General features: G+C 34.3%; 3 protein-coding genes and 2 long non-coding RNA genes across 7 annotated transcripts; 2 read left to right on the forward strand and 3 right to left on the reverse strand.

Moving 5' to 3' along the window:
• The first annotated feature begins 13809 nt into the window (after positions 1-13809).
• LOC115961417 (serine/threonine-protein phosphatase 7 long form homolog) lies at positions 13810-22637 on the forward strand. Its single transcript, XM_031080403.1, has 10 exons — positions 13810-13920; positions 14025-14788; positions 17318-17408; positions 17522-17914; positions 18127-18891; positions 19194-19370; positions 20590-20763; positions 21555-21688; positions 22206-22316; positions 22435-22637. Exons 1-10 carry the CDS (start codon positions 13810-13812, stop codon positions 22490-22492), a joined length of 2778 nt encoding a protein of 925 aa, XP_030936263.1. The 3' UTR covers positions 22493-22637.
• Positions 22638-26254: 3617 nt separating this feature from the next.
• LOC115959963 (26S proteasome regulatory subunit 8 homolog) lies at positions 26255-27882 on the forward strand. Its single transcript, XM_031078649.1, has 3 exons — positions 26255-26577; positions 27048-27134; positions 27590-27882. Exons 1-3 carry the CDS (start codon positions 26332-26334, stop codon positions 27848-27850), a joined length of 594 nt encoding a protein of 197 aa, XP_030934509.1. The 5' UTR covers positions 26255-26331; the 3' UTR covers positions 27851-27882.
• Positions 27883-29358: 1476 nt separating this feature from the next.
• On the reverse strand, positions 29359-33550 carry LOC115961418. The gene is made up of 3 exons (XM_031080404.1): positions 33394-33550; positions 29685-32443; positions 29359-29586 (listed from the first exon to the last, which is right to left on the reverse strand). The coding sequence occupies exons 1-2, from the start codon at positions 33398-33400 to the stop codon at positions 29685-29687; spliced, it is 2766 nt and encodes a 921-aa protein (XP_030936264.1). The 5' UTR covers positions 33401-33550; the 3' UTR covers positions 29359-29586.
• A 10378-nt stretch (positions 33551-43928) lies between these two features.
• Positions 43929-50903, reverse strand: LOC115959964. Of its 3 annotated transcripts, XR_004085055.1 has the most exons (6): positions 50598-50903; positions 50387-50439; positions 47024-49540; positions 45790-45865; positions 44407-44557; positions 43929-44338 (listed from the first exon to the last, which is right to left on the reverse strand). It is a non-coding gene; the product is annotated as an uncharacterized LOC115959964 (long non-coding RNA). The 3 variants fall into 3 exon arrangements; XR_004085054.1 differs by having other exon boundaries at positions 43929-44557; XR_004085056.1 differs by having other exon boundaries at positions 43929-44557; positions 47024-47146; positions 50598-50900.
• Positions 50904-62992: 12089 nt separating this feature from the next.
• On the reverse strand, positions 62993-64763 carry LOC115959965. The gene is made up of 3 exons (XR_004085057.1): positions 64414-64763; positions 64201-64253; positions 62993-63410 (listed from the first exon to the last, which is right to left on the reverse strand). It is a non-coding gene; the product is annotated as an uncharacterized LOC115959965 (long non-coding RNA).
• Between the last annotated feature and the right edge of the window lie 7326 nt (positions 64764-72089).

The following is a 72089-nucleotide window of genomic DNA, read 5'->3' on the forward strand; positions in this document are numbered from 1 at the left end:
AACATTAGATTGTACATTCATATGTAGCATCTTACTATATGTGGCACCACAGTTGACACAAGGTAATTTTCAAGTTTCCAATATTGTCCACAGTGAAATTTTTGGTATTTAATTAGTGTCCAAATTCAAAAATACTAGTTGAAATCAATGGAAATATGATTGATTGAACTTTATATTACAAAGGCAAAAACCTACCTGACCTCTTAGATTATCAACCTAAAGCTTAGTACAGAAAGCTATAATGGTGGGTACTGGTCTCATTTTATATATACAAGAGGCATAAAGATCATGGATCTAATTTTTTTCCTCTTACTAGAAATTTAAGTTGTAGCTTCAGGGGAAAACATTCTCTTTTTTCACCCCATTCTGTTAAACGAAACTCAGTCCATAAACTTGCCTTCTTTTCACTATGGATGCAGGATTTGTTTAATTAAAGTTATTTTATACATTCTCTCAAGAAAAAAAAAAAAAAAAAAAAGGCACATATCAACTTATCATCCAAGTTGGTCTGAACACATGTAGTGTAGACTTGTGACTGAGAAAGACGGTAAGTGTTAGAAGCATACCTATCATTTAACCATGGAAGACACCAATACTCACTAAAGTTGGATAGCCTTGAATACGTCCATTTGATTTAGAATGTAGAATGGGCTTTCTGAAATTGGCAACGTACTTCTATAACAATTTTCTTAGAAATAGTAATGCAATCCATAGAAATAGATATTAAAACAATATTCCACAATTTTTGATAGTATAAATTATATTGAGAACATATTCCACAATAAATTAAGGTTGGAGCATGAGTTCTACAACATCTAGAACAAATCAAGAAATCAAGTCCCAAGGTTGTAAAATTATAAACGCGTCCCAAGTCCTTTCCAACACTTTGATGAATGAAAATAGACATCATACAACTGCAAGAAGAAAAAAAAAAGCTACTACGTTCCATGCAAGCAAGTCTGCTGTGGATTGATCAACACATGGAATAATAGTTAAAAAAAAATAACATAGTAATCAGAGCATATTACGGACCTATAGAGCTTACTAACATTGGGCTGCAGAACACTTTACAATTCAACAGAACAGGACACATGCACTAGAATCTATTCAAAACATATTCAGCTAGAAGCAAGATGTAAAGGTCTACTTTTTGCAAAATTTCACAGGACACATTCTTCATGCTTCCCTCACTCACAGCTATGACCTTTCAACTATGCAATGAAAACCTATTAAGTTTCAAAAATTTTGTGTTTGAAGAGATACATAGTGCTTAATGAATCTACGACTTGAGTACTGGAATATATATGAGATCCCGGACAAGGAAGAGATTTAAAATAAACCAAATATTAAGCACGGGTGGTTTTACATACCTGTATGCTTTGACAGAGATTTAAGTTAGGGTCACCGAAGACGCAGAAAGTTTCCTTCTTAAATTCCTTTGATATCTTACCTTATATACTTCCCATATATGTATATATATATATATATATATATATGGCCAATTGTTATGGTTTAGCAATATGCCACATTGATTTGGTAAGTTGAGTGGGCCAAGTTATAAGACAATATGGCCAACTGCAAAGCATCCATCAAAACATTTTTTTGACAAGTGCATAGCATTTATCAAAACATGGGTTCATTTGATGCTGTAGTCATCTTTTTTGTGCCCAAATACATTTCGATGGTGGGATTGATATTCCAAACCAACTAGACATTGATTAAAATAGCTCTACAAATCATGGCTGACCCCTGCCTCTATGTCCTGCAATGTTTTGTCGGCTACTGTAGCTATGCAATATGCACATGATTTTTAATGCCTGTGACCTTTTGCCACCAGCTCTCTATATGTATTATTATCCCAAAAATCATGGCTCAACCCTGCATGATATGGGAAATCAAACAGGGAGAGAACAGGATGAAAAAGGTCTCCGGCACTCAAAATAATCTGTTGCGACTTAATCAAAATATTCATAAAGAAGCTAACTAGCCAAAATAATAATAGCAATGCACTATTGCTTGGTCATGAACTTTACTTGGTCATAGCTCTATTGAATATGATCCTATGGCATGTTTTTTATATTTTGTTTGGGCAGATTGTTTTGAGATAATGAAGGCTCTGATACCATTTCTGTGAGTGTAATCAATTTTAGAGGTGTCATGTGGAAAAGAAATAAAAAAGTAGAATAAACAATTGCATATGGACCACAAAGATTTACATGTTTTGACTTTAGACCTACATCCATAGGTGACAGTGTTGAATAGAAAGTTTCACAGAGAAATAAGGAAAAGAAAATTGTGGTGCAAAACTCTGACAAAACCTAAACCTCAAACACACGCAATGTGCTATCTTTTGCCAAATTACAAAGACTGGCTCACAAAGAAAACATAGAGCTGGTTAGGAGACTTTCTGTGGAGACAACCCAAACCAAATAGGACTAGGTGATACTATTGGCTTTGTATTACAAGACAAGAAAGCTAACTGACTATCAATGGGTTATAATTCCATGTGGTACAGGTAAGGCTTATTCAAGCCAAGCATAAACTTGATTTACTATAAAATCAGTAGTCATCAACAATCCAACACAAAATCATAGGCAAAAAAGAAAGGCAATCTGATTGGATTTAGAAGTTATATGTACGCCTCTCTCACCAATAACACTCTAATTACTATATCCAACATATTTTATGGAAAATCATCATAGAAACTAGAAAACACAGATTTAAGACAATCTTCCAATTATATAGAATATCAACATTAATTTTCATATTTACTGAATTAGTGAATCTTTAAAGAGTCCATGCAAACAATAAAGAGATGTGAATATAATAAAAAATATAAGAAATAAAAATCTCAATTACTCAGTCAAATAAAGTTTACATGATCTTGGATTTAGACTGCTAAATAAATTAAGAAGGATGCCCAATCAAGAATATGGAATTATCCTACTTTGGAACTCATTCTCAAGAGCAAGCACTGATATTGTAATATGCGATGTTTTGTACAAGATTGATGTACGCTTAATTGACTTGTAACGAACACAAGACAACAAGAAGAGTACAGAAAGAGCATGATATGTTCAGGTTTCTACAGGAAAACATGAAGAAGTCAAGCGCAATTCAACAATGAAGCTGATACTGCAAAGTATTGCCAATATATATTACTCTAATGCTAGCCAATCCTATATATAAGAAGTGCAAAAAAAAAGGGGGGGGGGGGGTACTTGAGACATGCATGCAAGAGAAATTATATTAATCTCAAAATTGATAACTCACCAAAGCCATGCAAACACAGGGGGTGTTTGGTACATGTTTTCAAATAACAATTTTCAGTTTTTAAACAACATTACATATATTTCCACACACGTATTTTCACACATGTTTTCAAATAACAATTTTCAGTTTTTAAGTGTGTGTACTGAACACCCCCACAATCTCTTTGAAACTGATTTTACCATGTTTCGTCAGAACAACAATATGGTCTTGTCTTACTGATCTTTCTGCATCAATTAACCCCCAATCTACTGTCAGCATCATTATGCACAGCCGAAAGATTAAAGAAACAAAGAGGCCGGCATGAGTTTCAGTTGTTATAGTATGCAAAAATAGGAAGATTATATGTCAATTGTAATGAAGGGGGCTATAAACTTATAATTATAGTCCAAATCAGTCACAATAATGCAAAAGGCAACATCATTACAGAGAACTATCCATAGCCGTTGTACCAAGTCAAATATGTTCTTCATAAAAAAGAAAAAATACACTTAAATCTGATAAAATAAATCAAGGTCCCATATAATCAATATCTTTGTTCTGCTTTTAGTGCACGCAATAATATACAGTTCTTCAAGTTAAGCACAATTTTCACTAGGAAGATGATTGTAGATTACTAATTACACAGCATAGTTTAAATTAACGTGCACTTCATGCTTTATTGAAATGCATGAAACTATAAATGAACACTAGTTGTTCACAATAATACATAATACAAGTACCATAAGATTCCTTCTTTCTTGCCAAGAATAAGATTTCATTTGACGGTGCCAATCATTGCATTCTCGACATTCAAATAATGAGAGAGGGAGATTTTCATTAGCTAATCAAATAAATTAAAACCTCCTTTTGAGGTCAAAGTAAAAAAGAACTTTTTCTCCTGAATACACGTGTACAAAATTGTTCACCAGCTTAACAATGACGCTGTTCCCTAAACGTGCAAGTGTTTATCCACCAAGACAATCTCCTGGTGTCAAGAAATTGTTGGGACCAGCAGCAATTTTACCAAACTATATTAAAAGCATCATGGCATTAAAAATAGCGGCATTTCAAAACAAACGAAAAATTGGGAGAAAAAATTCTCTCACTATTGTGAAACTTTGGCACTAGTAGCCATTTTACCAAAACTATATCCAAACCATTATGAAATGTCATTATAGAAAATTCGAAAAAGTGAAGAAGAAAAATTGATTAATTTTGTGAAACTTGGTAAGATTACGCTCAAAATTGCCAACATGCAATGGGGCCCTGTTTGGTATGGCAACTCAAACACATGTTTTCAGTTTTTAAACAACATTATACGTATTTCCACACATGTTTTTAAGTGCATGTACCAAACACCCCATAAAGTTGCAGGTTAACCACCATAACCACATCCAATGACTAGGTTCAATCAGTCTACCACTAAATGTGTAAACCACACTACTAGTGTGACCATATGTGAAGTATTTGGACCAAGTGATCCTTGTATCACAAAAGTACTTCTAGAACCTCTCAAGCATCCTTCTCCCTGCTACACAAGCTACTTCAAAAACCTTCCCTTGGGGTCCTTTTAGAAATGACCGGTAATAGTTGTTATTTTATCTTCTTTCTAAGTTTTGCATGGTCTTTTGATTACATAGCATAAAAAAATGACCAGCACTACAAATAGCTTTTGTTTTTTGGGGGAAACAGCACTACAAATAGGTAGTATAAATAATCTCAACCCATTCTACTGGAATGAAAAATGTTATGATATGCAAATGAAGCATTTTCCAACGCTTTTAGGTTCTATTTTTGCCCCTGAAATATCATACAAGAATTTTGATAAATAAAGCCTTCTAGCTCCAAACCTACTTCTATTTTTCATTGAAATAAAGCATTGTCCAAAGCTCTAGAATCCCATATATTTACTATCAGAATGAAATGAGGATTGAATTTAAAATGCTTTGATATAGAAAGTTACAATCTGAGTGACTAGTATCAAAATTATTTGACTCAACCAAAATTTTCATGATTCAGTGACTTCAAATGTCCAATTAGCCTCACAACAACAGTAAACCGAAGTAATTCAAGTACGATAGTGTTTAAAAGAAACTTCCAATTAGTAGTTAAATTAAGATTAGAATTTAGTAAAAATGAATCTATTCAACTCTATTACTGAATGAATCTTGTAACAAACTTACCAAAATTTGTTGTAAGTAAAATCAATGCTGTTGTGATTAAGCAGGATCTATTTTTTCAACTCTCCACATGCAATAACAATTCCATAAAATGCAGGCTTTGACATTCATGATCTTACTTTCTAGATACAATGTGTTGTTCATTTCATAATAATAAGTAAAGAGATAGTAAAACTACACATTGTAATGAAAAATAATAACAAACATCTGGTAAATCACTGATCTGACTTGTATCAGACACCTAACATGTACAATCAATGGTTTGAGGCTAGTATAATCCATAATAATTAAGCGTACTGTACGCATTCTCCGATAGTGATATTGTTCACCATAGGAAAACAACAACAACAACAAAAAGATAGTGATATTGTTCACCCGCTTCATATGGCCCACTGGAAGAAATAGATGGTCAGCAGTTTTCTTTTATTTCTGCACTAGACAACTTCTTGGGATATCTTATGCATGTGAACGTGCAAGCATCACTACCAACCATTCTGATCAAAGAAGCCAAACTGTTTTCCTTTCGAGAAGCAGAGTTCAAGCTCTTTGACCCTATGTTCAAGCCAATGTTAACCAATGCTTTCATGTTGTTTCCTTAATTCCAGCTCTTAATCAACACAAAGCTGAAAAAGAAAAAATATGTAAGCACATCCTGAATATTTGGTACTTTCATATTTCATATATAGGTAAAGGAAAACTTATGTGATAATTGAGACTATTGAGTAGTTAATATAGATGGTTCTAGTAGATTATAATTAAGATTTTCTTTTTTAAATGTTGCTTTAACAGATGCAAGTCTTGTAAGACATTTTAAGAATTATCGAAAAATATGTTGTTTGCCATTAATTTTTTATAGGGTAAATTCCACAAACCACCCCTGAGGTTTGAGATAATACCAACTAAGTCCAACAGATTTAAAAACCTACCAATTTCATCCTAAAAAGACAATTTTGTCCCTGGACTTGAAAAAAAAAAAAACGCCTTGACTTTTTTTTTATTTTCCCTTCTTCCTTTGTCTTCCCCCTTTCTCTTCTGAGTTCTTCATCTTCAAACCCAAAACCCATCACCAAGCCACCATGGCCAGACCTACTGTCACTGGCCCCACCGCAAGCCACCACCATCATAGGCCACCGCAAGCCACCACCATCATAGGCCACCGCAAGCCACCTGACCAAGCCGTATGCCCATATCCTCTCCGTCTTCTCCATGGGTCATGGCTCCATCGCAGGTCGTGGGTGCATCAAGTCCGGTGTGGATCATGGCAAGTTCGGCGTAGGTCGTGGGTCATGGCTCTCTCAAGTCCGGTGTGGTCGTGGGTTGTGGGTCTCTCAAGTCCGGCGTGGGTCATGATGGGTTGATTTATGGTTCATGGGTTTTGATTTTAGGTGGGTTCCAATGGGTTTTGGGTTGGAATTTTCTGGTTTTGATTTATTGATGGATTTTGGGATGAGTCTTGCCTTTTGGATTCAGATTTTGTGGGTTTCAGTTGTGTGAATTTTGCTTTGATTTTTTTGTGGGTTTTTGTGCATCTGTAGGTTCATGGTGGTGGTGGTGGTAGGATGTTACCGTGGTGGTGGGGTGGGTTGTTGCCGTGGTGGTTAGGTGGGTGGTGTGTTTGGCGAGGTGGTGGTTGAATGGCAATGATGACTTTGGGATATGTTTTGAGATGGAGAACTCAGGGGAGACGGGGAGAGGAAAGAGACAGACGACAGAGGAGGAAGAAGTGAAAAAAAAAAAAAAAAAAAAAAAGTAACGGTGTTTTTTTTTTCTTTTTAAGTTTAGGGACAAAATTGTCTTTTTGGACGAAATTAGTAGGTTTTAAAATGTTTTGGACTTAGTTGGATATTATCACAAACCTCAGGGGTGGATTGTGGAATTTACCCTTTTTTATATTAAGAAAATAGCTTATTTGCCTATGAAAGTTTTTTATAGCCTCAATGTTCTTTAGGTACAACGGTATTTTAACTAATTTTCAACAAATAAACAATAAAAAAATTAACAAAAGGTACATCGAATCACATGAAATTCCTAAAGTTGTAGTCTTTAATAACTGAAATTAAACAACATTACATAAAAGGAAAAAAAAAAAATACAAAACTTTATCGGCATTGAAAACGTGTCAAAAGATTTTATTTGGCATAAAATACACGACCGATCTAAAAAATAAAAAATAGTAGATTCGGATTTTTTGGTTGCTTGTTCATATTATATGCTAATATTAATTATGTGCAGATCTAAGGAAACAACTGCCCGAAAAGCCAAAGCATAATTCAAAATAGTGAAAAAATTAAAATAATCTAGGGTTTATCATTGATGTACCATAAGATCGATTTATTAAATTGAATTATAGATATACAGAGATGGAAAAAAAAAAAAAACTTTTTTATTAAAATTAATATATCATAAGCTTTAGAATTAGAAAAAAGGGTAAGATCTATACCATTGGTTATACAACCCCACCTCATCTGGCTGCATCCATGAATCTTCTAGGAACTGAAACCAAAATTCAAAAGCACATAACATCAGAAAATTAAAGCAACATTCATGTAAATATGACATCCCATCACACACACACACACACACACACACACACACACATATATATATATATGAAACCATTTGTGCGTAGAAAGATAGGCGAAAATGGGTAATTACCCATAAAACCCCAACTATTTAGTTAGTAGGGTCAGTTTGGAAACATATTGGCAAACTAGCAACTCGAGCCTCAGAGGCTCGATTTAGGGGCCCAAAATCGAGCCTCTGAGGCTCGGTTTACATGCTTTGTCATGGCGTTGATGTGGCAGGAGTCTACGTGGAACTCGAGTTTTTAAGTCTCGAGTTCCACGTAGGTATTATTTGAAACTCGAGTCTTTGAAACTCGGTTTACGTAAAAAGTTAAACCGAGTCTCAAAGACTCGAGTTTCAAATAATACATTTTCAAAAATAACGCCTCTCACCTCACACAAATCACTCTCCACTGTCACTCACCCTCACCCTCACCCTCTCTCTCACACAGAGCAAACACTTAAGGTGACGCTCTCACTCACTGTCTCACCCTCTCACACACTGATCCGTCACTGACTTTCTCCACTCACGCTCTCACTCACCGGCTTCTCCATCTCATTGTTCTCACTCTCAGTCAATCTCACTCTCAGTCTCAGTCAGCCTTCGCCAAAAGCTTCGATCAAGCGACAGCAACCTTTTTCTTTTTACGCGGTCTCTCAAAACTAAAGAAAAAGGTGAGTTGCTTTGTACCCACCGTTTACTGTTTGGTTGCCGAGAAACATGCATGAAAAATTAAAGAAAGTCATCAGTCACGAATTTGTTTTCTATTTTGGGTTCTGTATTGAATTTGTAATAAAACTGTTAAACCTGCTAAAAAAGAGCGAAAGTTTATTGTGTTTTGAGATTGAATTGGTTTGTGGGTTTGATTTTTTTTTTTTTTGTTTTGTTTTGTGCTTTGTTCTGTTCGTGGGTTGATGTGTTGATATGAGGGAAATTTCATACTCATTTGCTAATACTATGCATTGTTTTGCAGTGATGATGTTAGGGTTAGTTAACTGGGTCTTTGTTAAATTAAATTGTTGATGTTAAGGTTTGTTAAAGTTGATGATAGGGTTTGTTAAAGTTGATGATTTAGTGTTTAATTTGATCCATGTTACTGAAAGTTTGATGACTTTCTTCTTGGTAAATTTGATAATGTCTTAAACCCCTTTTTATTTTTCTAATTTTGTGAATTCTGCATCTGTGCTCCTTTAAATTTTATTTACATTTAAATATTTCAATTGGGTTGTCATTTTAAATTTTTTTTGCATTTAGTAATTTTAAATTTTCCATATGAAGCGTATGCTTAGTGTAATTGTAATTGGATAATGATCAAAATATACTTATAATAGATTGATTGAAAGATTTAGGAGATATTGGAATGGGCTTGGTTGCTTCTCTTAGGATTATTTCTGTTCCTTCTTTTTTAAAACAGAGGAGCCCTGTGGCTAATAGCTTCTGTTGAGGTTGTATTAGTTATGGGTTGAGAGCAGGAATTTAACTCTATGAGATATAATCTTTTGTTGTTCCTGTTTTTGGTGATCGTAGCCCCCATACCTATATTTTCTTGATTCAAAATTCTAAGCTAGAGTGTATTATTCACCTGCTAAAGGCCAGCTATGATCTTTGACGAAATTTCTGGGATATAAAAACAATGAAACCATATATTTTACACTGATAAAAAGATGTCTGCAACCTAGCCAGTGAATTTTGTTGGAGTCGTGTGCAAGTTTCGAAGTTAGGATGCAATCTTTCTTTTCTTCTTTCTTTCTTTCTTTTTAAGTAAGTTTTGGCCCTAAGGTGAGGGAGAAGGAGAGATTCAAACTAGTGGCCTCCAGTTTTCATGAGGCGTGGTCCCCAACATAGATCATAGCTGGCCTTTAGAAACTGTATAATAATTAATACATTCTAGCTTAAACAGTGTCCAATCTTTAACTTCTATAAACATTAGCTTTAAACAGAATGTTGAGATGTTTAGAAACAATTGCAAAACTTAAATAGAGAACAAGTGCCATATAATTAGCAAGCTAAACCATATGAGCAGCTATACATGCATGCATACACATGCTCGAGAACAACTAAAGAGACAAATTAACACAACTGACATAGAAGATGCCCAACAACATTAAATCAACAAAATATTACCTGTTCGATAGACCATTTTCCTTCAAATAGTTGAAAGTCTCCTTCAATCATCTTAAACTCAATATCACGCTTTTGACCAAAAGGAAGGCTTTCAAGTTCTCTTTCATAACAATCAACAATTCCTTTCGCATTAAATTTCAGCCCAAATGCCAAGTTTTGCTGTCCAATCTGTTTTAAAGGTTGTAATTGCACAGTAAGTAGGATCAAAGGCAAAAGGTCAGAACTAAACTTAGTGGAAAACTTGTTTCAAGATGAGGTCTGCAGTCTATGTCACATAACAATATCAATGTGTGGTAAGGTTGTTTGGATGAGGTCTGCAGTCTAGATTAATCCCATTGTAGACCTTAGGTTTCACCACCTAAGGTTGTTTGGATTCACCACCAAACGTAATGCAAACTTTGCATGAATAATCACCATTGTTTGGGTTTTTATTGTCAATTTATGGTTACTTTTGTGTTCAGGGCCAAAACAATAATTTCTACACCTCTTGTAAATTTAGGGTATTTTGATAATTTAGTTGTGTCTGGAATTTTCTAGGAGGTCCTAACGATCTTAGGTTTATTTTCTTTGACTCAATTATTATTTTGTTTATTGATATCAAAAAGGGGAACAACCTCATTAGCAATAAAGATTATTGTGTTTTGAGTATTGAGACACATTGGCTTTTGTGTAGTCTTTTCCCCCTTTCTCTTATCTGTTTTCTTCTTCTTCTTTTTCGTTGTGCAGCATCTAAACACCATAAATTTCTCTCTTTTCCATCTACCTTACAGCCCTAAATCAAACCCTTACTCTTAACTATCGCAAACCCTAAAACCTCACGTGGTTTCTCTACCAAATAGTATTAAATAACTCATTAAATCAACCTATAATTCCTACACAACTGCTATTATCTTCTCGTTGCAATTATCTTGTTTTGTTGCTGGAACTTCTTCTGAAATCCTTTGTAAACACCAATTTGCTTGAAAGGTGACATCTTTTGGCTAGTTGATATTAGATCTATACAAAATCAAATTTCTCCTTTCCGCATCAGATCTATACCATTTGATCCCTTAATTAGCCAAATAAATTGCAGTAAAATGAATCCTGGGGAGGTTTACCATGATCCCAGTGATTCTTTTAGATAATTTAGACCATCTATATTCCTATCTCAAATAGCTACAAGACCACCCAAAGCTCCCTGACAAAACATGGAAATATCTTTCCATTTGCACACACTAAAGACTCTTGATTTAGCTCATCTAGAGGACACTCACTTAAAATCCTAAAGAAGCTCTGTTTTTTTTTTTTTTTTTTTTCTGACAAGTCAAAAAGACACATTATACCTGCATTCGAACTTCCTTTGAACCAAGGGTCCAGAAGTTTCAATTCACAACCCCCTCAAAAAAAATTTAGTTGATTAAATTAATTAGAAGATAACTAAACTCTCTAATTTTTTATAACTACCATGTACTTGGGCTCTGCCCATTTTTTTAAAATATATTATTGACTTACTGAGAAGAGAGTCAAGGAAGCATGGAGGCAATTTAGCCAAGTATGTGCCTGATACTTACTGTTCTTTCTCAATAAGCTCATTTTTTAAGTCAGAAGTGAGAGTGAAACATGAAATTACTCAGTTATGTCTTTCAAGCATACAAATGCATATAGCTTCAGCAGCCACAACAATTAGTTTACTTTAATTATCAAGTCAAACCAAATATTATAAACCTTAGATCAATTTTGAACATAACTAAGCATGTGATGACTTCTAGTGGCATGTATGATGGAAGCCAGTAGTTTCCAAACAAACAAGTAGGTCACTTTTAGGTCCTATTAAAAATGGTTAGCGATATAAGTAATGTCATAAATGGATACACTCCTAGTTTTGTTTGATAGTGGCCACGGACAGAACACATAAATACTGGTAAAAATCACACTACAGATAACAAAAAGTCATACCTCTCCATCAGATCCACGTATGGTGAAACGATACACCACAGTCACACCTCCATTGTCAGAGAATATAACATCACGTATCTCTCCACACCATCCTGTTAACGTAAAGGGGTTAACAGCTAAAAAGATCTACAAGTATGTTTATCCAAAACCATAGTCTACAATATATATATATATATATAGTAGCATAATTTTTCTGATATAGAGAATGTATACTGCATAGGAGTTCATATTATTCATTCCTAAAAGGAAACTTGCAAGAAAATGAAAATTAACAGCACTCTATCACAAAAATGATGCTGCAACTAGCAAGAAATTCAGAAGGTCGTGGTGCTTTTCAAACAAAGTACAAGTACAAGAGCCTTGTAACTAATGCAAAGACGTGTCAAATCCCCCCTCCCCCATTGTAGCTATTGAATTATCAAACAATGTACAAGGTATAAATAAAATATCCATATGGTGATTCACATCCAATAGTTGGGAATTGTTAAAAATTGAGGCACATATAATTTACTCCATGTACATTTACTCCAACAGTGATCTAGGTATACTGCCACAGACACAGGCACAGAGCAAAACAGAAAAGAGAGAAAACAATTCCTAGAACTGTACTAGAGCTATGAACAATAATATACCTCCCATGTACTAGAGCTATGCCCTCTTCAAGATTTCTAATAAGGTCTTATCATATACCAAAAATTTACTCAAGTACGTATTCAGCTTCCTAGGTCAGAGGTCTCTGAGATAAATTATGCAGAACACGCTCCTCTGGGTAACAAAGTCACAATGCCTATACATTAGTGCATAAATGAACAGAGGATGCAGAAATTGAGTGATGACAGATTCTGCATCTTTTGAGCCAAAAAGATGAAACTCGTAATTACAAGGCCGTGTCTCAATTATAACTAGTAACCTTTCTGTGTCATAATGAATTTGTATAAATAGTTTCATAATAGGAAAAAGCTGCTAATTATCACACTATTTAATAACCTTTAATTGGATTAATATATTGAAAATTCCACAATTGTATTATATATTTTATTTGTTCTTACTATGGACACCTATTTTTGTATTAATAGGATTTTTTTTATTGTCTAATCCATGAACTTATGTTTTATGTATACTTTTAAATGAGATAATAATTAAAGTCTAATAATTTTGATATTTAAAACACATAAAAAAAAAGTAATTAAGAAATTTACTTATTATGTGGTTGTCATGACATCAATCACAATTATTATGATGTCATTTTTTTTTTTTGGAGAAGAATTATCATGTCAATTTGTAAGCATTTTGTAATAAAATTGATATAAAAAAAATTGTTTCTTTCATTCAAAAATTAATTTATTTAGTTGTTGATATGAAATCAATCAATAGTATTTAATACATTAGTTTCCTTTTTCTTTTTCTTTTTTTATGTTCCTCAATTACCCTTTAATCTCATGTTTGATAGTAAGTTTATCAAAGCCCTTCATTGTCTTGTGGTATTTGTAACTAAGCATTATTCTGTGTGTGATCTTCTTTTAAAAAATAAAAATAAATACAAAAACTGCGTGTGTTCAAAACTGTAACCTTAAAAATAAAATCCTAAGTCTAAAAAGCTTTGTGTTCATATTGGCCTCTTTTGGTTTAGTCTTTCATCTTTTACTGAATTCTCATTGTACAAAGTGGCTTTAGTTGCTCTAACTCATACCTATATATTTAAGCATATTGTGTGTTCAATTTTGAAATTAACTGCTTATCATTCTTCTTCAGTATGGCTGCTGCAAATGTTGGACGCATTGACTATACACAGCTTGGACCCATTGACTACTCAATGTTGACACAGCAGGCGACGCATCGGTCCAAAGCTATTTGGAATGGGCGGGTAAAACACTCAACTAAAACAGTAACTTGTGCACATGCATTTAATCCATACAATGTACACATATTTGCATATACTATATTAATCCATGATTTTGTTATGTGCAGGATCCAGGGTCCATTACCTGCCATAGTCGTAGTTCAGAGTTCTCCAAGCAACCTCCAATGGTGGACGACCGAGTGAGGAACATCATCACCACAGTTGGTTTGGAGGGACTCCTGTGGGTCCCGGGTAGAGAGATTGACAATGGCCTGATAACGGCCTTAGTGGAGCGATGGCGGCCCGAGACTCACACCTTTCACATGCCACATGGTGAGGTGACCATCACATTGCAGGATGTGGAGGTTCTTCTCGGGCTTCCTGTTGATGGTGACGCTATAACAGGGAGCACACAAAAAACTTGGGTGAATGTGTGCCGGGACTTCCTTGGCTTTCAATCTGTAACTCAAAATAACCATAAGCAACTTGATGGGCAGAGGATTCTCATCAACCGCCTTTTGGAGGAAGTTGCTAACCCATTGCCGCTTGATGCTGAAGAGGATCAGCTGCATAAGTACGCACGATGCTACATCCTAGCGCTATTGGGGGACACAATATTCATGGACAAATCCGGCGATAGGGTGCATCTAATGTGGGTGCAGCAGTTGGAAGACCTTCACAATCCACGGAGGTACAGTTGGGGAAGTGCTTGCCTTGCATGGTTGTATCGAGAGCTATGCAAGGCAAGCGAGGACACCAGTCAGATTGGTGGGTGCTTGCTGTTGCTCCAGTACTGGGCATGGGCCAGGTTCCCCTATTTGTGCCCGACAGTTGAGCGAGGCCCGCCAGTGGGTGCTTACGGTCCTCCAGTACGTGGTCCACTATCCCTGAAGTAAGTCTCTGCCTCATACTGCTATAACATACTGTCTTCACCAAAGCACGAGTCTTATATTATGTTTTGAGTTCTTTTTCTATTTGGTTCTAACTTCTTCTTGAGGAATTTTATTTGCTATTTGAAGTCGTAGTCTCTTTAGGTTTTTTATAAAGGCTTTATTGTAATCAGTAACACTCATAGAGAGAGTCTTTAGGTTATTTATAAAGAATGTAAAAGACACTACATATAATGAGTAAGAGGTGAATCAGCATAAATGCTTTAATTTTATTATATATGTATAATTATTATATGAATTATAGTATTATATAAATTTTCAAAATGTCTGCACATTATGATGCACAATACCAAAAAAAGAATATAATAATAATAATTGATTCCCAATATGATTCTATATTTGACAACTAGAATGCATTACACACACACACACACAAATGCATCTATATGTGGAAATTTGTTTTACCATCTTTATTTGCATATTTCCACTAGGATTGAGCCTGTCAACAATGCAGCCACAATCCCACCAATGATTTGTCTATTCAAGATGAAAGCCATTTCAAACAATATAAATCTAAATATTCCTTTTCAGTTTGGAACTTGGGGATTGTGCCTATAAGAAGCAAGAGAAGATATCGAAAAAACGTAATGATTAAAAGAAGTAGAGAAAACTCAGTTGGAATGCCAATCAAAAAGGAATATAATATGTTACTTATATAGTTGGATGTTTTCATGTAAAGAGAGTTAGCATTATGACTCAGAATATAAAGTTCAACAGAAACCCCTAGAACAAAGAAATATATAATTGAGAATATATGTGGCCCATCCTGATTCATTAGGACTGTATTTAAGAAAGATCAAAATAAAACACTAGTGTGAAAGCTATTAGCAATATGAGCTTTTCAGTCAAGTTGTGTGGAACAATTTAATGGATGGGAATGTAAAACATTCAATGTCCTTCACGTTCAGCACCAAACCTTATCTCTTTGTTAAAGTTTCAAAGTGAATTATATTGAAGTAAGAAGCAAATTTAAACAGCTATGTATTCCAGCTCACACCATGCTATTGGGGCTTTGGAGTATACAGTAAACATTTATAAATGTTCACAGCTGCCAATTAAGCTAGAAGATGGTTTGGGTTTCAAACCAACGTGATGACGTACCTTGGAAATTAACTGCAATTGTTAGGTTCTCTTAAAATGGTTACTCTGACTAGGAAAAAAAGAAAAAAAAGAAAACTACGAAGCACACACATTGACATAGATATCATTTTTGTTTGCGTGCCTCACAAGGAAGAAGACACTATTACTGGATAGCGAACCAACCAGAATTTATGGCTTTTACAACACATGCTTATGGGTTTGGTAAGTTGGTTCATAATTTGTTGCCTCTAAATTAGGGACGGACCCAAGTGAGGGCCTAAGGGAGCCTGGGCCCCCTTGGGCCCCAAAAAACAAAAACAAAAAAAAAATTAATTAGTAGCTTAAATTTTTTTTTTTAAAAAAAAAAAAAAAGCTTGCCCCACCTTAGTTTTTAGCTTAGGCCCCCCTCGTGAATTCCTAGCCCAGCCAGCCCCCCTTATGAAGTACATTTACAGCCCATATATTTACACATATGTTGAAAAATTAAGCCCATGACCCATGTAAATCAAGAAGAAGAAGAAGAAAACTCAGAAAAACCTAACAGAGAAAGTGAAAGTCTGAAAGATGAAGGAAAAAAGAAAAAAAGAAAAAAGTAAGGAAATTTAGGAGAGGCGAGACAAAGTCACAGAGAGATAGAGAGGCTGAGGCGAGGCAGTTGCTATTGCTACTTCATCTTCTTTTTCTTCTTTCTTCTTTTTCTTCTTCTTCTTCTTTCTCTTCGTTCGCTAGTCCTTCTTCAATTCTATTTTGAATTTTCATTGCCTTGTTTTGTGTTTTCTTTCTTGTTTTGTGAACCTAGCATGTGACTAGTTGTTGGAAATGACAAAGAGACTTGAAAAAAAAAGTTTTAGGCTTTGTTTATGTGGGTCCACACGTAATATATAAGTAATAAAACTAGTACTGCAATATTTAACTTGAGCTTTTATATTTCTGTTTTTTAATAGTAATTTTTTTAGAATATTTTAATAGAAAAATTGTTTTAATAGTTTTTTTTTTTTTTTTTTGAGAATCAATAGTATTATTATAATTATTGGGTAGAGTTTTAGACTTGAAATTGATATATTAGTTGAAATATGGACTTATAGTTTTAAGACTCAATAAATTATATGGATGTTGACTCATAATATATAAAGAAATATAAGCATATAAAATTTTTAATAAATAAAAAGTATAAAAAAGCTAACTTTGAATTAATTACTATTGCAATTCACATGACCTCACCCTCCACCTTACTTTCAATTTCCTTTTATTTCTTCATTTCTTCATCTTAAGTGATTACATTATTTCTTCAAATTTCAATTTCCTTTTATTTCCTTTTATTTCATATATGTGATTACATTATAGTTTTAACATTATCTCAGTACTTATTGATCCATTCTTCTTGATTGTAGGTGGTTGTGGGTCCCAAACAAGAAAAATAGGCCCGCCCACATCTTCAGGGACAGGTATCGCGAGCAACTAGCTTCCATGTTGCCAGACCAGGTATGAAAATGCCTTATTTTACGCTTTTACGAACGTCCATATAGGTTTCGTGAACTTTGAAATATAAACATTGTTCCCTAATGTGTTGTGTACTTCTTTTTTGGCTATTGTAGGTGGTGTGGCAGCCATATGAAGCTCATTTTGACGACCTCCCGCCCTGGTGTGTTGCAGGGAGGGCCGTATGGACGGCAACGGTGCCGCTTGTATGTTTCCACCTAGTAGAGAAACATACACCGGATCGTGTTGTTCGTCAATTCGGGATGATCCAAGAAATTCCCCGCGCTGTTAACACTGACAGAGTGCTTCATGGCATTGATTTGAGGGGGAAGATCGGTGTTAATTGGATGCAGAAGCATGCTGCGCATATCCTTGAGTGGGGTTATCGCTTTGATCGGCGTTGTGAAGCTGTGCTTGGTGATATGCCTCCAGAGCACGAGTACCATGACTGGTTCAAAAGGGTGACTCGGAGGTTCATCGATAGGCCTGGTGCTGTAGTGACTCTGCTGGTAACTTCTCAATCTCTTCTACATGTTACCGTATTTCTTACCATGAAACCACTGTTTAGAGAGCATGATGTTTGTTACTACATTTTTTGCTTACCACTTCATCTCCCTTTAATTTGCAATTATTAGTAGCAGAACCAACATTTATTTTATTATCAATTGGCATTGTTGATTTCGTATTGCAGGTCTAATATGTGTGGTTTTTCCATGTGCAGATTGAAGGATACGTCCGTTTATTGAGGCGTCATCCAGTGGGCACGGAGGACCACAACGACATTACTGAGGTGTTGACGGCAGTACAGGCGATGACACGTGTCCAACCTCCTATCCCTGAGGCCCCGATTGAGGAGGCAGCTATGCCTACCGGCCCAAGCACGAGCACAGCTCCGGCCGGATGTCAATCCCGTCCGCCTGTTGCTACCCCTCAGCTTCTCCCTACCCCCGATCCCTGTGCATCCACCCCACATGCATCCGCCAGCCCCACCATCCCTTCATCCATCCCACATCCATCCCCTACCGTCACCATCCCTTCACCCAACCCACATTCAGCTCCTACTGCCACCATCCCTTCACCTAGCCCACATCCAGCCCCTACGCCCACCATCCCTTCACCTAACCCACATCCAGCCCCTACGCCCACCATCCCTTCACCCGCCCACCATCCGTCTCCTTGCCCCACCATCCTTCCACCCACCCCACTTCCTTGTTCTGGGTCTGACGTCCGTCCACCCACCCCACAGTCATTTCTTCAGCTGTCACCGATTCCATCCTTTGACCTGGGTACCCCACCTGACATGCAGCAGGAGCCACCCTCCCATAGTTCGTTTAGTACCCCTTCTTCAGCCATTGACCCACCCCATGTTCAGGCCGAGCAGCCGGTTGGGTTACCTACAGCGGCTGAAGGTCGGCCTAAACGCATATCAAAGGCACCACCGTGTGGGACAGGGGGGCACAAACATGGACACAATGTTGAGCCCGAGGCATCTGACGAAGGACATGCAAGACCTCCTCCGCATTATACGAGACGGCGTAAGATTCAAAAAAGGTATCTGAAAGCTTAATGTGAAACAACACACTGTATTCCATTATTAATTCTCTTTTCACATTTCCATAAGATTATTTTTGTTTTTAATATGGTTTGAACCTACATTATTGGAACTAGGTGAATGCCTCAAATAAGGATATTTGTTGCAATTTTATTCCTTGCATCATTTGTTATTTTAATCTAGATATATTTTTATGATACTACAGTCTATTAATAGAACTTCTATTAATTTGACAGGTGATTGGTGTACCTATTACACTGAATGGAGATCTGAAGAACCAGTTCGTGGAGACCAATGTTGGTTTTGATACAATATGTAAGGTATTAGTCATACTGGCCGGAGAGCATGCTGTGGTGCACGGATCCACGGCGGTGGCTGCTTCCCTTGACCTCTACACCATGCTGTGGTGCATGGTGTTAAATTGATGGTGATCTTCTTTTGTTTCCTTTGCAAAAGTACGTTTCCCATGCTCTTATGTTACTTTCTTCCTAAGGTTTGCTTGTAAGCAAATTGTTTGTAGTAAGCATGATGGGGAAGCAAATTGTTTGTAGTAAGCATGATGGGGAAGCGCAAAGAAATATATATTTTGATTTAGTCTTATTTAATTGGATTAATTTGCATTTTATTTTAGGCATTAATTTATCAGAGTCAATGCTATTTTTGTAATTCAATAATAGGATCTCCTAAATTATCAATGAGAATTGGTTTCCTATGTCAATTAGAATTAGGATTAGTCTTAGTAATCTATATAACCACAGTATTATACTCCTATGGAAACAAATTACAAGTTGATTGGTTAATAAAATTTCTCTTGGATTTCCAATGGTTTGATTCCGACTCCAACCAACCCTTGGTCCTTACTCCTAGAGTTTTCTGTCTTGCTTGTTGTTGACTCGAACCAAGCCTATGTGGTAACTCCTAGGTTTCCTATCCTTTATTTGCTAGTCTTTAATTTTTAAGTTGCATGATTGCATCGTTTTGGTAAGCAAAGCTAAATATTTATTTTAATTTAGTCTTAAAAAAAAATAATAATAATTCAGTCTTATTTAGAGTCAAATTTATGTTTTGTAATTCAATGTTTGGGAACTCCCAAATCAACTAGAATTAGGGTTTCCTCTGTCAATTAGAATTAGGTTTAATCCTAGTATTGTATTGTACTCCTATGGAGACTGATCACATATCACAGTTTGATTGATTAATAGAATTTCCCACAAAATGTTGACTCCTATTGGTGCTGACTCCAGCCAACCCTAGATGTTGACTTCTAGAGGTTTTGTCTCATGCTTGGTGCTGTCTCCAAGCAATAATGGGTGTTGACTTTTAGGTTTCCTATCCTTTATTTTTCTGTTCTTTAATTTTTGCATTGCATTGTTTTGGTTTTGTCCCCTTGTACCATGTCAATTGTAACAAATTGGAACAAAGATCTATTTTATATGAAGTTATTTTCCAGTTCTTTTGGAAGAGAGATGCAATGAGTGCGTGATGTCTTTGTTTTTGCATAAATATTTCCTTTTCCCCCGCTTTTATATTCCCTGTTTTTCGTCTTCAGTTCGGTGTGTGAATTTTTTCTGCTTTCACCTGCAGTCTGCTTTATTTTTGTCCTTCATTCATGTGCATTTTCTATTCTTGCAGAGTTCAGAAAGAGTTCATAGTGATCTGGATGATGAAGACAGGCATATGTCTTTCTGTGCGTCAGGACTCCACCCTAATGGTAGATGCACTTGTGGGACATTCTTTTCAGCTGAAGAGCCTAGTATTCATGCAACCATCTTTCAAATACTCATGCTTGCTGATGCACTATTTGAGGTAGATTTTCCAAGTCAGATATTGTTTTATTTTATCTGGCTTATATTCTGTTAGCCGGCTCCATCCTTAAGATCACTGGTTGGGCTGTCTCCTTGCATGTACGTCCATAAACATGTGTAATTGGGGACTTGTATCTTGTATTTTCCCAGGAAGTTGTTGAAGAGTGGAATAGTCTGCCCCTAAAAAAAAAAAAAAGGGTTGAAATATGCTTTAAAAAAAAATAAAAAATTGATGGATGGATTTTGAACTTGGACCAAGTTGGGATGAAAAGTTTATTTTAGCTTTAAAAAGAAAAAAGAAAACTTAACAGAATCAAGTGAGAGAATAGCAATGTACATGAGTTCCCCTGAAAACTAAGGAAAGCATGTTAACTAAGCCATGAAGTAAACCTTAAAATTTCAATTTCACTGAATAATTGTTTTTTAACTCAGTTCCCGTTATCCCCTCCTCCTCCCATGATCATGACTTAACCATGTGTAAAACAAAATCTAAGAGAGCATAGGCATTTGGTAATAATGTGAAGGGGGTTAGACTATCTAATGCCCATTATTCTTAGTTTACATGACTGGCAAGAGGAGGGAGGTGAACATTAGTCTAATAAAATGATTACTATTTAGTGCGCTGTCATACTTTGCTTATGTAGAATTGTAGAACTGTCACATGCAATTTGCAAAAAACTGAATTATAAGAGGATGGCTGGGCAGGCTCTCTCTCTCTCTCTCTCTCCCTATCTTTTTTAGTTCATACTTTTATTTAAACACTTTAGTATTATCATAATTTCCAAAATGCAGGTCTTGGATGAAATCCATCACCACCCGGTGTCTGATTCGCCGTCTGTGCTTTCACTGCCAGCTCCAGTGGATGTTGTAGACTCATTTCCTCTCAAGAATCACAAGAAGGCCGAGGCAACTGAAAATGGAGCCCAGTAAGTTTATTTGGTATATGTCTATTTGGCCAAAAAAAAAAAACATGTGGAAAAAGAAAAAGAAAAAGAAAGGAAGTATGCATCATATAAGGTTTGGTTTGTTTATATGAAAGTGTTGCTTACATGAGGGTATATGAGGGAAATTCAGTAGTTTCTTTTTTCTTATTTTTTCTCTGAAACCAAACAAGCTTAGATCTTAAAGAGCCTAATTGTACATGAATTTTAGAATATATTTAACTGAAATTAGCTTCACATAGATAATTTATTATGTGCATTGTTAACGGATATCTATGCATTTTCCAAAGTTGAGCGATCCAGTAGTTATAGATTGACTACATGTACAATTTTTCTTTGGAAGTTTGGAACATGTTGCTGTTCCTCTACTTGTGGTTATTCTTGAAGTATACATTTGAATGATTCCCACTATTTCTTTAACAGTTTACAGTGAAAATTGCATAATCTTTGTTCGTCTTCAGAACTTATTCAAGGTCCTTATATATGTTGTCATCAATAACAGGTGTTACATTTGCCTGGCTGAGTACGAGGAAGGGGAAACAATAAGAGTTCTCCCATGTTGTCATGAATATCATATGCCATGCATTGATAAATGGCTCAAAGAAATTCACGGGTATCTTCAATGCTTTCATGCTTTTATTTTATCATTTTATTGGAGTCTACTTTATAAATTAAGTTCAATTATTTTCTAATATAACGTTGTCCCTTCTGTTCATATGCTGTTGCTGTAGTGTATGCCCAATTTGCAGAGGAGATGTTTGTGAGGGCATTGCCGAGGCTTCCACCTAAAATCCAGAAATTTCATCTTTTTGATGGATATGTAAATACATATATAAATAGGTAAAGGTTTTTTCTTGAAATATTTTATGCCTACATAGTTGTAAAACAGTAAAAGTTTTATGCTTCAGTAATATGATATGCTATAAGTTGGCTCCAGAGAATTAAGAAGAAGGGCATATGCATCTTGTAGTTTCCCTGTTGAAATTCCAGCACATCAGATTTTGTAATAAAAACTAGAAAGGATTATCACCAAAATCATTGCCACACCATCAATATGCAAAATGGCATTGCCATGATGAGCGAGGTACTGAAATTTGGTAATTGCTGTCCATCATTTGGATGGAATATGCTAGTTATGATGTAGTTTATGAAAGTGATTTGATTGTTGATTCCAAACTTGATTACTTAAAAGTGATTTGATCTACTCAGGAGCAAATTTTTTCGGATTCTCAAAAGCTTGGAAGCAGGATTTTTAGCTGGGTTTGTAACAGTTTGACATAGCTTTTAAGTACTCCTGTTCATTGGAACCATTCCATCACATTGTGATTAAAGGCATAGCATTGTCATTATAGTGACCAATTTAAAGATGCACTTGTATGTAGCAGATCCCATTTAACAGATAGCCTTAACCATGTGATGACCATCAGATACCTAGCTATAGCAAGTACTGAAAAAGTAATCCTTGAAGCTACCCATTGAAAGCAACTAGGGAACATAAGCTAGGCCAGTGTAAGTAATATCAGTTCAAAACTTTTAACATTTACCATGAAAAGGGAGGCAAATAGAAAGGACAATTTCCCTTTGAAGCTGGAAATTTTTTTTTCTTTTCAAAATCAATTACAATAGGGAAGTGGGATTTGATTTCTAGACATCTTCGTTAGAAATACCAAGAAGTGTTAGTTGAGTTACAAAACTCTTAATGAAATGGGTGTACCATTGAGTTGGTCTCTATCAAAGCACTTGAAGATATGATGAAGTTTGGAATTTGCATTTGCTGATGATGCAGTCCTGCTAATATATATATATATATATATATATATGCAGCATCCCTATTTTACTCTCCCAAAACATTAAGGAAAAAAAAGAGAGTTTATGAACTTGAAGGATAGTACACTCAACTGGAAAATGTCTCATGAAGCAGATGTGACTAACCTGCATCCTTCTCTTTGGCCTAAATTTACAAAAGTCATACAAGTACTTTCAAGTACTTTTTTATTAAGCAAAAAAAAAAAAAAAAAAATTAATACTATGGTTGCATTTGGCATGCCCTTTTAATATTCGTGCAAAATGTATTATTATAATTTTTTTAAAATAAAATAAAATATTAGATAGTAACCATGTTAAACTACCATTTAGTAAAATATCATGAAAGCGAAGTTAGGGATTTTATAATTAACCTTTCTAGCTCTAATGCTGCTTATGCTCCTCTCTAACTGTTCTTCTATCTGTTGGAGTTCTTCAAGGGAGCACGTTCCTAGACCTTGTCCTAGGAGTCTCCTGAGGTGTATATATCTCACAGACTACTGTCTGACTCTTTGTAGGTGGGGATTCAATCAGATGCAGTGGATATTAGTGCAGCTACTTGAACGTGAGAGGTAGGGTCCAAGGAAATTGATGAAAAGGCTGATGAGGTCCTAAAGTGGGATATTTTGGATTGTTGGACGCCAGAAAATCACTACGGATGGACTGAATCTGAGTGTTAAACATGTTGGGTTTAGACCATCGGTAATGATTTTCTGGAGTCCAACAATCCAGAATATCCCACTTTTGAACCTCATCAGCCTTTTCATCAGTTTCCTTGGATCCTACCAATCATGGTGTACCTGATGCTTATCCCATTACTTTCCTTAAAGTATTTTCAAAGTTCATGATTATTTATGAAGCATCTGATGTGATGGAAGTATCTAAAGAAATTCCATATCATTGCCTGGTAAGAAACATTTAGAAGTATTGACGCGAAGTAGTTGTTAACTAATCATGGAAATCTGACTGAAGTGGGTGCTATGCTGATTTGCTAGTACTGCAATGATTGCTGTGATGATTATTTGGGATGGGGGTATTTTGCCTATCAGGGTGGTGTGGTTTTTTCTTTTTTGGTGTGTGTGTTATCTTTGAAAGGGAGAAAGGTATCGACACGTCAATATTATTATATGTGAAAATTTGTTCTGCATTGCTAGGCATTGAATCGAAAGACAACCTGTTGAATTTGCTAGTACTACAACGATTGTTGTGATGATTATTTGGGATGGGGGTGTTTTGCCTACCATTTACCTTTACTAACAGCAGTTAACATTGCTTCCCTTAACAGGGTATTGATGGAGCTCGGGTGGAGAAAATTCTTGACTTCGCCTCTATTACCCTCAACAAAAAGTCAGTTCCGAGTGAGTCCTTTCTTTGGCAGGTTTATCCCATTTTAATTGATTTCATCTGTTTTTTTGTTTGTTTCTCCCTTTCTTCTCAAAACTTACACACAATAATATTCCCTTCTAAAGGTGACAAGAGTGCCTTAGTGCCTGGAGGTATCCGCATTGGATCACCTGCTATGACAACTAGAGGATTCACAGAGAAAGAATTTGTACCAACTGCAGACTTTATTCATGACGGCATACAGATAACCCTTGAACCTAAGCGGCTAGTCTCAGGATCCAAGCTTCAAGATTTTTTGAAGTTTGTAGCAGCCGCTGATTTTCCTTTACTGGATAACATGTTGAACATGTTGAAGTTGTTCTCGATTAATAACATTTTTCTTTTTGGTAGAATGCATGATTGAATTTGTTAGAACATATTACAAATTTTGTAACCATCCAAATAACTAGATAAAAGAAAAAGGTATAAAAATAGATGAACAAGTTATTTAGTTCATTTAAGCAGCAAATTTGTAATCTAGCAGCTAAAGCTCTTACATTGTCCTTCGTGTCTACCCTCACTTTTGTTTTTTCTTTTTTTTGGGGGGTTTGACAGAAGTTGAGGCTCAACAAAGTAGCAAAAATGAAAATATAAATTGATTTCTTTTTGTCATAAAATAGGAATAGATCAAGAAATTAAAGTAAAAAATAACATGCTTCAAAACGCAAAAAAATTCAAAGTTTTGTACTACCATAACAAAGAATACCATTAGTTGCATTGATATCTAAGTAACAAAAACATTGAAAGTCACCCGAGAGTGAATTTCAAATTGCTTAAGAGCATTAGCATTGAAAAATGCTAATGTCATATCTAAAGGAAATTTAGCATTTGCAACCTTAAAATCATCTATTTCTATCAATTTAATCACTTAACTTTCAAAATCTAGCCAATGTCATCATTAGGTGTGAATTTTTTTAGTAAATTTAATAAAATGGCGACCCTCCACAAAAAAAGAAAATTAATAATACTAAAATGGCCAAACTACAATTTTTTGGTTTTTATAAATTTGTCGCAGTTTTACTTTTAGTTAGGTCTTGTTAACAGATGCCCTTAGATTATTTGTTACCAAATCATTTTGAATGCCTCAAAAGTATCTCCCATTTTTTTTATCAAATGCTTTTAAAAATAGTTCCTAAACCTTAGCTATTTAGAGCATCGTTATCTACACACACACATTTAATAGTATCAATTTTGTCCCTCGACTTTCAAATCAATTTCCCCAACTATTAGTTGTATCAATTTTGTTCATACACTTTTAAAACCAATTTGTAAGAATAAAATTAACTTCATTTAAATGTTGAAAGTCGAAATTAGCACATTTATATTAACATTGACGCCATTTTAGCAAGGGAATAGACTATTACATGCACAAGGAGTGCCTTAGGAGTGCCTTTTTGTTAATAAGAGATGGTTTGAAAACAGTTTGAATACATTTTTATCTAATGTTTCATCTTGTTTCCCAGGTTCATCTTGAACGGAAATATGTTGTTGACATTGATAAAAATATCGATATCACCAAGATAACTCCATCAACAAGAGTTGCTCTCCGTAATGACAGTTATGTGCTTCATTTAATCTTGCAAAGCAAAGTTGATCCATTGGTCAACCTCATGAAAGTTGAAAAGGTTCCAGATTCCACATATGACATGATTGGCAGTCTTGACCAGCAAATTAAAGAGATAAAGGAGGTTTGCCTCGTGTACCGTTTTACTTTCTGCATTTAAACTGGTAGTGGCAATGGTGACAGTGAAGTGCAGCGGACTATGCTGGAGCTTCTCAACCAGCTGGATGGATTTGAAGCATCAAATAAAATAAAGGTATCGTGTGTGTTTTCATTATGCAGCTTGGGTTGTTTAGTTTTTGGTACTTTTCTTTATTGTGACATCAACTATTTAAACAGATTTTGGAACTTATTCTAAGTATTTGCCAAGCATGTAAAAAATAAGCTTCATTCTTGTAAAGATTGCCAGTATTTTATTGAATTTAAACAATCTCAACTCTTTTGGATGGATTTGGATAGAATGATAAGTATAGTCTTGTTAATTCCATAACGACCTATTGCACTGGGCTATTAAAGTCTTCAAAAGTGAAAGATTGTGTGTTTTCTCTGTGCATAATCATATTGTCACAGATTTTTTTCGTTTTTTTTTTGTTGCAGGCTGTGTGCACAGAATCTGGGATGTTTGCTCTGTGGGAGAGGAGGGTTGATGTAACACAAGAAGATTTTGAGATGGTAGTGGCAAAGGTAATGAAGAAGGAGACTGAGGAAAACATGTCATTGCGGAAGCTATGGAAGTAGTGTGTGTCCATGTTAATGTTATGTTTCACTCCACCACCCTGAATATAATTGATCCGTGGCTTTGTTCTTCACACACAGCCAACAGCTCTGTTCTTTGTATGGATTATGAAGCACATGGGGGTGCCTACACTTTGTTGAAGTTTTTTAAATACCACTGGCATCTCTGTTTATTTTGTTAAATATTCTTTTGTGATACATTTTTATGTAATATGTGTTTAATTATTGTAAATTTGCAGTTGTGCCTTAATTATTTATTTTTTTGAAACGTAATGATATTTTAGCAAGAGAATAGACTATTACATGCACAAGGAGTGCCTTAGGAGTGCCTTTTTGTTAATAAGAGATGGTTTGAAAACAGTTTGAATACATTTTTATCTAAACAATCTCATCTTGTTTCCCAGGTTCATCTTGAACGGAAATATGTTGTTGACATTGATAAAAATATCGATATCTCCAAGATAACTCCATCAACAAGAGTTGCTCTCCGTAATGACAGTTATGTGCTTCATTTAATCTTGCAAAGCAAAGTTGATCCATTGGTCAACCTCATGAAAGTTGAAAAGGTTCTAGATTCCACATATGACATGATTGGTGGTCTTGACCAGCAAATTAAAGAGATAAAGGAGGTTTGCCTCGTGTACCCTTTTACTTTCTGCATTTAAACTGGTAGTGGCAATGGTGACAGTGAAGTGCAGCGGACTATGTTGGAGCTTCTCAACCAGCTGGATGGATTTGAAGCATCAAATAAAATAAAGGTATCGTGTGTGTTTTCATTATGCAGCTTGGGTTGTTTAGTTTTTGGTACTTTTCTTTATTGTGACCTCAACTATTTAAACAGATTCATCTCTTATTGTAAGTATTTGGCAAGCATGTCAAAATAGGCTTCATTCTTGTAAAGATTGCCAGTATTTTATTCAATTTAAACAATCTCAACTCTTTTGGATGGATTTGGATAGAATGATAAGTATAGTCTTGTTAATTCCATAACGAGATGTTGATTTTCTTTTCTTTTTCTTTTTTTTCTTTTTTTTTTGGATTTACAGGGTTGGGTTACTTAGATGTTGGCAGTTGAAAACTAAAAAACCAGATTGTATAATTTTATTTTGTTCATTTCAGTTATATTTTTGGATTTACAAGGTATTTACTCTTCGATGTTGGTGGTTTAGTAAAAAATTACCTGAAATTAGTTCTCAATGGTAATAAAAAAAAATTGAAAAAAAAATCCCAGTAGAACTCTAGTTTAATGGGTTACCATAAATGGAAATCGAGTCTTAGAGACTAGGTTTCTATTTATAGAAATCGAGTCTTAGAGACTCGATTTCCATAAATAGAAATCGAGTCTCTAAGACTCGATTTCCATTTATGGAAACCGAGTATAAGATACTCGAGTTCCACTGGGAATTAACGGAAAAAATCCCAGTAGAACTCGAGTATGTTATACTCGTTTCCATAAATAGAAATCGAGTCTTAAGACTCGATTTCCATTTATGGAAACCGAGTATAAGATACTCGAGTTCCACTGGGAATTTTTTTTTCTTTTTTGGCCGCAGGTCACTAGAATTATTTATCACATTGAATTACGTTTTTTAGTTCTCAAATTGGGGTAAAAAAAAAAAAAGGAAAAAAAATCCCAGTAGAACTCGAGTATTTTATACGTTTTTTAGTTCTCAAATTGGGGTAAAAAAAAAAAGGAAAAAAAAATCCCGATAAAACTCGAGTATTTTATACGTTTTTTAGTTCTCAAATTGGGGTAAAAAAAAAAAAAGGAAAAAAAATCCCAGTAGAACTCGAGTATCTTATACTCGGTTTCCATAAATGGAAATCGAGTCTTAGATACACGAGTTCCACTGGGAATTTTTTTTTTTCTTTTTTGGCCGCAGGTGCATGGACCAGAATTAGTTTTCTCCCCTGCAGCAAATTTTCCAGGGTCCAGAACACATCAAACAACTACATACCAGCATATGATAGGCGAAGGGAGCATACATTAAAGTTCTACAACCAGATTAAAACAGTAACTATTCAATAAAATTATTGTTGGACAAAAGTCTTAGCACACAATGGCAGTTCAATACTAGAAGGGCCTTGTGGTTGAACTTGCCAAAGTAATATCATTGTTCGTATTATAGGAAAAAGCTGCATCACGCAACTAATGTAACGAGTAAAATGGATAGCAAAGAGTTCAATTATTCGTAATTTACAACAATAAACAAAATAACAACTAAGTTAATACAACATAGTCTACATATTCGCCTAGCGGATATAACATATTATACATAGTCACCTAACACTTGTCCATACTGATACAACATACTCTACATAATCACCTAGCTTGTCCATACAGAAGATAACGACAAGTCCCACGTACAATGTCACTTACGAAAATAAAGTCTCCGCTTGCCTGACAAACATGAAATACGGTTATTAGTTTCCAAATGCAAAGAACAAAAACCAAATGACATTCTGAGTATATTATATAAAAACAGTGACGGCACTTGCCTAGTTCATAGCACTACCACTTGTCGAAGCCCCATGGGAATTGGGACAACATCTACGGTTATGCCCCTCTTGATGACACACTGTACATCGTTGCCTCGGTTGAATCTCCCTCAACTCCGGATCTTCCCTCCGGCTTCCCCGTTCTCGCCGTACCCCATCCATTTCATTCCTTATTCTTGACATCGTAGGACGACCTTTGGCCCGCAACAATCGTGGGTCAGGCACCCACCGTGGTCCGCGAACGTCTCTCCATAATGACTCTGACTTTGGCACCACAAAATTATGTGAATATGTGAGAATGGCGTTGTTCAGACTGTAACATGGGTCAATATAGCTGGGCGCATCGAGATGCAGAGCTTTAAGAACTTTAATTGCATGCGAACAAGGGATCTTCAAGTTTTGCCACTTTCCACAACCACAGGTTCTATCAAATATGCGCACATCATGACTGTGATTTCCCCCTCCAGCTCTATGGTCGTTATACGGGGTAACCACTTGATATATACCCTCTGCATGATTATAATTCCTCAGAGTGTGTCCTGCAATTTTCTGCTCATTTTTGTTATAGATCTCCATTGCATAATCACTCCACACCTTACCTCGAGAGAGATCAGAAGTAATTTGTTTATGTCGATCGTGGAAATATGCAACAAGTTTAAAATAAGTGAACTCAACCATTGCAGCAATGGGCAAACCGCGGGCACCTTTAAGAACCCCATTAAAGCACTCAGAGATATTGGTTGTCATTGCCCCGTAACGTCTTCCACCATCATGTGACTGGGTCCATTTGTCTACATCCTCACTCATTAGATATGTGTATGGCATATAACGTATAATCCGGCGATCAGTAGGGTCTACACCCCTCAGTAAATTAATCTCGGCCTCCTTAATGGTTTGCATTATGGACACAAATTTAGCATCATGAGTCGCATATCCAGCTTTCAAGGCCAATGCCTTTAGAGTCGGGTTATTAAAATGTGTGTTGAAGTTGCTAGCAACATGTCGAAGGCAATATCGATGATATACCCGTTCTCTTTCGTCTTGCCCTCTAGGCCACTCTCGAATGGCGCATTTGATACCTTTATGTCGGTCAGAAATAATGCAAATGTCCTTGTTTTCAATAACACGCTCTATCGAAGTCCTGAGACACTCTAAAAACCACCCCCAACTAGCCCCTGACTCCTTGTCCACAACAGCAAAGGCGATAGGCAAAACCTTTTGATTAGCATCGGTTGCCATTGCAATCATCAATACCCCTTTGTATTTACCATATAAATGAGTTCCATCAATACTGATCACTGGCCTGCAATACTGGAATGCAGCAATGCATGGAGCGAATGCCCAATATACATAGCGCAGTAACGTAGTACCTTCTAATGGCTTAGGTATGGTGTGATAGCTATACTGGGTACCCGAATCCTGATCCAAGTATGCCAACAACTTTCGCAACCTTTGGTAAGACTCCTCCCAATCCCCAAAAATCTTAGCAATTGCCTTTTGTTTTGCGTCCCATACTTTATAGTAAGAAAGCTCATGATCATACTTAGTACGGATGATCTCCCAAAGCTCATCAACAGTAGCAGTGTGCTTTTTTCGCAATCTTCCCACAATTTCTGATGCAACAAAATTAGAATCCATCATTCTACCATCTCTTCGCAGCCCAAAGGGTATACAACTGTGTGGACCCACATAAGACGTGACCATCCACAGACCATTGAATTTAGGCTTCATGTATGCCCCAACGTACCACTTGCAATTGTCGTCAATGCATGCGGCGCACAATTCAGTTGTGCTCGACCTTTGGATGGAGAAATTTCTATTATCCTTTGCTGCATATATTATCAATGCACGCTTCACCGCAGCTTTATTTGCAAAAGTCAACCCTTTACAAAAATGCATCCCATCTTGCCAAGTACAAAGATATGGTATCTGAAGACGTGAAGGATCAACCATATTTTCCCAAGTATTTGCGTAGAATGAGTCCGCAGGAGGTCTGTAGCCAGTGGTCGTATCTGTATCATGCTGGACACCAATATCATCATCATCTGCATCACCTTCATTATGGTACTCCATATTTTCCTCTTCAAAATTAGGAACGACTTCATGCTCATCCACATCGTTCTCAAAGTCACCTCGCTCAATCCTCTCTTCGTACTGATCCATATCATCATTATTTTCACCATCATTCGCAGCATGATCTTCGTCTTCGTCTTCGTCTTCCTCCTCTAAATGTGTCTCTTGAGAGTAGAGGGTTCCACCAGTATTCGCAACATAATCTTGAGATGACAGCGTATAACCTCCCATTGCATACCCTCCCATTGTAGTGCATCCATCATCTAGGGTTGTAAATTGTAAAGCCGTAGATGTTTCTTGCACCACCTCAGTACTGTTGTCTACACTCGCCTCCAAACTTACATACAACTCAGCAGCATTTACTTGGGGCATTTTCTGGATCCTATTAAACATCATCTTTACATGTTTATCTTCTTTAATCGCCATATACCCATAATTTATCCGTTCATGAAGAACTTCTTGTGGGCAACGATAAATAATCTTGATGTCATACCAAGCAGGGTTCAATTTCAATTCGTCCATTATTTTCCTCTTCAAATCAGTCAACGTCTTCAACTTACGACGTAACATCATGTAGTAGCATTCGATACCCTCCCCTCTAAATGGGAATCCGTCAATCCCTTCAGGATTGTAAAGGTGTCCACCGAAGTATACATTTATGTCAATATTCTTCAAAGATTGTGCACCTATTAGAGAGCCAACTAAATTTATGTTAGTGACATATTTGATCTCTTTCATTTCACATCAATTACAAAAACTTTTCTATCTACTCAAAGTACAAGAATCACAACTTCTAAAAGTGTAACAATTGCATATACTCACCCCACATCACATACAAACACACTCAATCATTATAATTTCATACTCAAACAAATAAAAAAACTGAAGACAAAACTCACCCCCATTACAAAATTGAAACTCAGCTCTAACAAAAATATAAATAAAAATATCAAACCAAACAACAAAAGTCATGAGGATGTGCAAATGAATGAGTGCAATTATGTAACAACATCATTCAAGTAATTTTAAATTAATGCCATACCCTATTACACTACTATTGATGAAATAACATAGAGCAGGGTTCATCAGACAAAAAAAGAAAAAGAAAAACACTAATGTGAATATAATCATGATCAATCAAATTAGACATATCATCTAATTTAATATATAAATATAAATATATTTATATATTTAGCCTATTTATACAACTATATAATTAAATATTTATATAAATATATTTATATTTAGCCTATTTATACAACTATATAATTAAATATTTATATATTTATATAAGTATTTATATATATAGTTGTATAAATATAAAAATATTTATATAAATATTTAATTATTTAATTATATAGTTTTATAAATATATAAATAAAAATATGTATATATAAATATTTAATTATATAGTTGTATAAATATAAATATAAATATATATATACGTATTTTTTATAAGGAAACAAATATACATATTTTAATACAAACAAATATCTTATCAGGAAACAAATATATTTGCCTAATACAAACAAATATTTTATTAGGAAATGGCATATACACTAAAACAATGCAAGCAACACTTTTTAAAGCAGCTATATACACTAAACAACTAATTAGAGAGTGAGGAGACCCTTACTTGACATAATGATGTGCAAATGTACTGCTGAGATTGTATGAGAGTGAGAGGAGCAATGTTTTGCTGCTAAATATGTATGAGAGTTTGAGTCTCTGTGAGAGTTCTTAAGAGAGGTTCTGTGATTGAAGTTGCTGAAGGTGAGAGTTGTTGAGGCAAGTTGTTCTTCATGTGAGAGAGTTGTGTTTAGTCAAAATATTCTCTGCATCTGAGAGTAGTGTGAGAGTTTTTTAGGTTCAACATAGTCTGAGAGAAGTTTTGGGTGCTTGTGCTAGTTTAACATATTTTTTGAATATGTCTCAAAACAGACAAATTATATTCACATGTCCTTCAGCAACGTACTCATCTTACCTGCTGGAGGAAGCAACAAAGACTGTTAACTAGCAAAAGCACAAAAATAGTAGATAGACAAGCACAAGCAACAGACAAAAGACAAAACATGTCCTTCAACACAAGCTTTAATAGACTAGCACTGCACGTATTCAGTTAATAGACTAGCACAGAGCACGTTCCTAGCACAGAGCACACAGCAAAGACACTTGATAAGACCAGACAGGAGGGGAAATAATGCTTTGAAACTCGAGTCTCTAAGACTCGGTTTCAAAGTGAAACCGAGTCTCAAAGACTCGAGTTCAACGCGCGCGTCTTTTGGGTTAAAACTCGAGTCTTTGAGACTCGGTTTAACTTTTTACGTAAACCGAGTTTCAAAGACTCGAGTTTCAAATAATACCTACGTGGAACTCGAGACTTAAAAACTCGAGTTCCACGTAGACTCCTGCCACATCAACGCCATGACAAAGCATGTAAACCGAGCCTCAGAGGCTCGATTTTGGGCCCCTAAATCGAGCCTCTGAGGCTCGAGTTGCTAGTTTGCCAATATGTTTCCAAACTGACCCTACTAACTAAATAGTTGGGGTTTTATGGGTAATTACCCATTTTCGCCTAGAAAGATATGTGTTTGTGTTTGTAATAAGAAGAAAGAAATTGATTACTTTGAAGGTGAGTCATAATGTGGAAATCTGGTAATTCGCTGATTCGCTGTGAGTACAAACTTTTCTGCTTATGCTGCTTTTTGATTCTCTTCTTGTTTGAGAATATTAGAATTTCTCTATTCTCCTCCATTGGAGTTTACCTACCTACAGATATCTATATAGAAGGATTGTATTTCTCACTCACTCTTTGATCACAAGGGTTTCTAAGAGAGTTGAGAAGTGAAGAAGACTGAAGCATGGTGAGGCTATTTATTGTGTGTTTGCTTTGTAACGTACGCTAATTAGCTTTGTAACGTATGTTTCTCTCATACTTCCAGAACGTACGATAATTTCTAGACCAACAAACCCCAATCGTACTTATCTTTTTGAGGGAACGGTAGTACAAGATTTGAACCCTCTTGGGACCAATAGTTAAAATTTTCTTTAAGCAAATTTCTTACAATTTTAAAAAATAATAATCAATTATCTTACTTTTTTTCTTCTCAAATAAAATATAAATTATATATATATATATATATGTGTGTGTGTAAATGCATTTTTAGTCTCTACATTTTGACTTTTTTTCATTTTGGTCCCTACATTTTAATTTTACTACTTTTAGTCTCTAAACTAATTAACGTGTATTATTTTCGACATTTTCATCAATCAACCGATGGAAATATCTGAGGTGGCTGACGGAAGAATTAAAATATTATAAAAAAATGCCACATCAGCATCTATTTTAAAAAATATATATATTTATCAATTTTAACTAAATAAAAAAAAAACAGAACTAAAAACAATAAAATACACAAATTTAGATCTAATTCATTTTGAACAAGAACACACAAGAACATGATCACAAATTTAAACATCAACACAAGAACATAAGAGCACAAACCCAGAATCAAACACAAACTCAAATTTAAAAACACAAAGAACACAATAACAAACATAAACTATTTACTCTCAAAATAAATGCCATGTCAAATTCAGAAAAATCATACAAATCCAGAAAATCATACAAACCCAGAAAATCATACAAACCCATCAAGAACACACAAGAGCACAAACCCAAAAAAATCATACAAACCCAGAAATCAAACACATAAAAATCATAAAAGAATATTGAACAAAAAAAAAATCAATCCATATATATACACAAACCAAATTATCCAAAAGAAAAAATAGATTTAAATCGGAAAATTAAATCAATGCAATCATTAACAAAATACCCACAAAATTGAACAAACCCATCTCAATCCCTCAACCATACCAACACAAACCCAGCTCAACCATACCAATACAAAGCAAAACATTTCAGCCTCTCTTTAAACCCACAATGGACCAAGCCGATCCAGACCTAAAAAACCCAAATCTACCCACCACCTGCAACCCAAAAAAACTTAACCAACACCACTAATATGACCCAGCCACCATGATCTCCACCTCCACCAATCTGGCATCACCATCAAACCTAACCAACCCGATTTGGGTGTGCATGTTATTACACACGTTGCATGCTCACAAAGCCTTACAACACTAAGCACAAAAACACATATACCCAGCACTTACCCTCTGTTTTGCCCTTTAACCTCCACATCTCATTTTTGTGGATCAAGCGTCGTTCAAGATGCTCTTAGCTTGTAGATCAGAGAATAGCTTCTAGGTTTGGGAGTAAAGAGATTCGGGTTTAGAGAGAGTGTTTGTTGATTTTGGGCTTAGGTCGAGAGTTTTGTGAGTGCTTGGTTCTGTGGTGGTGTTGGCTGAGTTCCGTGGTGGAACAAGGAGGTTGTGCCTTGTTTTGGATCAAGGAGACAGAAGTCGAGGTCTAGAGAGAGATGGACTCAAATCAAGTTTTGGGTTTCAAGTGTTCGAAGTGTGTGAGATTTAGTTTGAGTGGTAGAGAAATTGGAAGTGCAGGAAGCTCCGAGCATGGTGGCCATGGAGCTTTGGCATAAAGGAGAGGAAAGATTTAGTTTGTTATTGTGTTCTTTGTGTTTGGTTTTGGGTTTGTGCTCTTATGTTCTTGTGTTGATGTTTAAATTTGTGATCATGTTTTTATGTGTTCTTGTTCAAAATGAATTAGATCTAAATTTATATATTTTATATTTTTTAATTCTAAAATTAGATGCTGTTGTGGCATTTTTTATAATATTTTCATTCCTCCGTCAGTCATCTCAGATATTTTCGTCGGTTGACTGACGGAAAGGACGAAAATAACGCGCATTAATTGGTTTAGGGACTAAAAGTGGTAAAATTAAAATGTAGGGACCAAAATGGAAAAAAGCCAAAATGTAGGGACTAAAAGTGCATTTACACTATGTGTGTGTGTGTGTGTGTTACCTTTTAGATGTACGATTCATGTGTTGCTGGATACGTAACATAATAAAAAATAATGTTACCTTATATATATATATATATATATCATGTAATTTAAGATTTTAAATAATACCTAAACATCGTATTTTGTAAAAGGTAAATGCCAGGTTCATAGTATTAGGTTAGCAAACCATGAGCAACCTTGTGTCTTGTAAGTTTATTTGAAGTCCATGACATGTATCAAGGTATACGCAAGAGGTTGCAAGTTATGAAATCTTGACACATAGTAGATCAATTGAAATCTCAACACATAGTTTACTAAAGTCGAGCCATCGAGAGAATCATGCTGTCAAAATCCTGATTCAGCCTAATCAAGATTTTTAAGGTTTGAAGCTTTTAAGGTTTCATGGATTCCAATTTAAGTTATAAAAGGAAACCTAGAGAACAAGATATGAGACTTCTGAGAGATGTGTATTGCACACTTAAGGTGAGGGTTAACCAAGTTCTCACAAAGCATCACTATGTGATCAAGGTTTTAAGATTATTCAAGATTTGTTGATCAAGTTGAAGTTTTTGCAATGAGTAAATAGACAAGTTGCTACGAAAAAGCTTCAAAAGGGTTCTTAAAGGTGTGAGCATGTTCACATTCAAATAAAGAGCTTAGTTTTTGCACTAGATGCACACTAGATGCACCTTGCTGCATACACTCTAACACTTGACATATTTTGCATTCACTCATGCTAATTAAGTCCTTTTAGACCTTTTAACACATTTAACATGTTCTTGTGTCTATGTCATGCATAGGTTTATACCTTGTTCCATCATCCTTAGCATGTCTTGTTTACTTTATGCTTTGTAGCATTTTTTAGATATTTTTGTTTTTCATTTGAGCTTCATTTTCTCATTCATCTTGCACCCCTCTTGCATCATCTTTTACCCTTGTTTATATTTTCTTTTCTTTCCTTCCTTCTTGATTCATTTGTCTATTCGTGACAAAAAGGAAGAGAGTATACTTAAGAGTATACCAGAGTGTATTGTCATTTCTATATGACTCATGTGCACATTCTTAGGAGGAGAAATTCTACTTCGTGCACATTCATAGTGGGAGAAAGCCAGAGGGGAGATGCATGTACTAAAGGGGAGAAGACATCTTTTATATGAGAAAACCTTGTTTTGTCTTGTTTTATGTTATGCTTGTTTTCTCGTTGTTTTATGATGTTTTGAGTTACATTTAGTATCTATACTTTGTTGCTTTCATCGCATCGTGTTTATGTGTTGGACATGCATACATCCTTATGCTAATGTGCTTTATTGATTGTATGTTTGGATGATCATTTGCTTTGCTATATGATCATTTTAGTCATTTCCATATGACAATCATGTGTTTGATCAAGTTGCTCATATGTTTCACAACATGTTTACTTGGTCGCATTTTATTTGTTACATTATACTTGTCCTTTTATCACTTGATTTACCTTGAAGGTCTAATGTGTTTTGTGCAAGTGTTTCAGGTTACAGGTATACATGTTCAAAGTTCATCACAGGTGTTAGATTTAGGTGTTAGTGAGTTTTGCTATTGTTCCCAAACTCACGTTTAAGTCTAGAGTCTGTTATAGGGTGTTTTGTCACGGAATAACCAAATGGGGAGATTGTAAAGTTGTGATTTACAACTATGTTTTATGTGGCTCTATTCCATGACAAAAAATGTTGTAATTGCTTTAATTTTATTCCTTGTATTTTGTGGAATTTTATTGTATTGGGTTTAATATTAAGTTTGTGAAGAATTAAGCATGTATTCGAAGAACAAGTGGATTTTGCAAGAAGATTGTGAGAAGCACGTGAAAAGCTAACCCGTGAAAGAGCCACGTGCGAAGCACATGACTAGAAGTTGAAGAGTTGTGCCAGGCTGTCAGTTTCGCGGGTATCTCGCAGTTAAAGCCTTACCCGCAAAACACTTGCAAAACATTTTGCTTGGAGGATTTTTAAGTGTGACTTTTTTACCCTTCACCCATACTATATATATCTTCATTACCCACAAAAGTACGAGGAGGTCATTCAGAGAGAAAAACCCTAGATAGGTTTTCTACAATACACACACCCATCTTTTATAGAGAGAGCTACTCATCCTTAGTGAGAAATCATTCTAGCCTCTTCTCCTTCCTTCTCTCACTGTCATACCTTGAGAGGAGATTTGTACCCAAATACAACTCATACCTTTTCAAAGTGTAAAGTGTGTTTTAGAGCTTGAGAAGTTTTGAGGATTTGCCAAAAGAAGTTGGTGAGGCTTGGCAGATGCAATTGGGCGTATTGCGGGATCCAAGAAAGTTAGAGAAGATAAAGTTTCGTTAAGTCCATTGGTAGTAGGAGCTTGGAGGGCTCAAGTAAATTGGGTATGTAACACCCCAGTTATTAAGCATAATTTGGAAGAAGTTTGAGGGGAAAATTGGTAATCTTCTCACAAGATATTTTTGGGGCAAATTGGTAATTAAGCTTTTCAACTTAAGTCACCCCCACCCCCTTTCTTCCTCATTTCACGTTGATATCTCTCTCCCTCTTGACCAACTGCCCCTTCTCTCTATTTTTCTATCCTTTTATCTCACCCACCTACCAAAACACAAACAAACACACTCTAGTTCCCATCTACTTTATCATTTCTTTCCCCTCTCTAGTCGAAACCTCCCTATCAAGGAGGATTCTGTCTCCATTGATTCTCCTAGTAGAGCCAAAACTCCATGAGATTTTGAAGTGCAAGAGACCTTAGGTAAAAATCTAAGTTTTCTCTCAATTTCTTCTATGAAATCCCTTGCATTTTGTTAGTTTATGATGTTTATGGTATATACTTTATGGGTTTGGTGAGTATTGGAAGTTTAGAGGGTTATGAGGATTTGGGCAGCAAGAGTTTTTATTAAATCCGAAAAGTTCAAACTATTTGGGGGTGTTTGCTTTGATGGGGTGTTTTGGTTGTCTATTTTACTAGTGGGTATTTGAGGTTTGGTTTCCTAGAGCAGCTATATGGGTTTTGTTGTTGCATGAGTTGATTCCAAAGTGTTTCTTTTGCATTTGAATGGCTTTGACATATGTGAATGTGGGCATGTGCTTGTTGCATGTCAAGTGTTTGGTAAATTGCGTATATGAGTTAAAGGATCGAATTTCTTGACTCGTGTTGTGATGACTATTATACAAGGTTATTGGTTGCATTCATAGTTGTTATCATGTGCTAAAACATGTAGTTTTGAGGTTAATCAAGTCTGAAAGTTTTTGGCATAGTATTAAGATTATAGTAATTTTATTTTGGAATTGTAAATCTATCCCTGACAGATTTGAGCTAGCTGCAATATATGATTTTTAATAAATTATAGAAAAATATTTTTGGGCTGAATTTTCTATGGTGCATTGTATACATATAGGGGAATGTTCCCTTAAAGTTTTGAATTAATCGGATAACTTTTCATTGACCAAACAATTTTTACGAAATGGCTGCCCTGCTATGTATTGAATCTGAAGGTAAGACTAAAACGTTGAGAAATTGTGGAATTAATCTCAAACCTAGGTTGATCTTATCTTAGCTTAAATATATTATTTAGTACCCAAAGAGATTCATCAGTATGCTATATTATCTTATGATGCATATTATTGCGGTAATGAATTTAAAATGTTTTGGTTGTGTCAGCACTATGAGTTTCTTGGATGCTTGTTTGGTTCCTGCTTGGGAAGGGTACTTGTCTTAGGACAGGCAAGCTAGACTTTAGGGCTTTTGGTTTGATTTTAGGGTATTATTACGATTTATGGAGATAAGTGTGATGGTACTTTATGAAAGGCTTTGTTATTGATAAGTTTGATCATTGTGTTTCTAGGTTCCGATATTCTTGGTGATGGACCTAGTGACTGGATTAATTGATTTTGTGATGCCCGGTTGAGGTAAAATTGTTTGGCCTTTTGAGGTAAGTAGCTTTTTAATGGGATTTTTGGAAAATAACTATATTGCATAAACATTATTTTTGGGTTAAACACATTTTGGAAAATTATTTGTGGAACTATATCTTTCTAAAAACTATTGTGTTGTAACCTTAATGTATATAACTATTTATGAAAAGTGCATCATGTTTAATATTGCATATGGGGAAATGCATGAATATTTGGCATGGGAAAGAAAAAGCATCTTTGATTAAATTCGTGAGAATGGATTTTATGGATTTATTGCATTATTCACAAAATTTAAAAATGCTTTGATAATAGGGAGAGTTGATACAAAATCTTTTTGACAAGAAATGAGTTTGAAGGCTTTGAGAAGCTTGTGAATATCTTTGGATATTAAAAGGTTTTGTGAAACTACTTGGAAATGAACTGTGTTTTGAATTCATGTAATCTGTGAGCTCTTTATGTTTTACCCTTGTGTCGTGATGTGTGATTACCCAATGATTACCTAGCTAGATATTATAGTCTGTGTGACATTGGTATCTTAGCACCCGTCTTTGTGAATGTGATAAGTTTCGTCTTTGTGACGACAGATTAGTTCTATCTTTGTGACGGCATATGAGTTCTGTCTTTGTGACGGCAATGAGTTCTGTCTTTGTGACGGCAAATTAGTTCCGACTGTGTGTCAGTGATGAGTTCCGTCTTTGTGACGGCGTTGTCACATGGCCCTAGGGTTGGATTTTCATGTTTTGGAATGGTGTTTTGATAGCTCACAGTAAATAGTATGTAGTTTCATGTTAAAATATTTTAAGAAAGTTTGGTGCTACATTGTTTAAATCATTCTTGTCATTTTACCAATGAAAATGGATTTGCTTGATTTTCATGGAAATTCCCAAATTATAACATGTTTTGTAAAATATTCATTATCATGAAACTTGCATTTCCCCCACCCCCATTAATTGTGCTACATATTGGGCTTTAGCTCATCCCACTCTCCAACAATTTTTCAGATAAATTTGCTATACCCCGGGCATGGAGCTTGTTTATTTGGTGGTGATTGGAGCATTATGCTAATTGAGAGAATTATGTTATGATTGGTTGGTGACTCAACTTACAAATTTTTATTGAGGCCATAGCTAATTCTATCAGAGGTTGAACTTTTGAGGTTTGTTAGCCTTGGGCATGGTAAACCTAGATTTTGTCATTGAGGTTAAGGATTGTGATTTGATGTTGATCCTTTTGGAGTCTTGGAATTTCGTGTATATTTGGAGACATTGTTTGTAATTTGTATTGTTTGTAAATGTGTTATAATGTTTTGACTTGTAATATAGAGATCTTAGTATGGTTATTTATCCTTATCATGTGTTGAGGAGAAGAAAAAGAAAAAAAATCCTACATTCTCACTCTTAATGGTTCTTCTCTTATGCTTTGGACCCTTTTAGGTTTGGGGCATGACAGGGTAGACTAGGCTTGGAGAGTCTTTTGTTATTCGTGTACTCCAACTTTATTCTCTAGTGGATCGTTTACCGGTTGGAGGGCAGCGGAGAGGTTTTTCGTTGAGTTCGTCAATTTCCTTTTTGATGACACGTCTTGGTGTTATCTTGTGGTTACATCTCTCTTCCCTTACTCTTGGTGCTTTACTTTTATTGTTTGTTATTCATGTTTATGCACTAGAGTAGTTATCGGTTTATTGTGCTTCATTTATTCTTGTTCCGCACTTAGATAAGTTAGAGTAAAAGCAATCTAGCCTTAATTTTTATTTGGGGGTCTAAACAAGCTCTTGTGTTTTCACACAAATTCGAGCTTTCAAAGTCCTTAAAGAGTCCCTGGTTTTGGAATTGTGTGTGGTCACATCAGTAAGTTTACTTGAGTTAGAAATAGATTTAGGATTAAATATGTTGTAATCTCAGTTCCTAAAAAAAAAAAGATGTACTCTTCTTTTCTTTTCTTTTTTACAATTAATTTGTTTCCTTTAGGTTTGCAGATAAATCATTAGAGATTTTTTCTCTTCGTCACCATATCATGTGTCTCATTTAATTTCCACTATGTTTACTTTTTATTTTTTTTACCATATGGTTATGCGATTGTTTAGCCAAGACTTCATCATAATTGGTTAACTAAAGATTCTTGGCTTTGAAATTGGTGAATTGGTACAACTAGGTTCTAAATCCTCAATGGTTGATTGAAAATCCCTAGGTAGGGGCAAAACCATCATTTCACAAGTCTAGGGTTAAAAAGGTGATTTTACAACATGGCATAATTTAAAACTTGACCTAACACAAAATTCAAGTTGAATTGAACTTTCAAGGGCAAAATTGTTATTTTTTGCATAAAATTTGGGAACTTTATTTTATAAATATCAAAGCTTAATTATCATTGGTTGAAAAATACTCATAAAGTAGTATTAAGCAGAAAATAAAACTTAGGTAAAATTTTTATGTGCCAGACATTAAGTGTCTAGAAGACTTAAATTGAAGGATTGGTTCATTACATAGAAGTTCTTAAGTTTATATGCAAAAATTATTTTCCTAAATTCTTTGTGTGAATTAATTAATTAATATGGCAACATAATAAAACCTAATTTGGTTATGTTTCCCAATTTGGTTTCTTGGAAACATGCCAAATTTGCCTTCTACTATTTGAGCAAGTTCCTCACTCTCAATCTTTTCGACCTGTCATTTGGTCTCTTTCTATTCCAAGATAAAAGTTTCAAATTCACATCTCTAACCCCACCTTCCAACTATTTTTTTTTTTTTCTTCTTCTTTTAGAGCTCCTTGCATCATATTTTAAACCAAAAAAAAAAAGAAAAAAAGTAGGGATATTATTAGGAAATTTAGTGAAAATCATGACTAAAATATACGACGAAGTCAAAATTTAGTTGGGTAGATTTGAATATTGGATGAGTATAATTTTTTGGGATTGTTTTGGTTGTAATTGATTTCTAATACAATATATTTTTTAAAATATTTCCTTATATGCCTTTTAAGATTTTTTGAAGAGTAGTTTAGAATATTCTTACTCCTTGTCTACCACAAACGGCCCATGTGCAATTGCTCTCAATGGCTGAGACTGAGAGTTAAAAAATATTATAAGAACATAAAAGTTAAAAGTTAAAAAGTGAAGAAGAAAAAAAGTAAAAACTTTTTGTAAGAGGTGAATGGGGTAATTGCACTAGAGTAATGTTCATTACACATGCCATATGTACACCACTTATGCACAAATATCGTGAATTTACGTCCCAAATTTAGTTCAAAAAAGTGTGTATGTGTGTGTGTAAATCACTGATTCCGACTCATCCTCTTGGGTCATACAATGTAGCATAATAACTATGAACTCTAAATACCATTCACTCTTCAAAAACTTTAACCACTACATCATGCTTCCTGTATGGCTATGAATGACCCAAAGAAAAATACTAGCAAGATGACTAGAGGATAGTTAGTCAATTATAATGTCTAGAAGACTTAAATAGAAGCCATACTTCATTACAGAGGATAGTTCCTCATGGCTAAGCTTATAACAAAATTGCTGGGCATCTTCTTTGGGGCTTCGTATGCAGGTACATGATGTTCCAGCCAGGTATGCAGGTACATAAAGTTCCAGCAGGATATTTGGAGAGATCGTTTCTTTTTTCTGCAAGCACTACCACCAATATCTACCTTTGGCTGAAGAGACACTATGTGCCATGCAAACATGAGGGAAAAGTGTTCCATGCGGCAAGAGTGATGGATCATATTCCCTGAAATTAACTCAATAAAGTCAAATAAAAGCTAGGATGCTGTATTCATATTTTTAGTGCTCAAATACATTTCTATGGTGTGATTGATATTCCAAACCAACTAGACATTGATTGAAATAGCTCTACAAATCTTGCTTGACCCCTGCCTCTATGTCCTGCAAAGTCTTGTTGCCACTAGCTCTCTCTATGTATTATTATGCCAAAAATCATGGCTCAACCCTGCAAGATATGGGAAATCAAACAGGGAGAGAACTGGGGGGAAAAGGTCGCAGGCACTCAAAATAATCTGTTGCGACTTAATAAAAATATTCATAAAGAAGCTAAAAATAGCAATGCACTATTACTTGGTCATGAACTTTACTTGGTCATAGCTCTATTGAATAATTAAGATCCTATGGCATGGTGTTGATATTTTGTTTGGGTGGATTGTTTTGAGATAATGAAGGCTCCGATGCCATTTCTGTGCATGTAATCAATTTTAGAGGTGTCATGTGGAAAAGAAATAGAAAAGTAGAATAAATAATTGCGTATGGACCACAAAGATTTACATGGTTTGATTTTAGACCTACATCCACAGGTGATGGTGTTGGATAGAAAGTTTCAGAGAGAAATAAGGAAAAGGAAAGAGTGGTGCAAAACTCTTACAAAACCTAAACCTCAAATTAGAAAGACTGGCTCACAGAGAATAGAGCTGGTTAGGAGACTTTTTGTGGAGACAACTCAAACCAAATAGGACTAGGTGATACTATTGGCTTTGTATTAATACAAGACAAGAAAGCTAACTGACCATCAATGGGTTATACTTCCATGTGATACACATAAGGCTTATTCAAGCCAAGCATAAACTTGATTTATTATAAAATCAGTAGTCATCAACAATCCAACACAAAATCATAGGCAAAATAAAAAAAAAAGGGCAATCAGGTTGGATTTAGAAGTTATATGTATGCCACTCTCACCAATAACACTCTAATTACTATATCCAACTTATTTTATGGAAAATCATCTTTGAAACTAGAAAACACAGTTTTAAGACAATCTTTCTATTATATAGAATATCAACATTAACTTTCATATTTACTGAATTAGTGAATTTTGAATCCTGCTAAGGCTACAAAGAGTTGTCACCAATGATTACATTGATTTGTAACATTGAAATTGCAAATATAAGAATTTTAACTTAATATTAATAGCGTATAACATATCTAATAAATCATTCTTTCACTTTTTTCAACTTCTTTGTTGCAAATGTGTGCCAAGACTTTCACGTGTATTTATTTCACAATTTATTTTATATTTGTTTTATTATTTTGATTATGAATGTTGCGTCATCCTTACTAAGAACTGCTTTGGGGAGATTAACAAGTCTTTGAGCAAAAATAGCATGATTTTATGAGACGTTAATCAGAGAATGAAATAGGTGACTACAATGAAGCAACTGCTGAACATACCTCAATTCGAAGACACTTAAATCCAAAATCTCTCTCTCTCTCCCTGACCTTACTTTAGCTTTCCCAGCATACCTAACTGACACCAATACAAGATATTCTGTTTTTCATTTTTGATAAATAAACCAATTACAAGAATTACATTCATAATCCAAAAGTATGACAAGTTAAAAATTAAAGCTGCTCAACTTTCAGAACCAGATGCGAGTTAATCTTTCTACTTTGTCTAGTTGGGAAAATGAATTCCTTTGGTCAGTTTTATGCACAAGCTTTATTTAAAAAGCTAGTGATAGTTAGAATAAATTTCTGGTATAAACAACAGCAATGCCATACACATGAGATTAGTACTTCTTAGGGGCTTGCACCCTCTTAACATTCCAAAACATATCTATGGTGGGAGGAACTATCCATGGCATGATCCAGATCTAAGGTATAATTATTCTTAAAGTTGAATTTATTACAAGTTCCGGCTACAAGCCTACAACATTGATAGAAATTCTGGCACAAACCAATATAAAACAAAAAACAAAATTAGGAAGTTACACCCTCTCTACTCTACCCAATTTTTTTATTACCTAAAGGAATAGGTTTTCCCTTAAGAATCAATGCAGAAGTTTATCTTTTATCTTTTCTTCCTCTTTTTTTTCCTAACAAAAAATATTATATTTGGTATTCTGACTCCAATAATAATTGAATATATAAAAACTCACTCCCTAAATGGAAAATTTTCAGATTACACAATGACTCACCAAAAGAGTCCATGCAACAATAACGAGATGTGAATATAATAAAAAATATAAGAAATAAAAATCTCAATTACTTAGTCAAATAAAGTTGAAACGATCTTGGATTTAAACTGCTAAATAAATTAAGAAGGTTGCCCAATCTAGAATATGGCATTATACTACTTTGGAACTCATTCTCAAAAGCAAGCACTGATATTGTAGTATGCCATGTTGTGTACAAGATTAATGATGTAAGCTTAATTGACTTGTAACGGACACAAGACAGCAGGAAGAGTACAGAAAGGGCACGACATGTTCAGGTTTCTACAGGAAAACATGAAGAAGTAAAGTGCAATACAACAATGAAGCTGATACTGCAAATTATTTCCAATATATATTACTCCAATGCTAGCCAAACCTATATATAAGAAGTGCAAAAAAAAAAAGGGGGGGTGGGTACTTGAGGCATGCATGCAAGATAAATTTTATTAATCTCAAAATTGATTACTCACCAGAGCCACGCATATCACATGTTCAGGCAAACACGATCTCTTTGAAACTGATTTTACCATGTTTTGTCAGAACAACAATATGGTCTTGTCTTACTGATCTTTCTGCTTCAATTACCCCCTGATCTACCGTCAGCATCATTATGCAAACCAGAAAGATTAAAGAAACAGAGAGGCCAGCGTGAGTTTCAGTTGTTATAGTATGCTAAAATAGGAAGATTATATGTTATTTGTAATGATGGGTTATAAACTTATAATTATAGTCCAGATCAGTCCCAATAATGCAAAAGGCAACATCATTACAGAGAACTATCCATAACTGTTGTACCAAGTCAAATATGTTCTTCATAAAAAAGAAAAAATACACTTGAATCTGATAAAATAAACCAAGGTTCCATATAATCCATATCTTTATTCTGCTTTCGGTGTATGCAATAATATACAGTTCTTCAAGTTAAGGCACAATTTTCACTAGGAAGATGATTGTAGATTACTAGGTTACACAGCACAGTTTCAATTAATGTGCACTTCATGCTTTATAGAGATGCATGAAACTATAAATGAACACTAGGTGTTCAAAATAATACATAATACAAGTACCATAAGATTCCTTCTTCTTTTTTTGCCAAGAACAAGATTTCTTTTGACAGTGCCAATCATTGCATTCCAGAAATTCAAATAATGAGAGAGAGAGAGATTTTCATTAACTAATCAAATAAATTAAAACTTCCATTTGACGTCAAAGCAAAAAAGAACATTATCTCCCGAATACACATGTACAAAATTGTTCACCAATTTAACAAAGACGTTTCCTAAACCTGCACGTGTTTATTCACCAAGACAATCTCCTGGTGTCAAGCAATTGCTGGCACCAGCAGCCATTTTACCAAACTATATTAAAACCATTATGGCATAAAAAATAGCCAGCATTACAGAACAAACGAAAAATTGGGAGAAAAAAATCTGACTTTTGTGAAACTTTGGCACCAGCAGCCATTTTACCAAAACTATATCCAAACCATTATGAAATGTCATTATAGAAAATTCAAAAACTTGAAGAAGAAAAGTTGATTAAATTTTGTGAAACTTGGAAAGATTAAGCTCAAACTGCCAACATGCTATGTAAAGTTGCAGGTTAACCACCATAACCACATCGAATGACTAGGTTCAACTAGTGTACCACAAGATGTGTAAACTACACTACCAGTGTGACCATATGTGAAATATTTGGACCAAGTGAACCTTGTATCACAAAAGTACTTCTAGAACCTCTCTAGCACCCTTCTCCTTTCTACACAAGCTACTTTAAAAACCTTCACTTGGGTCATTTTAGAAATGACAGGAAATAATTGTTGTTTTTATCTTCTTTCTAATGCTTCACTACAAATAGCATTTTTTTTTTTTTTTTTTTTGAGGTAAACCAGCACTACAAATAATGAATAAACTTGACTCATTACTGGAATGAAAAATGTTATGATATTGAAATGAAGCATTTTCCAAAGCTTTAGGTTCTATTTTTGTCCCTGAAATATCATACAAGATTTTGATAATTAAAGCCTTCTAGCTCCAAACCTACTTCTATTTTTCATTGAAATAAAGTGTTGTCCGAAGCACTAAAATCCCATTCATTTACTACCAGAATGAAATGAGGATTGAATTTAAAAATGCTTTGATATAGAAAGTTACAATCTGAGTGACTAGTATCAAAATTATTTGACTCAGCCAAAAGTTTCATCATTCAGTGACTTCAAATGTCCAACTAGCCTCACAACAACAGGAAACCAAAGTAATTTAAGTATGATAGGGTTTAAAAAGAAACTACCAATTAGTAGTTAAATTAAGATTAGAATTTAGTAAAAATATACCCATTCAACTCTATACTAAATCAATCTTTTAACAAACTTACCAAAATATGTTGCAAGTAAGATCAATGCTGTTGCGATTAAGAAGATCTATTTTTTCAACTTTCCACATACAAATCAATTCCATAAAATTCAGGCTTTGACATTCATGATCTTCCTTTCTAAATACAATGTTTTGTTCATTTCATTATAATAAATAAAGAGATGGTAAAACTACACATTGCAGTGAAAAATAATAGCAGACATCTGGTAAATCACTGATCTGACTTCTAAGTGGCACCTAACATGTACAATCAATGGTTTGAAGCTAGTATAATCCATAGTAATTAAGCATACTGTACACATTATCTGATAGTGATATTGTTCACCCGCTTCATATGGTCTACTGGAAGATATCGGCAAATTGGTCAGTAGTTTTCGTTGTGCCTGACAACCTTCTTGGGATATCTTGAGCATATGAACATGCAATCATCACCACCAACGTTTCTGATCAAAGAAGCTGAACTGTTTTCCTTTTGAGAAGCAGAGTTCAAGCTCTTTGATTGCATGTGCAGGTTAAAGTGAACCAATGCTTTCATGTTATTTCCTTAATTACATCTAATCATTTTCCTTTTTGTTTCTTGGATGTCATTAAGGACAGATCTTAAACAACGCAAAGCTGATAAAAGAAAAAATATGTAAGCACATCCTGAATATTTGATACTTTCATATATAAGTAAAGGAAAATTTATGTGATAGTTGAGACTATTAGGTTGTTAATGGGGATGTACTAGACATTATGAAGTACTATCTAGATAGATCAAGTAGATTACAATTAAGATTCTTTTTTTTCTTTTCTTTTTTTAATGTTGCTTTAACAGATACAAGTCTTATAAGACATTTATGAATTTTGAAAAATATGTTGTTTACCATCAGCTTTTAAAAATTTTAAAAAAAATTAGCTTACTCGCCTTTGAAAGTTTTTTATATCCTCAATGTTCTTTACGTACAACGGTATTTTAACTAACTTTCAGCAAATAAACAATAAAAAATTAACATTTATGTACAACGGTATTTTAACCAACTTTCAGCAAATAAACAATAAGAAATTAACAAAAGGTACATGAAATCACAAGAAATTTCTAAAGTTGTAGTCTTTAGTCACTGAAATTAAACAACGTTAAGTAAAAGGAAAAAAATTCCAAAACTTTATCGGCATTGAAAACTTGTCAAAAGATTTTATTTGGCATAAAATAAAATGGTAGATTAGGATTTTGTAGTTGGTTGTTCATATTAATTATATTCTAATTAAGTGCAGATATAAGGAGACAACCACCCGAAAAGCCAAAGCATAATTCAAAACAGTGAAAAACAATTAAAATGAATTGTGGATTTACATAGATGAGAAACACAATTAAAATGAATTATAGATTTACATAGATGAAAAAAAAAATTAAATTAATATATCATAAGCTTTAGAATAAAGGAACCAAAAGAGAATAAGAAAAAAGGGTAAGATCTATACCATTGGTTACACACTCCCACCTCATCTGGCTGCATTCATGAATGCTCTAGGAACTGCATCCAAAGTTACAAAGCACATACCATTAGAAAATTATAGCAAAACATGCATGTACATATATATATATATATATGATATATTCCATCACATATATGAAACCATTTGTATAAAGATATGTGTTTGTGATTGTGATAGGAGGAAAGATATTGCTTACTTTGAAGGTGAGTCATACTGTGGAAATCTGGTAATTCGCTGATTCGTTGTGAGCACAAACTTTTCTGTTCATGCTGCTGTTTGATTCTCTTCTTGTTTGTGAATATGAGAATTTCTCTATTCTCCTCCATTGGAGTTTAACTACAGATTTCTATATTTCTCACTCTCTCTTTGATCACAAGGGTTTCTATGAGAATTGAGATGTGAAGAAGATCAGAGCATGGTGAGGCGACTTATATTGTGGTAGGTTTGTAACGTATATCTGGGTATGTAACGTATGCTTCTCATACTTCGAGAAAGTACGATAATTTCTAGGCCAACCACCAATTGTACTTATCTTTTTGAGAATTCGGTAGTACAAGATTTAAAAATAGTACCTTTAAAAGTTTTTTTAAAAACATTTCTTACAATTTTTAAAAAATAATAATTAATTATCTTACTTTTTTTTTCTTCTCAAATAAAATATAAATTATATAGTCCGTATATACGTGTGTATATCTTACCTTTTAGATTTACGGTTCATGTGCCGCTGGATACGTGACATAATAAAAAATTATGTTACCTTTTATACCTATATCATGTAATTTAAGATTTTAAATAATAAGTAAATTTTGTATTTTGTAAAAGGTAAACATTAGGTTCATAGTATTAGGTTGGCAAATTGTGAGCAACCTTGTGTCTTGTAAGTTTATTTGAAATCCAAGACATGTGCCCATGTCTGCACACAAGAGATTGCAAGTTATGAGATCTTGACACATAGTAGATCGATTGAGATCTTGACACATAGTTTACTAAAGTCGAGCCATTGAGAGAATCATGCGGCCTGATTCAGCCTAATCAGGATTTTTAAGGTTTGAAACTTTAAGGTTTCGTGGATTCCACTTTAAGTTATAAAAGGAAACCTAGAGGACAGGATATGATACTTTTGAGAGATGTGTATTGCACACTTAAGGTGAGGGTTAACCAAGTTCTCACAAAGCATCACTCTGTGATCGAGGTTTTAAGATTATTCAAGATTTGTTGATCAAGTTGAAGTTGTTGCAATGAGTAAACAGAAAAGTTGCTACGAAAAAGCTTCAAAAAGGTTCTTAAAGGTGTGAGCATGTTTACGTTCGAATAAAGTCCATAAAGAGTCCTTGGTTGTGTGTGGTTGCATCAATAAGTTTACTTGAGTTAGCAATAGATTTAGGGAAAAATATGTTGTAATCTTGGTTCCTAAAAAAAAAAATGATGTAATCTTCTTCTCTTTTATTTTATTTTATTGTATTTTTATAGTTGATTTGTTTCCTTTAGGTTTGTGGATAAATCATTAGAGATTTTTCTCTTCTAGCTTTTTCTCTTCATGACCATATGTCTCATTTAATTTCCACTATGTTTACTTTTTATTTTTATTTTTTGCAATATGGTTATGTAATTGTTTAGCCAAGGTTTGAATCACTTTATCATAATTGCAGTGGTGAAGCCATATAGGGATTGAAGGGGGCCTTGGCCCCACCCCCCTCCCCCCAAATTTTTTTTAAAAAAATCGATAGATACTATAAATATATAAATATATAAATATATATATATATATATATATCAATATAAGAGTTATCTCTTCTTAAGGAAAAAAAAAAAAAAAGTAATACTATCGTACACCGTGCGATGGTCATTTCATAAGTATAAGTACTTATAAGATATGGGGGGTAAGGGCAGGGTTTAAGTTTTCAGGAGAGAACTTCACATACATATACACATAGATTAGGTTAGAGTAGAATTTATCCCTTGTATTAAAAAAAAAAAACGAAAAAAAAAAGTATAATAGTTCTCCATGATTATGGCCCTTCCGGTTAATTTTTTTTAATATATATTTATGAATACATTTTAGATTCATTTAAATAGGATTACAATTATGTACAATTTATCACTAAACTAATTAATTGGACAATCAAACACTGATGATAAACACAAGATTGTTTTAACAATCGAAAAGAAAAAAGAGAACCAAAAAAATCTAATTTTTTGCTCTCTAACCACATTGAAAAACCCCTACGACTTACTTTGGAGTTTGGCAGAAAGGTTTCCTTCTTTGTACTCAATAAATTACATGGCTTTATAGTCACACAATCACACCACTAGACTCCTACATATTTGCATATGAGTTTTGACTCTCTCTCTCTCTCTCTCTCTCTCTCTCTCTCTCTCTCTCTCTCTCTCTCTCTCTCTCTCTCTCTCTCTCTCTCTCTCTCTCTCTCTCTCTCTCTCTCTCTGAGAGTTGGTTTGGTTTGCTATTTTTTTGTTCTTGCTTTACTCTTTCATCCCAAATTCCAAGACAAGATTTTTTTACAAATTTGAGATTATAACTCAATTCTCAGTTTCCATAACTCATAACTTAAAAATGGTGGGACTCATAACAAAAAGGTTGTTTGGGAAGTCCATAACTCTATTTTCATCACTCAATTATCTAATTTTTGAGTTATGAGTTATGGGAACTGAAAACACATTTTAACTGTTTTCAATTTCCATAACTCATAACTTAATGTAAAAAATATTGAGTGATGGGAAGTGAGTGATGATGCCAAACAAACATGGTATTTTAGAGTAATGAGTGATGAGTGACGGAAATTGAGTGACAAAAAAAAAACATCCAAACATGGGCTAATTTTTCCAAGACCTACAAGTGTATGGTTTACACCTCAACTTGTCTTCAAAAGCAAAAGCAGATTTGACCTTTCTTTCTTCTACTTGTTATTTATCATTAAATTAAAAATTTTATTAATAATATATAAATATAATATACTATTTATGAAATTGATAATATATATAATATAAATAAAATAATAGTATAATGTATAATCTGATGTTTCATATTTCATATTTGATTATATTTTTGTATGCATGAAGTGTTTGTTTTCTACTCTTTTTAATTAGCAACCTTATCTTAGTCATTATGCTTAATGAGATACAATTTATTTGGAAATCTACGTTTATGGAAAGGTTAAAATTTATTGATTCATTCTTAAGAAGAAAGAAAAATGGTAACATTATTAATTTTAATTATTGTATATAGAGAGAAAAAAAATTGAATGTTCTTTTTTATAATAAATAAATAAATAAACATCTTATTTTTTTGTTCACCCCCACCCCTGCCCCCCCCCCCCAAAGTCAAGTTCCTAGCTCCGCCACTGCATTATTGGTTAACTAAATATTCTTGGCTTTGAAATTAATTATTTGGTACAACTAGGTTCTAAATCCCCAAGAGTAAAAATTCAATTCTCTGATTCAAAATCCCTAGGTGGGGACAAAACCATCGTTTCACAAGTCTAGGGTTAAAAAAGTGATTTTACAACATGGCATAATTTAAAACTTGACCTAACACAAAATTCAAGTTGAATTGAACTTTCAAGGGAAAAATTGTTATTTTTTGAATAATATTTGGGAACTTTATTCTATAAATATCAAAGCTTAATTATCATTGGTTGAAAAATACTCATAAAGTAGTATTGAGCATAAAATAAAACTTAGGTACAATTGTTATGTGCCATACATTAAGTGTCTAGAAGACTTATACTGAAGCATTGCTTCATTACATAGAATTTCTTAAGTTTATACGCAAAAATTATTTTCCTGAATTCTTTGTGTGAATTAATTAATTAATATGGTAGCACAATAAAACCTAATTTGGTTTCTTGGAAAAACACCAAATTTGCCTTTTACCATTTGAGCAAGTTCCTCACTCAATCATTTCGACCTGTCATCTAGTCTCTTTCCATTATTCCAAGATAAAAGTTTCAAATTCATATCTCTGATCCCATCTTCCCACTATTGTTTTATCTTCTTTTAGAGCTCCTTACATCATATATATATATATATATATATATATATATTAAAAAAAGTAGGTTTTTAAAATAATAAAAAAAGTAGGGAAATTATTAGGAAATTTTGTAAAAAATCGTGACTAAAATATACAACGAAGTTAAAATTTAGTTGGGTAGATTTGAATATTGGATGTGGTATTTCAATTTTTTGGGATTGTGTTGGTTGTAATTGATTTCTAACACACTATATATATATATATATATATATATTAAATATCCTTATATGCCTTTAAGATTTTTTAAAGAGTAGTTTAAAATATTCTTACTCTTTTTCTACCATGGATTGCCGATGTGCAATTACTCTCGATGGTTGAGATTAAGAGTTAAAAAAGATTATAAAAACAAAAAAGTTAAAAGTTAAAAAGTGAAGAAGAAAAAAAGTAAAAAACTTTTTGTAAGAGGTGAATGAGGTAATTGCACTAGGGTAATGTCCATTACACACACCCATTTACACATATCGTACACACACCACTTATGCACAAAAATCATGACTCCAAGTCACAATTTTAGTTCAAAAGTGTGTGTGTGTGTAAATCACTGATTCCTACTCATCCTCTTGGGGCATACATTGTAGCAGAATAAATATGAACTCTAAATACCATACACTCTTCAGAAACTTTGATCACTGCATCATGCTTCCTGTATGGCTATGAATGACCCAAAGAAAAATACTAGCAAGATGACTAGAGGATAGTTAGTCAATTATAATTTCTAGAAGACTTAAATAGAAGCCTTACTTCTTTACAGAGGATAGTTCCTCATGGCTAAGCTTATAACAAAATTGCTGGGCATCTTCTTTGAGGCTTCGTATGCAGGTACATGATGTTCCAGCCACAAATGCAGGTACATAATGTTCCAGCAGGATATTTGGAGTGATCGTTGCTCTTTTCTGCAAGCAATACCACCAATCTCTCCCTTGGCTGAAGAGACACTATGTGCCATGCAAACATGGGGGAAAAGTGTTCCATGCGGCAAGCGTGATGGATCATATTCCCTGAAATTAACTCAATAAAGTCAAATAAAAGCTATGATTATGTATAATGTCATATTTGGCTACATGTTGGCAGTTGTCAGCATTCTGGAACAATTCTTTTATCCTAAGGGAAATTTAGGAAGATGTGATAGATTCTGCCATCAGAAGAACAAGATGTTTACGACTAATACAACTGAAAGGAGGCACATATGGCCGCATATAACCTTACTGTTCGTCACTGTTTAATTTATGAATCAAGCCAATAGTAAATATGTAAAGCATAGATGTAAGACCTGAAGAAAGTGCACACGCTTGTTTGTTTAAGGTCTATTACATCACTGTTTGGATAAGATGGGAAGCCATTGTGATACAAAAGCCTCTTGAACACAGACATTTTAAATGATTCTCTCTCTCTCTCTCTCTCTCTCTCTCTCTCTCTAAAAACATTTCTTGGAGTCTCCATCTGCCATGCACAAGGGCTTCGGTATGAAATAAGAAAATAAGGAAATGAAAGGAAACCCTTGATTTCATGCTGGATATCTCACAGAGGAATAATGTATTTATAGCAATGCTATGTGAGTTGCCTCATGGCTTTCCCCAAGCTTTTGCGAAATTGTTAGTCCACCAGCCATTTAAGGATGATCACATATTGTACGGACCATAAAATTTCTTATTGAAAAATAAGGTGAAGAATTCCTTAATGGAAAAGAAATAAATAATGTCGTTACACCAGTTGTAATGCATGGTATTCCAGCTGAATTCCACAGCTGAAAAAGAGACTGCAATATCCTGTGGGAATCAATTTGTTGAGTACAAATTACATCCTTTTCACCTTCCATGTACACTGCACTGCACCGGCTGTCCCGCCTCTGGCTTTCATATTCATGGCCTGCCTGTGAAACAAATAGATTCCGAAAGACTATTCGTCACCCTCATTCTTCAGCATTGGCCTAAATTCTATCACTCTTCAAAATTATATAATCAATCATGGTTAACAAATAAATGAATTGGGATATAAAATTGTTTTGTGACAAATTGAAAGCTCGAAATTTCTCTAAATATCAATAACAGTATATTGAACGTTCATATGTAGCATCTTACTATATGTGGCACCACAGTTGACACAAGATAATTTTTAAGTTTCCTATATCGTCCACAGTGAAATTTTTGGTATTTATTTAGTTTCAAATTCAAAAACACTAGTTGAAATCTATGGAAATATGATTGATTGAACTTTATATGACAAAGGCAAAAACCTACCTGAACTCTTAGATTATCAACCTTAAGCTTTTGTACAGAAAGCTATAATGGAGGGTACTGGTCTCATTTTATATATACAAGAGATATAAAGATCATGGATCTACTTTTTTTCCTCTTTAAAAGAAATTAAAGTTGTAGCTTCAGGGGAAAACATTCTCTTTTTTCTCCCCATTCTGTTCAACTAAACTCAGTCCATAAACTTGCCTTTTTTTCACCATGGATGCAGGATTTGTTTAATTAAAGTTATTTTATACATTCTCTCAAAAAAAACAAAAAAAAAAAAACACACTCGACTAAATTGGCATATATCAACTTATCATCCAAGTTGGTCTGAACCCATGTAGTGTAGACTTGTGACTGAGAAAACAAGTGTTAGAAGTATATCTATCATTTAACCATGAAAGACACCAATACTCACTAAAGTTGGATAGCCTTGAATACGTCCATTTGATTTAGAATAAAGAATGGGGTTTCTGTAATTGGCAACATACTTCTATAACAGTTTTCTTAGAAATAGTAATGCAGTCCACAGAAATAGATATTAAAAACATATTCCACAATTTTTGATAGTATAAATTATATTGAGAACATATTCCACAATGAATGAAGTTTTGAGCATGAGTTCAACAACCTCTAGAACAAATCAAGAAATCAACTCACATGGTTGTAAAATTTAAACGCATCCCAAGTCCTTTCCTACACTTTGATGAATGAAAATAGACATCATACCTCTGCAAGAAAGATAAAAAAAAAACTACTACGTTCCATGCAAGCAAGTCTGCTGTGGAGCAGTCAACACATGGCATAATAGTTTAAAAAATTAACATAGTAACCAGAGCATATTACAAAGGACTTATAGAACTCACTAACATTGGGCTGCAGTACACTTTACAATTCAACAGAACAGGACACATGCACTAGAATCTATTCAAAGAATATTCAGCTAGAAGCAAGATGTAAAGGTCTACTCTTTGCAAAATTTCACAGGACACATTCTTCATGCTTCCCTCACTCACAGCTATGACCTTCCAACTATGCAAAGAAAATACAAAATCAGTGTTTACAAAACCTATTAAGTTTCAAAACTTTTGTATTTGAAGAGATATAGTGCTTAATGAATCTGTGACTTGAGTACTGGAATATATATGAGATCATGGACAACGAAGAGATTACAATGAACCAAATATTAAGCGCGGGTGGTTTTACATACCTGTATGCTTTGACAGAGATTTAAGAAAAGAAGCAGAAAGTTGCCTTCTTAAATTCCTTTGATATCTTACCCTATATAATTCCCATATAAGTCTCTCTCTCTCTCTCTATATATATATATGGCCAATTGTTATAGTTTAGGAATCTGCATTTGGTTAGTTGAGTGGGCCAAGTTAGAAGATAATAAGGCCAACTGCAAAGCATTCATCAAAACATTTTTTTGAGAGGTGCATAGCATTTATCAAAACATGGGTTCCTTTGATGCTGTAGTCATCTTTTTAGTGCCCTAATACATTTCTATGGTGCGATTGATATTCCAAACCAACTAGACATTGATTGACATAGCTCCACAAATGATGGCTGACCCCCCCTATGTCCTGCAATGTCCTGTTGGTCACTGTTGCTATGCAATATGCACATGATTTTTAATGCCTGTGACCTTTTGCCACCAGCTCTCTCTAGGTATTATTATGCCAAAATCCATGGCTTAACCCTGCGTGATATGGGAAATCAAACAGGGAGAGAACAAGGGGGAAAAGGTCACAGGCACTCAAAATAATCTGTAGCAACTTAATCAAAATATTCATAAAGAAGCTAACTAGCCAAAATAATAATAGCAATGCACTATTACTTGGTCATGAACTTTACTTGGACATAGCTCTATCGAATAATATCCTATGGCATGTTTTTAAAATTTTGTTTGGGAAGATTGTTTTGAGATAATGAAGGCCCTGATACCATTTCTGTGAGTGTAATCAATTTTAGAGGTGTCATGCGCGGAAAATAAATAGAAACGTAGAATAAAAAATTGCATATGGACCACAAAGATTTACATGGTTTGACTTTAGACCTATGTCCACAGGCGATGGTGTTGAATAGAAAGTTTCACAGAGAAATAAGGAAAAGGAAAGAGTGGTGCAAAACTCTTACAAAACCTAAACCTCAAAAACATGCAATGTGCTATCTTTTGCCAAATTACAGAGAATGGCTCACAGAGAAAACATAGAGCTGGTTAGGAGACATTCTGTGGAGACAACTCAAACCAAATAGGACTAGGTGATATATTGGCTTTGTATTACAAGACAAGAAAGCTAACTGACTATCAATGGGTTATTCTTCCGTGTGGTACATGTAAGGCTTATTCAAGCCAAGCATAAACTTGATTTATTATAAAAGCAGTAGTCATCAACAATCCAACACAAAATCATAGGCAAAAATAAAGGCAATCAGGTTGGATTTAGAAGTTATATGTATGCCTCTCACCAATAACACTCTAATTACTATATCCAACTTATTTTATGGAAAATCACCTTAGAAACTAGAAAACACAGTTTTAAGACAATCTTTCTATTATATAGAATATCAACATTAATTTTCATATTTACTGAATTAGTGAATCTTTAAATCCTGCTAAGGCTACAAAGAGTTGTCACCAATGATTACGTTGATTTGTTATATTGAAATCGCAAATATAAGAATTTTAACTTAATATTAATAGCATATAACATATCTTATAAATCATTCTCTCACTTTTTTCAACTTCTTTGTTGCAAATGTGTGCCAAGACTTTCACATGTGTATTTATTTTACAATGTTTTCTATATTTGTTTCATTATTTTGATTATGAATATTGTGTGCTTACTAAGACTTTAGTAAGGTTGAAAACTACTTTGGGGAGATTAACAAGTGTATGAGCAAAAAAAGCATAATTTTATGAGATGTTAATCGGAGAATGAAATAGGTTACTACTTTGAAGCAACCGCTGAACGTACCTCAATTCGAAAACACTTAAATACAAAATCTCTCTCTCTCCGACCTTACTTTAGCTTGCCCAGCATACCTAACTGACACCAATACAAGATATTCTGTTTTTCATTTTTGATAAATAAACCAATTACAAGAATTACATTCATAATCCAAAAGTATGACAAGTTAAAAGTTAAAGCTGCTCCACTTTCAGAACCTGATGTGACTTAATCTTTCTACATTGTCTCATTGGGAAAATGAACTCCTTTGGTCAGTTTCATGCCCAAGCTTTATTTAAAAAACTAGTGACAGTTGGAATAAATTTCTGGTATAAACAACAGCAATACCATACACACGAGATTAGTACTTCCTAGGGGCTTGCCCCCTCTTAACATTCCAAAACATATCTATGGTGGGAGGAACTATCCATGGCATATCCAGATCTAAGGTATAATTATTCTTATGTTGAATTTATTACAAGTTCCAGCTACAACATTGATAGAAATTCTTGCACAGACCAATATAAACAAAAAACAAAATTAGGAAGCTATACCCTCTATACTCTACCCAATTTTTTAGTTATCTAAAGGAATAGGTTTTCCCTTAAGAATCAATGCAGAGGTTTGTCTTTTTTCTTTTCTTTTTTTTTTCCTAACCGAAAATATTATATTTGGTATTCTGACTCCAATAATAATTGATTATATAAAAACTCACCCCCTAAATGGAATATTTTCAGATTACACAATAACTCACCAAAAGATTCCATGCAAACAATAAAGAGATGTGAATATAATAAAAAATATAAGAAATAAAAATATCAATTACTCAGTCAAATAAAGTTGAAATGATCATGGATTTAAACTGCTAAATAATTAAGAAGGATGCCCAATCTAGAATATGGCATTATCCATTTGGAACTCATTCTCAAGAGCAAGCACTGATATTGTAGTATGCCATGTTGCGAACAAGGTTGATGTATGCTTAATTGACTCGTAACGGCCACAAGACAGCAAGAAGAGTACAGAAAGGGCACGATATGTTCAGGTTTCTACAGGAGAACATGAAGAAGTAAAGTGCAATTCAACAATGAAGCTGATACTGAAAAGTATTACCAATATATATTACTCTTATGCTAGCCAATCCTATATAAGAAGTGCAAATAAAAGGTTGGGGGGGGGGGGGGGTATTTGAGGCCTGCATGCAAGAGAAATTATATTAATCTCAAAATTGATAACTCACCAGAGCCATGCATATCACATGTTTTCAGGCAAACAGGATCTCTTTGAAACTGATTTTACCATGTTTCTTCAGAACAACAATATGGTCTTGTCTTACTGATCTTTCTGCATCAATTAACGCCTGATCTACTGTCAGCATCATTATGCATACCCGAAAGATTAGAGAAACAAAGAGGCCAGCATGAGTTTCAGTTGTTATAGTATGCTAAAATAGGAAAATTATATGCCATTTGAAATGATGGGTTATAATTATAGTCCAAATCAGTCACAATAATGCAGAATGCAACATCATTACAGAGAACTGTCCATAACTGTTGTACCAAGTCAAATATGTTCTTCATAAAAAAGCAAAAATACACTTGAATCTGATAAAATAAACCAAGGTTCCATATAATCGATATCTTTATTCTGCTTTCGGTGCATGCAATAATATACAGTTCTTCAAATAAGGCACAATTTTCACTAGGAAGATGATTGTAGATTACTAAATTACACAGCATAGTTTAAATTAATGTGCACTTCACACTTTATAGAAATGCATGAAACTATAAATGAACACTAGGTGTTCACAATAATACATAATACAAGTGCCATAAGATTCCTTCTTTTTTGACAATAATAAGACTTCATTTGACATTGCCAATCATTGCATTCCAGACATTCAAATAATGAAAGAGAGATTTTCATTAACTAATCAAATAAGTTAAAACTTCCATTTGATGTCAAAGCAAAAAAGAATATTATCTCCCGAACACACGTGTACAAAATTGTTCACCAATTTAACAATGACGTTGTTTCCTAAACTTGCATGTGTTTATTCACTGAGACAATCTCCTGGTGTCAAGCAATCATTGGCACCAGCAGCCATTTTACCAAACTATATTAAAACCATTATGGCAAAAAAAATGGTCTGCATTTTAGAACAAGCGAAAAATTGGGAGAAAAAATTCTCTGACTTTTGTGAAACTTTGGCACCAGCAGCCATTTTACCAAAACTATATCCAAACCAATATGAAATGTCATTATAGAAAATTCGAAAATTGAAGAAGAAAAATTGATTACTTTCGTGAAACTTGGAAAGATTACGCTCAAAACTGCTAACATGCTATGTAAAGTTGCAGGTTAATCACCATAACCACATCCAATGACTAGGTTCAAGCAGTGTACCACAAGATGTGTAAACCACACTACCAGTGTGACCATATTTGAAATATTTGGACCAAGTGAACCTTGTAGCACAAACACAAAAGTACTTCTAGAACCTCTCAAGCATCCATCTCCCTGCCACACAAGCTACTTTAAAAACCTTCCCTTGGGGTCCTTTTAGAAATGACAGGCAATAATTGTTATTTTTATCTTCTTTCTAAGTTTGGCAAGGTCTTTTGATTACATATCTTCTTTTCTTTTCTTTTGAGGGAAAACAGCACTACAAATAGGTAGTATATATAAACTCGACTCATTCTACTGGAACGAAAAATGTTATGATATGGAAATTAAGCATTTTCCAAAGCTTTAGATTCTATTTTTGTCCCCAAAATATCATCCAAGATTTTAATAAATAAAGCCTTCTAGCTCCAAACCTACTTCTACTTTTCATTGAAACAAAGCATTGTCCGAAGCTCTAAAAACCCATATATTTACTATCAGACTGAAATGAAGATTGAATTTAAAATGCTTTGATATAGAAAGTAAAATCTGAGTGACAAGTATCAAAATTATTTGATTCAGCCAAAAGTTTCATGATTACTTCAAATGTCCAATTAGCCTCACAACAACAGTAAACCAAAGTAATTCAAGTACGATAGGGTTTAAAAAGAAACTATAGATTAGTACTTAAATTAAGATTAGAATTTAATAAAAATTTATCTGTTCAATTCTATTACTGAATGAATCTTGTAACAAACTTACCAAAATTTGTTGTACGTAAAGTCAATGCTGTTGTGATTAAGCAGGATCTATTTTTTCAACTCTCCACATGCAATAACAATTCCATAAAATTCAGGCTTTGACATTCATGATCTTACTTTCTAAATACAATGTGTTGTTCATTTCATAATAATAAATAAAGAGACAGTAAAACTACACGATGCAATGAAAAATAATAACAGACATCTGGTAATCACTGATCTGACTTGTATGAGACAACTAACATGTACAATCAATGGTTTGAGGCTCCTATAATCTGTAGTAATTAAGCGTACTGTACACATTATCTGATAGTGATATTGTTCACCACACAAAAACAACTGCAACAACAAAAAGATAGTGATATTGTTCACCCGCTTCATATGGCCCACTGGAAGAAATAGATATATGGTCAGTAGTTATCTTTTATTTCTGCACTAGAAATCTTCTTGGGATATCTTGGGCATCTGAACGTGCAAGCATCACTACCAACCATTCTGATCAAAGATGCTGAACTGTTTTCCTTTTGAGAAGCAGAGTTCAAGCTCTTTGACGCTATGTTCAATCCAGTGTTAACCAATGCTTTCATGTTGATTCCTTAATTGCATCTCGTAATCAACACAAAGCTGATAAAGAAAAAATATGTAAGCACATCCTGAATATTTGATACTTTCATATTTCATATATAGATAAAAGAAAATTTATGCGATAATTGAGATTATTGAGTAGTTAATGAGGAAGTATTAGACATTATGAAGTAGTATCTAGATAGATCTAGTAGATTATAATTTGTTGCTTTAACAGATACATGCCTTGTAAGACATTTTAAGAATTACTGAAAAATATGTTGTTGCCATCAATTTTTTATATTAAAAAAAATAGCTTATTTGCCTATGAAAGTTTTTAATAGCCTTAATGTTTTTTAGGTACAACGGTATTTTAACGAACTTTCAGCAAATAAACAATAAAATAAATTAACACAAAAGGTACATCGAATCACAAGAAATTCTTTAAGTTGTAGTCTTTAGTAACTGAAATTAAACAACATTACGTAAAAGAAAAAAAAAAAAATCCAAAACTTTATTGGCATTGAAAAAAGATATTTGGCATAAAATACACGACCGATCTAAAAAAATTAAAAAATAGTAGATTCGGAATTTTTAGTTGGTTGTTCATGTTATATGCTAATGTTAATTATGTGCAGATCTAAGGAAACAACCACCCGAAAAGCCAAAGCATAATTCAAAACAGTGAAAAATATCAAAATAATCTAGGGTTTATCATTTATGTACCATAAGATCGATTTATTAAATTGAATTATAGATATACATAGATGGAAAAAAAAAAAAAAAAACTTTTTTATTAAAATTAATATATCATAAGCTTTAGAATAAAAAAAAAGGGTAAGATCTATACCATTGGTTATACAACCCCACCTCATCTGGCTGCATCCATGAATCTTCTAGGAACTGAAACCAAAATTCAAAAGCACATAACATCAGAAATTAATAGCAACATTCATGTACCTATGATATCCCATCACACACGCACATATATATATATATGAAACCATTTGTGCGTATAAAGATATGTGTTTGTGTTTGTGATAAGAAGAAAGAAATTGCTTACTTTGAAGGTGAGTCATAATGTGGAAATCTGGTAATTCGCTGATTCGCTGTGAGCACAAACTTTTCTGTTGATGCTGCTGTTTGATTCTCTTCTTGTTTGAGAATATGAGAATTTCTCTATTCTCCTCCATTGGAGTTTACCTACCTACAGATATCTATATAGAAGGATTGTATTTCTCACTCACTCTTTGATCACAAAGGTTTCTATGAGAATTGAGAAGTGAAGAAGACTGAGGCATGGTGAGGCTATTTATTGTGTGTTAGCTTTGTAACGTACGCTAATTAGCTTTGTAACGTATGATTCTCTCATACTTCCAGAACGTGCGATAATTTCTAGGCCAACAACCCCTAATCGTACTTATCTACAACCCCCCAATCGTACTTAATTATCTTTTTGAGGGTTCGGTAGTACGATAGTAAAAGAGGAAAATTTGAAAATGAGATAAATTATTAGGTTACGATTTGTAACAGTGCTATTGATGTCAGTTTGAGTTATTAAATATATATGACATTAATTCGACCAGGACATTTAGAGGTACTAAAATGATTTTTTCTTGTAATTTTAATGAAATTAGTTATGCCAAGTTTCTCATTACACTACTATTATGTATATAATTTTAAAAATTACTATTGAACACTACATATATATGCTTTGTTTGTTTTGGCAATAATATTTTTCTAGAAGATGAGTTATTTTTCAAAAAATGTTTTCTATAAAACAATCTCATTTTCTTATGTTTAGTAGTAACCTTAAATGAGTTGGTTTTTTTTTTTTTTTTCCCTTACTTCCCTTATTTAGCTTGCTGTGACTGTGAGATAGAGTTATTTTTCCAAAAAAAAAAAAAAAAAAATAGTGGAAAACACTCTCTGAAAATAAGCTGTATTTTTTATGTTAACCAAAGATTGTTTCCTTTGACTGATTTTTTCTAATACTACCAAACACTGAAAAATACGAAAAATTATCTTTATACATTGTTTTCCATCGAAACAAACGGAGTGTTAATATCAATCCATTACCACTGTTTGTTAAATTGTACTAAATAAAACACAAAATAAAAAAATTGGTTCAATAGTATCTCCTAAATTGAATGACGATAGATACATGGAATTGTTTAACTCAATTATAATTTATTACATTCAAGATCTTCACATACAAAATATCTAAATAGAAAAAGTATAAAAAATTATAGTCATTAGTTCAAAAAAATAAAATAACAGAAAAAACCTAAACAATTTAATTTGTATGAAAAGTTAACAAAGGCAAAATCTAATTTTTATTCTAATTAAATTTTCTCTAAGTTTTGGTTTATATATATATATATATATATATATAAAAGCTAGGTTTATTTATATTGGACTCCTCGTTTTCTTCACTAAATTAACTTACTTAATACAAAAATTTAAAAATATATATATTAGATGGGACATGTGGCATAAAATTAAATTCTAATTTAAATCCAATTTTAACACTAAATCAATTCACTTAGCACAAAAATTTAAAAACTTAGATTAGATGAAACAAATGGCACAAAATTAGACTCCAATTGAATTTCAATTTGAAATCTAGTTAAATTTTCCCTCAGTTTTGGTTATTAATATATACTAATATATAACCCTGTGCTTATGCACGTGACTTGTCAATTGTAGTGGTGGTATGAGTTATTAAACATATAGAACATTAGTTCATGTAATTTATTTATGACATGGATATATTCAAGATTTTATCATTTTAAAACTACTCATACATATTTTGCTTTTTTTGGAATTCAATTAGATTGTTGCACAGTTCATATTAATGGTGATTGATGGAGTTGCTCTCTATATGTTTGTCATAATGTTTCTATGATTGATTATTTACCATAATTTGATATTTTGGTTTTGGCCTTTGTTTCATGGTAAGAGCTTATTGTTTTGTCAGTTTCTTGCACTTTGCTTAAACATATACGACCATTAGATGAAAGATATTGAAAATTTGAATAGTTAAACTAAAATTGGAAATGGTTAAGAATTTAGATTAGATACTTTTGAAGAAAGTTTTAGAGCAATTTTCTGAATTATTTTTTCTACTTCTTTATCAAAACGAACAAAAGAAGTTGTCATCTTTCACTTGGATTTAATTGAATATAAAAAATGTAATAATGTTATTTTTACATCTATAATTAAAGCAATTATCATTTTGGTTTCCTATGCAATCATTTTCATAGCTATATAATATAAGTAATGATTAATTTGGTCACTTAGCACAAAAACATATTATTTTGCCGCTTTACTTTTTATTTGCAAAGCTGACATGATGTATAATTCCACCCAATTGCTGCTTCTATGTTTACAATATTAGCGTAGCAAATAAGAAACCTTTCCTACAAAATCATTTATTGGATTAGTTTTAGTTTACATAATAAAGATGTATTTGAAATAATTCAAGATAAAGAAAACCTGTACTCCTCATGAGCCTTCCAATGCTTTAATTTCTACCAATGACAACGTAGTTTGTAGTACTAATTCAGATTTTGGTTTTTTGTCACATGCTGGAATATGTTGAACAACATTATCTCCTTCATCCTCAACAACTTTATATTTGAACATTGTAAGAGATGAATTAAACAACAAATCCATTGGTAATCCATCATAGAAAATTATTAAAGTAAATGTCTATTAACCTATCAATAAGCTCAAAAACCTCTATAATTTTGATTAATTAAAATGGAGAAGAGGTGGAGTAAAATATTTGGGATTTACTATAATGTTTTATATATATGAAGTGGTTATTTGATGAGCTAGGAGAAAGGTACAAGTCTCCAAAGTTGTGAGAATGCCTTGCAAATAAAAAATAAATAAATAAATAAAGATGTTAACAGTACTATAGAAAGTGAAATAGATTAAATTTTTTTTTTTTTTTTATTATTACGAAAGATCACAAATTTTCCAATTATTATGTTTAAAGGCAACCAAAGGAAAAGCACCCACAAACATAAACCCAGCAAAATTTAAGCACTTAAAAGTATATAGAGTGTTAGGTTCTAAATGTTTAGAACAATTGGCAAATCGTGAACACAAACTTGTCTAGATATAGATCTTAGAGTCTATAGGTTTTATTAGACAATACTCAAGGTGATTCAAGTCAAAATTCAAGAACATACAAGCTGCAGGAAGAAGACTTCATATTCTGCCTGGTTCGATCGATTGAAGAACAGGCTCGATCAATCGAAAATCGTATCTGCAGAATTTTAAGTCGGCCCAAACAGCAGCTTAAGTCCATTAAGGATTAGGGTTTCAAATCTACTTCTCTCACTATATAAAGGAAACCCTAAGCCACGTTTTTTAGACTGAAGAGAGAGAGATTAGAGTGCCTTTTGTGCCTCTTTTGGTTTTAGGGTTTTGTACCCAAACCTCTCTAAAGTCTTGGTTGCTAGAGAGTTGTATTGTTGCTCATATTGCTGTTTGTATAAATCTCTTGTGAAATCTAGAGGAGCTTTCCTCTACACAAATTTAGGGTTTTCAAGGAGGAGATATTATCTACACCTTGATGATCAACTCGGTTGCTGCCATTGAAGTTTAAAGAAAACACAAGCGGGTGTGCTTGTATCTGGTGGTGAATCCAAGAAAGAAGGAGTCCGTGGATTTGAAACTTGCACGTGGTCGTGTCAGTAAGTTCTACTGGTTAGTAGCAATAAGAAGTCGAGTGTGGGGGCTTGTAAGTCTTATTGTATGAATTTCGATTCTTTTAAGATAGTGGATTCAAGTTTACCTTGAGGATAACTAGGTCAAATCCTCCCCAGGTTTTTACCGGTTTGGTTTCCTGGGTGATCATATCTTGTATTATTTATCTTTCTGCTGCTTTGCATGATATGATCTTTGTAATTGTGATAACCTAGATTTGTTAAATTGGACTAAGTAACAACTTGGCTAATGGCCTAAGTTAATTCAATTGTGTTTTAAGGGGTTTAAAAACTATCATAGAGTAAGAGGCAACAACGTTAAAGAAGAAAAATAAAATAAATAAAATTACAATCAAGTCCCATGGTTGTGGAGGAGGAGGACCTATGTGAGATCATGTGCGACACTAAAGTGTGTCCAATCAATTATTAGGCAACCATTGTAGGAGTGAAAGAAAAAGGGTTTAAAGGAGGGGTAGACTGTAGAGGGAGGCTAAAAGAGATGGGCTTTTGTTGAGCTTGAATGTGATTAACTCACATTTAATTGAGAATAAAAAAAATATTCAAACCTAATTTAATAAGAATTTGTTAATTATTGGGTTACTTTATCATGAATTCGAATTAATTTAAATGAACATAATTCAGGAACATGTATAATTTTTAAAACCACATTAACATTATTTATTACATAAATAATATAGATTTCTAAAATTTATGTTTATGTGTAGAAGAAAACATAAAATCAAAGGCTTATATTTTATATTGCATTTTACTAATCACATGCTTGCATGATAGGCGACAGTTTCTTGTTAATCACAACATGAAACTCTTGTGCACAATTGCAATGTAGGAAAAAATTGGCTTTTGCCCTTTTCAAAAAAACAATCCAGTATTTTGCCATTTTTCCCAAATTAATTAGGGAAATACCCCTCATTTGAAACTAGATTTTCTCAAAATCAAGTTAAGCCCTATAATAACGTTTTTAAGGATCCTATAGTGACGTTTTAAGGACTTATAGTGGCGTTTTGTAATCCGATTTCCATGAAGTCGAGTTATAAGTAAAAAAAAAGGAAAAAAATTGCATGTAACTCGACTTCATGGAGATCGGATTACAAAACGCCACTATAGGTCCTTAAAACGTCACTATAGGCTCTTTAAAACGCCACTATAGGGCTCTAGAATTTTTATTTTTTTTTTATAACTTGATTTTGAGAAAATCGAGTTTAAAAAAATGGGCATTTTCCTAATTAGTTTGGGAAAGAAGGCAAAATGCTAGATTTTTTTTTTGAAAGGGGCATTTGCCCATTTTCTCCTTGCAATGTAATACCGATGTTTTAGATTAATCCTGCTATCATTTAGTGGAAGTCATGGAAGAGGTTAGAAGATGAGTAAAACATATTTTTCACATAGAGCTTTGTTCTAGAGGATTTTGATGATCTGTACCCAAGTGTCACAAATACAAATACATGAATAATACACGAATATAAAGAATATAATAGTAACTAAAGTCAAACTACAAAAACTTTTACCTCAACAAAATAATGAGCTTCAAATCTCTATTTACCACAACGGAAACAATCGATGAACCCACAAAACCCACCGAATTTAATACCTAAAAAATTCACCTTCCCCAAAAAATAATACTACCACAATGAAATTAAATAGATCTAATTAAAAAGTAAAACATGAAGATCCTACCTTGTATTTGATATTGTGTTTCCTAGAATCCTTGAAAGGAACATAGAGCTTAGCAAGATGGGTCTTTCCTTGCTTGTCTTGTAATAGTATCATACTGTTAGTATGAATCTTTTATGCCAAAACCAAAGATTTTGTTATTGAAAAATTAAAAATTAAAATGAAAGTTATAAGTGGAATACAATTCTTGAATATTATAATAATAATAAACACGGAGATAAAGGAATAGAGCATATGGTAATAAAATTAAAAAATGATATAGAGCAAAAATCCAAGTTGAAGATAGTAAAATTTAGTCTGATGGGCCTATCTTAATGGGCCTGACGGATGGGTACTGTTTGGTCTTTGTAAAGATGGGCCCACGCGCTCTGAAGGCCCATCGCAGACAGACATGGTAAGGGCCCATGATCCGAAATCTCTATTTGCCTAGAAAAGCCCTAAGATCCAATAAGGGAAATTGTATCAAAGTCCCACATTGGAAAGATCTGGAGGTTAAGAAGAAAAGCAACTCTCTACCACTATAAAAAGGAGTAATATTCACGCAAATCAAGGTAAGATGATTTGACCCTCTCTAACGCCTCAAAATAACTCAAGGGACGAATTCTGACTTGACCTTCGGAGGGCTTTTGGCCGACACCACACCGGTGCTCTCTAAGAGTTCTTCTTCCGTTCGTTCTTGTTGTGCAGGTTCGTTGACTCGCGAGTACGGTGTGACTTATTGGTGACAATTCTCAACGTCATCAGTTGGCGCCGTCTGTGGGAAACAGAGACGTATAGTACTCCCTAGATTCCCAGACAAAAGAGTTACATGGTACTCACTCGCTCAATGGCAACCACGAATGACGTTCAGGAAGAAGCCCCTACGACGGCACTTGAGAGACAGGTCAGGACGCTCGCCGCAGCCGTGGAGCGCCTCACCAAGCAAAACCACGACCTACAAGAGCAGCTGAACCAAAAGAATGCCGCGGTCAATAACCAAGGAGCGGATCAAGAGGGGAACAGCGCCGAAAGGAGAAATCAGGATGGACCACAGGGGAGTAACGCCCCGAGCAAACCAGTACGACGGGACATAAGCATCCTTTCCCCGACGGACACTGCTCCACAATCCATCATCGCGGAGATGCAGGCGATGAAGGAGTAGATGGACGTGATGATGAGCGCTCTCAAGGGGCGAGTGTCAAGTGATCTTAACGACCTTGTCAACCGGACTGACTCGCCATTCACGGCAGCCGTCAACTCCTTCCCCCTGCCAAGTAAGTTCCGTATGCCAAGTATGGATAGTTACGACGGAGTCAAGGACCCTCTAGATCACTTAGAGACCTTCAAGACCCTGATGCACCTTCAGGGAGTGGCAGACGCGATTATGTGCAGGGCCTTTCCTACAACCCTGAAGGGCGCAGCGAGGATTTGGTTCAGCCGGATAGCGCCCAACTCCATCAGCACCTTCAAGGAGCTAAGCGCTCAATTTACTACGCATTTCATCGGAGGACATCGGTATAAGAAATCCACGGCTTGTTTAATGAATATCAAGCAACGGGAAGAGGAGACGTTAAAGGCCTACATATCACGCTTCAACAAAGAAGCACTCTCGATCGACGAAGCCGACGACAAGATATTGGTAGCAGCATTCACAAACGGGCTGAAGGGGGGTAAGTTTTTGTTCTCCCTATACAAAAACGACCCCAAGACCATGTCGGAGGCCCTTTACAGGGCCACCAAATATATGAACGCTGAAGACGCACTACTATCGCGAGAAGATAGACCCAAGAAAAGAGATAGACCGGAGGATTCCCGACAGGACCAGGGGCGGAAGAAAGGAAGGATGGGAGACCGAAGGGAGGACAGACGTCCAAAACCAATGAGCGGAAGGTTCGCAAATTTCACCCCGCTAAACGAGCCAATTGACCAAGTCCTAATGCAGATTAAGGACGAAGGGTCCCTGACGTTCCCAGGAAAGCTGAAGAGTGACCCCAGCAAAAGGTCCAGAGACAAATATTGCCGCTTTCATCGTGACCACGGCCACGACACGGCCGATTGCTACGACTTGAAGCAGCAAATCGAAGCACTTATCCGACAAGGGAAGCTGCAGAAGTTCGTCAACAAGGGGAGAACGGATCAACCCCCACAAGAACAACACCTCCGCCGAGAAAACGAGCGACCAAGACCCCCAATTGGAGACATAAGAATGATAGTCGGAGGGACTGCTGCGGCCGGATCGTCAAAGAAGGCTCGCAAAACATACTTTCGGATGGTACAGAATGTCCAGTTGACGAGCAGAGTGCCAAGGATAGCAAACGGAGAAGAACCTATTGTTGGGTTCACGGAA

The sequence above is a fragment of the Quercus lobata genome, chromosome 9 (genome assembly GCF_001633185.2).
Source record: "Quercus lobata isolate SW786 chromosome 9, ValleyOak3.0 Primary Assembly, whole genome shotgun sequence".
Classification (NCBI taxonomy): domain Eukaryota; kingdom Viridiplantae; phylum Streptophyta; class Magnoliopsida; order Fagales; family Fagaceae; genus Quercus; species Quercus lobata.

Coding starts and splice junctions, on each gene's coding strand:
- LOC115961417 (XM_031080403.1), top strand. CDS start 13,810: ATGGCTGCTGCAAATGTTGGACGCATTGACTATACACAGCTTGGACCC. Junction 17,409..17,521: donor CTTCCATGTTGCCAGACCAG/GTATGAAAATGC, acceptor TGGCTATTGTAG/GTGGTGTGGCAGCCATATGA. Junction 19,371..20,589: donor ACACCATGCTGTGGTGCATG/GTGTTAAATTGA, acceptor CTATTCTTGCAG/AGTTCAGAAAGAGTTCATAG.
- LOC115959963 (XM_031078649.1), top strand. CDS start 26,332: ATGTTTCATCTTGTTTCCCAGGTTCATCTTGAACGGAAATATGTTGTT. Junction 26,578..27,047: donor AAATTAAAGAGATAAAGGAG/GTTTGCCTCGTG, acceptor TTTTTGTTGCAG/GCTGTGTGCACAGAATCTGG. Junction 27,135..27,589: donor TTGAGATGGTAGTGGCAAAG/GTAATGAAGAAG, acceptor CTTGTTTCCCAG/GTTCATCTTGAACGGAAATA.